The sequence below is a fragment of the Anomaloglossus baeobatrachus genome, unplaced genomic scaffold (assembly GCF_048569485.1).
Source record: "Anomaloglossus baeobatrachus isolate aAnoBae1 unplaced genomic scaffold, aAnoBae1.hap1 Scaffold_3294, whole genome shotgun sequence".
Classification (NCBI taxonomy): domain Eukaryota; kingdom Metazoa; phylum Chordata; class Amphibia; order Anura; family Aromobatidae; genus Anomaloglossus; species Anomaloglossus baeobatrachus.
The window spans coordinates 29-72,117 of record NW_027442677.1 but is presented as its reverse complement, the minus strand read 5'-3'; the positions used below and the strand labels follow the sequence as shown (position 1 = coordinate 72,117).

At 44.6% G+C, this 72,089-nt stretch overlaps 1 protein-coding gene across 1 annotated transcript; it reads right to left on the bottom strand.

The window, feature by feature from the left end:
* Nucleotides 1-29,600: 29,600 nt before the first annotated feature.
* On the bottom strand, nt 29,601-69,913 carry LOC142270525 (target of rapamycin complex 2 subunit MAPKAP1-like; the record flags this gene model as incomplete). The annotated part of the gene is made up of 4 exons (XM_075332444.1): nt 69,792-69,913; nt 39,882-40,200; nt 31,551-31,640; nt 29,601-29,749 (listed from the first exon to the last, which is right to left on the bottom strand). Coding segments are annotated over exons 2-4 (495 nt in total), but the record flags the coding sequence as incomplete, so codon positions are not given.
* Nucleotides 69,914-72,089: the final 2,176 nt, after the last annotated feature.

Below are 72,089 nucleotides of genomic sequence, written 5' to 3'. Positions count from 1 at the left end.
CAAACTTTTTGGGCACAATACCAAACGATATGTTTGGCGTAAAAGCCCACAGCTCATCACCTTGAACACACCATCCCCACTGTCAAACATGGTGGTGGCAGTATCATGGTTTGGGCCTGCTTTTCTTCAGCAGTGACAGGGAAGATGGTTAAAATTGATGGGAAGATGGATGGAGCCAAATACAGGACCATTCTTGAAGAAAACCTGTTGGAATCTGCAAAAGACCTGAGACTGGGACGGAGATTTGTCTTCCAACAAGACAACGATCCCAAACATAAAGCAAAATCTACAATGGAATGGTTCACAAATAAACGTATCCAGGTGTTAGAATGGCCAAGTCACAGTCCAGACCTGAATCCAATCGAGAATCTGTGGAAAGAGCTGAAAACTGCTGTTCACAAATGCTCTCCATCCAACCTCACTCAGCTCCAGCTGTTTACAAAGGAAGAATGGGCGAGAATTTCAGTCTCTCGATGTGCAAAACTGATAGACACATACCCCAAGCGACTGCAGCTGTAATCACAGCAAAAGGGGGCGCTACAAAGTATTAACTTAACGGGGCCGAATAATATTGCACGCCCCAAGTTATTTAATTTATACACAGTTCATGAATATGCTGGACTACCTGCAGCACACCAAGTAGTCCTGTAATGATAAAATCACTGTTTAATCAGCAGTAGGTTATCAAAACTATACTAAGCAGCCCAGTAAGTGACACATTGCTAGAATCAGGGTCTCTGCCAATATATTATGCTGCTCTCAGATTAGGTGGAAAAAACCTGGTGACAGATTCCCTTTAAATGTAGACCCCCGCGATCCTTTAATTCTCCAAATTAAATATAATTTTGAAGACCGTGCATGATGGATCTTGGTATCTTAGATTGGTTCTCGCCCGCTCCGGGTGGCCTCACCCTAATTTTCGCTCTAGCTCAATAGTGAGATGCTAATAAGTGACAGCAGACAAGACGTGATAAAATAAACGTCATTTCTTCACTTGATTCCTCTCATTCAAGTCTCCCCCCGTAATTTAGTTGGAGTGATTTCCACATTTGCAGATTCTCTAATGACACAAATTGGCTCAGATGTCGCCGTGATGTATTGAATAAATATTCCAGCCTTGCATACGATTTTGGTAATTAACTGATGGAGTCGAGGACTTTCTCGGTGGAGATGGAATAGCCCGTGGTGTGGGGGTACAGGTGCTGCCGAAACCGGAGTCCCATTCCAGCTGTCAGACGGAACGACGAGTCTCTTCATTAAAATATTGGAACGTCGGAGCGAGATACAAAGCCTTGGCGCACATGGTGCGGGGGGGAAACAGTCGCGTAGTGTGGCACCTGGTGCCGAAAATGGTACTATTGGTGATCTTACCGACATCACATACAAAAAAAAATTTGGATTTTCTCATAATATTCATACTTTATGTGAAGAATAATTTGATTTTAGCTTACCAGGTGATCAATGCCCCCCTTAATATGTCCGTTAAACCATTAGGGTATGCTAAGGCCGAATTCACACTTCCATATTTTTTTCCATTCACACCGCAACAATTGTGTCATGCCAGGCCGGCTAATCAAAGGAAGAGCCGCGGATGCCGGTAATTAAAGGGAATCTGTCCGCAGGTTTTTGCTATATAAGCTGAAGCCAGCATGCTGCAAGGGTTAAGACAGAGAGCACAGGAATGCCTGTGTTGTCACAGTCCGATGTTCTGTTTATTTGCTATGTTTGTGACCCTTATTACGGTGGCTAGCCATGCCATATTGTCAGCCAAGCCTCTTGCTTTGATTGACACCTAAAGGCCGCTTTACACGCTGCGACATCGCTCAAGCGATCTCGTTGGGGTCACGGAATTTGTGACGCACATCCGGCAGCATTAGCGATGCCGTTGCGTGTGACACCTTTGAGCGATTTTGCATCGTTGCAAAAACGTGCAAAATCGCTCATCGGTGACATGGGGGTCCATTCTCTAATATCGTTGCTGCAGCAGTAACGAAGTTGTTCCTCGTTCCTGCGGCAGCACACATCACTCCGTGTGACACCGCAGGAACGAGGAACCTCACCTTCCCTGCGGCCGCCGGCTATGCGGAAGGAAGGAGGTGGGCGGGATGTTCGTCCCGCTCATCTCCGCCCCTCCGCTTCTATTGGGCGGCGGTTCAGGGACGCCGCTCGAACCACCCCCTTAGTAAGGAGGCGTTTCGCCGGTCACAGCGACGTCGCAGGGCAGGTAAGTAGTGTGACGGGTCTGGGCGATATTGTGCGCCACGGGCAGCGATTTGCCCATGTCGCACAATTGATGGGGGCGGGTACGCACGCTAGCGATATCGGTCACGATATCGCAGCATGTAAAGTGTCCTTTACAGTCAATGAAAGCCTGGTGTGGTCAAGACAGCTCCCTTGGCTCAGCTACATGACTAAAGCTAAAAATGCAGACTGCATCAGAACGGCTGCACCCAGTAATTTAAGTGATACATCAACGGATTCAGAATCTCCCGATCTACATCGTGCTGCTCTCAGATGAGGAAGAAAAAAAATCTGCTGACAAATTCCCTTTAAGAGGCAGTATGACTGCTCCTGTGCAGAGGCCGCAGACCATGTAGTGGCTTACAGAATGGGCTGTGCAAATTGATTCCACCTGCACCAACTCGAATGTTGATCTGATAAGCTTAGATTCCTCCTTTATTTAAATCGGATATCAATTTTGACTTTGTCTTTGAGTTTAGACTACTACAGTCCTTGAAAAAAAGAAAAAGAAAAAAAAAAAACATTCATGACACCCATCACAGTCGGAGGAGGCAAACGGCAAGTCTCCCCGAATTCTGTTCTAGAACCCAAACCTGAGCTGCAACCGTCCCAGCCAAACAAATCCTGTGTGTTTTAGGTTTTAAGGTTTTATTTTCCAGTGTTTTTATTTTCTGGCTTATGAGAAACACCTTGATTTTCATGTTATTTTTTTTTTGTATTTATTTTTTTTAACTAGGGGTTTGTGCCAAAGTTTTCTTTTGCACAAACACAAACTTTTTCTTATGCAATTTTTCCAAAGAAATCTAAAAAATATTTAAAAAAAAAAAAAAAAGAAATAAAAAATAAATAAAATAAAAAGACCATATTTGACCTCCTGACAGTGATTTAAGGTGTCTCTTTAATTTAATGGTCTCGTCTCCTCTTAGAATTGTAAAGGTATGTGCATATTCACTAGCGGGGTTTTCATAAACTCTCATCCACACACTGCAGAGGAAATCCACAGAGTGGCAATTTATGCTGTGGATTTCACCCTTCATAATGCAGCAAATTAGTGATGGGATCTCCTTAACTAAATATGCAATGGTTTTTTGTTGTTGTGGATTTCAATGCAGAAATTCCACATTGGAAATGACCTGTGTGAACAGACATTAACATCTGAAGATAAAAAGACAGAGGGTGTATTTAGAGTGCATTTTTTGTGTGGAGAGATAATAGGAGAAAGCAGCGAGGGGCGGGGAGGGAGAGGAGGCGAGGGGAGGGAGAGGAGGCGAGGGGAGGGAGACGAGACGAGGCGAGGGGAGGGAGACGAGGCGAGGGGAGGGAGACGAGGCGAGGGGAGGGAGACGAGGCGAGGGGAGGGAGACGAGGCGAGGGGAGGGAGACGAGGCGAGGGGAGGGAGACGAGGCGAGGGGAGGGAGACGAGGCGAGGCGAGGGGAGGGGAGGCGAGGCGAGGGGAGACGAGGCGAGGGGAGGGGAGACGAGGCGAGGGGAGGGGAGACGAGGCGAGGGGAGGGGAGACGAGGCGAGGGGAGGGAGACGAGGCGAGGGGAGGGAGACGAGGCGAGGGGAGGGAGACGAGGCGAGGGGAGGGAGACGAGGCGAGGGGAGGGAGACGAGGCGAGGGGAGGGAGACGAGGCGAGGGGAGGGAGACGAGGCGAGGGGAGGGAGACGAGGCGAGGGGAGGGAGACGAGGCGAGGGGAGGGAGACGAGGCGAGGGGAGGGAGACGAGGCGAGGGGAGGGAGACGAGGCGAGGGGAGGGAGACGAGGCGAGGGGAGGGAGACGAGGCGAGGGGAGGGAGACGAGGAGAGGGGAGGGAGACGAGGAGAGGGGAGGGAGACGAGGAGAGGGGAGGGAGACGAGGAGAGGGGAGGGAGACGAGGAGAGGGGAGGGAGACGAGGAGAGGGGAGGGAGACGAGGAGAGGGGAGGGAGACGAGGAGAGGGGAGGGAGACGAGGAGAGGGGAGGGAGACGAGGAGAGGGGAGGGAGACGAGGAGAGGGGAGGGAGACGAGGAGAGGGGAGGGAGACGAGGAGAGGGGAGGGAGACGAGGAGAGGGGAGGGAGACGAGGAGAGGGGAGGGAGACGAGGAGAGGGGAGGGAGACGAGGAGAGGGGAGGGAGACGAGGAGAGGGGAGGGAGACGAGGAGAGGGGAGGGGAGACGAGGAGAGGGGAGGGAGACGAGGCGAGGGGAGGGAGACGAGGCGAGGGGAGGGAGACGAGGCGAGGGGAGGGAGACGAGGCGAGGGGAGGGAGACGAGGCGAGGGGAGGGAGACGAGGCGAGGGGAGGGAGACGAGGCGAGGGGAGGGAGACGAGGCGAGGGGAGGGAGACGAGGCGAGGGGAGGGAGACGAGGCGAGGGGAGGGAGACGAGGCGAGGGGAGGGAGACGAGGCGAGGGGAGGGAGACGAGGCGAGGGGAGGGAGACGAGGCGAGGGGAGGGAGACGAGGAGAGGGGAGGGAGACGAGGAGAGGGGAGGGAGACGAGGAGAGGGGAGGGAGACGAGGAGAGGGGAGGGAGACGAGGAGAGGGGAGGGGAGACGAGGAGAGGGGAGGGAGACGAGGAGAGGGGAGGGGAGACGAGGAGAGGGGAGGGGAGACGAGGAGAGGGGAGGGGAGACGAGGAGAGGGGAGGGGAGACGAGGAGAGGGGAGGGGAGACGAGGAGAGGGGAGGGGAGACGAGGAGAGGGGAGGGGAGACGAGGAGAGGGGAGGGGAGACGAGGAGAGGGGAGGGGAGACGAGGAGAGGGGAGGGGAGACGAGGAGAGGGGAGGGGAGACGAGGAGAGGGGAGGGGAGACGAGGAGAGGGGAGGGGAGACGAGGAGAGGGGGGGGGAGACGAGGAGAGGGGAGGGGAGACGAGGAGAGGGGAGGGGAGACGAGGAGAGGGGAGGGGAGACGAGGAGAGGGGAGGGGAGACGAGGAGAGGGGAGGGGAGACGAGGAGAGGGGAGGGGAGACGAGGAGAGGGGAGGGGAGACGAGGAGAGGGGAGGGGAGACGAGGAGAGGGGAGGGGAGACGAGGAGAGGGGAGGGGAGACGAGGAGAGGGGAGGGGAGACGAGGAGAGGGGAGGGGAGACGAGGAGAGGGGAGAGGAGACGAGGAGAGGGGAGGGCAGACGAGGAGAGGGGAGGGGAGACGAGGCGAGGGGAGGGAGACGAGGCGAGGGGAGGGAGACGAGGCGAGGGGAGGGAGACGAGGCGAGGGGAGGGAGACGAGGCGAGGGGAGGGAGACGAGGCGAGGGGAGGGAGACGAGGCGAGGGGAGGGAGACGAGGCGAGGGGAGGGAGACGAGGCGAGGGGAGGGAGACGAGGCGAGGGGAGGGAGACGAGGCGAGGGGAGGGAGACGAGGCGAGGGGAGGGAGACGAGGCGAGGGGAGGGAGACGAGGCGAGGGGAGGGAGACGAGGCGAGGGGAGGGAGACGAGGCGAGGGGAGGGAGACGAGGCGAGGGGAGGGAGACGAGGCGAGGGGAGGGAGACGAGGCGAGGGAGACGAGGCGAGGGGAGGGAGACGAGGCGAGGGGAGGGAGACGAGGCGAGGGGAGGGAGACGAGGCGAGGGGAGGGAGACGAGGCGAGGGGAGGGAGACGAGGCGAGGGGAGGGAGACGAGGCGAGGGGAGGGAGACGAGGAGAGGGGATGGAGACGAGGAGAGGGGAGGGAGACGAGGAGAGGGGAGGGAGACGAGGGGAGGGAGACGAGGAGAGGGGAGGGAGACGAGGAGAGGGGAGGGAGACGAGGAGGGGGGGGAGACGAGGAGAGGGGAGGGAGACGAGGAGCGGGAAGGGAGACGAGGAGCGGGAAGGGAGACGAGGAGAGGGGAGGGAGACGAGGAGAGGGGAGGGAGACAAGGAGAGGGGAGGGAGACGAGGAGAGGGGAGGGGAGACGAGGAGAGGGGAGGGAGACGAGGAGAGGGGAGACGAGACACGAGACGAGGAGAGAGGAGATAGTAGAGAAAGGACCCTGCTGACCTTAAGAGCTTACACTCTACAGAAGAGAGATTTACCCAGTACCTCTGGAAATGGGAAATTTCTTTGCGGCACAAGCTGTGCTCTATGGGGAAGCGCTGATCTGTGCTGGTCCCGGTTCTGACCACCACTCTACAAGGTGTGATCATCTGCTAGATGGACATTATAGGGAGGCCCATGTGGCCACCACAAATGACGTTTGCCGTCTCTCAGATGCCTCTGCATTGTCGGAAATGGTGTCGGACAAGTTTTCATTTTTTCGAAATGTGAAATTGCATGGAACCGGGGATTTCAGGAACGTCAATTAGATCTCGATCCTCTGCAGATGGACCACTCATGGAAGGCCATGGTCTTCATGGAGCGGTTTGCTTCAATCTCTCCTGTAGAAGAATTGACCGCTTTTCCCCCTAACAATCCGGTGAAACATTGCGCATTAATATGCTGGGATCCGATGTGTTAATTTGATGTAACTTTTTTTTTCTTCTTGACAATGTGTCATTAATTTGTTCGTGGGCCGTGCGAGCTCCGGAGCGGTGACAGACTCAAATGTTGGGTTTCTTTCTCCTGATCGGTTTTTTTCGGCACGCCCCGGCCTGCTGCTTTCCTATGGACCGCTGTTAATTTGTAATGAACTGGCATTCAGGAGGGCGCCTTGATTTTTAATTCCGACTGTGTCAGATCCTTCAGGAAAATTACAAGTTTCTCTCGATGCAATTACTGCCAAGCTCCGCTGATGAGAGGTTTACGAAAACTGCGCCTTTGTGAAGCGGGGCTGGATGTAATCGCCTGCAACGGGGTTTATCAAGACAGAAAAACAGAATGCGGGTTTTATTTTATTTTATTTTTTTTTTCCTCCTTTATTTAAAAAGGCATCTCTTAACCCCTGGAAACTTACGACCCCCCCCCCCAAACTCCCCCCTTCGTTCCCCGTAAAAATCCCAATTTTGCTGTCAGCGTAATTAGTGAGTAGCGGAGAATAAGAGTGGTAAATAGCTTGACATTAGCATAACATGCCACAAATACTGTAATGTGGAAAATAGAAAGAACCCGCGAACAAAGGAGGTGCAGCTCAAAAGGGCTCTGAACCCGGTAGTCACAACCGCCAGACGACTCCCTCCTGCCACAATGCGCTCAATCATAAAATTATTGAGGTTCATTGATATCGAAGAAATAATTGTTAGCGCCCACGGCTCTCGAGAGGGGGAACAAAACCGCAACGGAGTAAGAGAACATGGGACGGAGAGATTGAAGTTCTATTCTCCAGTGCTGGCGGGCTAGTGGCACTAAAAGAAACCCGCTCTCTGTATACCTAACGATACATCTGAAATTTGGTAATTTGCACAATGAGTCACCAAAAGGGAATCAGTCTGCAAGTTTTTGCTAGGTAATCTGAGAGCAGTATGATGTAGAGGCTGAGCGCCCGATTCCAGTAATCACTTACTAGTCTGTGAGTTGTTGTTTTAATAAAATCAGTGTTTTATCAGCAAGACTAGGTGTTTTGTGTCTAATAGTTATCCTGCTTCTGTGTAATCCCGCCCCCACCACACAGAAAGTGGCCAATCAGTGGTGTAGGCGGGGTTATACAGAGCTCAGCATTTACATTTAGAAAACTGCCAGAGAGAACAGTGATTTTTATCAGCAATGCATCAAAGCATCCAGATAAGGGATAAGTCACTGGATTCAGGGTCTCCACCCATAACATCACGCTGTTCTCAAATGGGGTAGCAAAAACCTAGAGAAAGATTATCATTACTTAATTAAGAAAATTAGGGGATGAGCGAGCACTACCATGCTCGGGTGCTCGGTACTTGTAACTAGTGATGAGCGGGCACTACCATGCTCGGGTGCTCAGTACTCGTAAGTAGTGATGAGCGGGCACTACCATGCTCGGGTGCTCTGTACTCGTAACTAGTGATGAGCAAGCACTACCATGCTCGGGTGCTCAGTACTGGTAACTAGTGATGAGCAAGCACTACCATGCTCGGGTGCTCGGTACTTGTAACTAGTGATGAGCGGGCACTACCATGCTCGGGTACTCGGTAATCTTAACTAGTGATGAGCAAGCACTACCATGCTCGGGTGCTCAGTACTCATAACTAGTGATGAGCGGGCACTACCATGCTCGGGTGCTCAGTACTGGTAACTAGTGATGAGCGGGCACTACCATGCTCGGGTGCTCGGTACTCGTAACTAGTGATGAGCGGGCACTACCATGCTCGGGTGCTCGGTACTCGTAACTAGTGATGAGCGGGCACTACCATGCTCGGGTGCTCGGTACTCGTAACTAGTGATGAGTGGGCACTACCATGCTCGGGTGCTCAGTACTGGTAACTAGTGATGAGCAAGCACTACCATGCTCGGGTGCTCGGTACTTGTAACTAGTGATGAGCGGGCACTACCATGCTCGGTACTTGTAACTAGTGATGAGCGGACACTACCATGCTCGGGTGCTCGGTACTCGTAACTAGTGATGAGCGGGCACTACCATGCTCGGGTGCTCAGTACTGGTAACTAGTGATGAGCGGGCACTACCATGCTCAGGTGCTCAGTACTCGTAACTAGTGATGAGCGGGCACTACCATGCTCGGGTGCTCTGTACTCGTAACTAGTGATGAGCAAGCACTACCATGCTCGGGTGCTCAGTACTCGTAACTAGTGATGAGCGGGCACTACCATGCTCGGGTGCTCAGTACTCGTAACTAGTGATGAGCGGGCACTACCATGCTCGGGTGCTCAGTACTCGTAAGTAGTGATGAGCGGGCACTACCATGCTCGGGTGCTCAGTACTCGTAACTAGTGATGAGCGAGCACTACCATGCTCGGGTGCTCAGTACTGGTAACTAGTGATGAGCGAGCACTACAATGCTTGGGTGCTCAGTACTCGTAACTAGTGATGAGCGGGCACTATCATGCTCGGGTGCTCAGTACTCGTAACTAGTGATGAGCGGGCACTACCATGCTCGGGTGCTCAGTACTCGTAACTAGTGATGAGCGGGCACTATCATGCTCGGGTGCTCAGTACTCGTAACTAGTGATGAGCGGGCACTACCATGCTCGGGTGCTCAGTACTCGTAACTAGTGATGAGCGGACACTACCATGCTCGGGTGCTCGGTACTTGTAACTAGTGATGAGCGGGCACTACCATGCTCGGGTGCTCGGTACTTGTAACTAGTGATGAGCGGACACTACCATGCTCGGGTGCTCGGTACTTGTAACTAGTGATGAGCGGGCACTACCATGCTCGGGTGCTCAGTACTGGTAACTAGTGATGAGCGGGCACTACCATGCTCGGGTGCTCAGTACTCATAACTAGTGATGAGCGGGCACTACCATGCTCGGGTGCTCAGTACTCGTAACTAGTGATGAGCGGGCACTACCATGCTCGGGTGCTCTGTACTCGTAACTAGTGATGAGCGGGCACTACCATGCTCGGGTGCTCAGTACTCGTAACTAGTGATGAGCGGGCACTACCATGCTCGGGTGCTCTGTACTTGTAACTAGTGATGAGCGGGCACTGCCATGCTCGGGTGCTCTGTACTTGTAACTAGTGATGAGCGGGCACTACCATGCTCGGGTGCTCAGTACTCGTAACTAGTGATGAGCGGGCACTACCATGCTCGGGTGCTCAGTACTCGTAACTAGTGATGAGCGGGCACTACCATGCTCGGGTGCTCAGTACTCGTAATTGTCAATATGTTTCCTGACCCAAACGCAACAAAATTAAATATTATATAACATGTGAATGGAGCCTAAATGAGTAAACCGACCCTACTGCATCTATCAGGTACTTGGTGCAAATGAATTAGCAAAATAAGCCGCAGAGATCAGCCCCATTTTTTGCACTATACGGCACTAAATCTGTCAGCAAGCTTTTGCCATTTAATCTGAGGGCAGCATAATGTAGGGTCAGATAGCCCGATTCCAGCGATGTGTCACTTATGAAGCTGCGTGCTTTACTTTGAATGTAATAAATATTTTCTCAACAGGAAATTATCGGTGCCAGCCAGTCCAGCTAAAATATATAACCCCGCCCCCACCACTGATTGGCAGCTTGCTCACGTGGTGTGGGTGTGGTCAGCCTTCTGAGCTCTTCTACATCTACAGCAGTGAAAACAGGGATTTTATCAAAACTACACCAAGCAGTCCAGCAAGTTATACATCGCTAGATTCAGGATATCTGCCTCTACACCAAATTTCATAGCGAAAACCTGCTGTCAGATTCCCTTTAAGAAGATGACAAGTGTTCCTGAAATGTTCCCCTATATCTTGGTAAATGGCAGGCTCCATCTGGCAGTTTATGACAGAACAGCAGTTCATTCTTTTCTTTCTCGTAGTCATTGCCAATATTTAAGAGTGCAATAAAGGATTCATTAGCTGCACTAATGTAATATCCAGGTAACACCTTACACATATTTTATTGGTATTTTTTTTTTTTTTTTTTTTTCAGCGGTGGGGGGGAGGGTGACGGAAAATGATTCTTAATTTTCCCGTTGTCCTGCTCTATTAAAGCTCATTATAATTCCTCTTGTTATAAGAGCTTTTGAAAACCATTACCTGCGGGGAAGTTAAAGACAGAACTATTAAAAGGTTACTTTAATGTGAATAATAGCCTCCCCGATATACCGTACTCCAGTTAATTACTATTGGAAACTGGCTCTATTTTAATTTAGGGCTGAGCGTTTAATGAAGGATATGCTGGGGCTAGCAATAATGACAACACAAAAAAAAAAAAAAATTATTCATGGTCAACAGACCCATTACCGCTGTCTCGTTTAAAGAGATAATATCCTTTCCTGGTTCCGCATAACTGCGTTCCGCAATCAAAAATGACATTTTTTTTTTCTTCGCCCATTTCTCCTCGTGTCTGTCAAATTAGAAAGGAAAGAACTGATTGATATCGCGGGCCGTCGGATTGTACAAATTGATTTCCAATGGCAGGACGAAGGCTGTTCGGAAATGGGGCGAGATGCCATATGAAGCTGTGGCCGGCATGATTTAGACAGTTATTTTTTTTTTTTTTACTATGCTTTTTAGGCAGTATGCCTTTTGATGAGCTTTTTTTATTTTATAATAATAAGATATATATATACACCGAATATATATTATTATTATTTATTATTATAGCGCCATTTGTATTTTATTTTTTTTACGAGAAAAAAAAAAAAAATATATATATATAATTATTATAGCGCCATTTATTCCATGGCGCTTTACAAGTGAAAGAGGGTATACGTACAACAATTATATATTATATATATTGTACGTATACCCTCTTTCACTTGTAAAGCGCCATGGAATAACTGGCGCTTTAATAATAAATAATATTCTCGTAAAAAAATAAAATAAAAAATTAGCTGTGTCCTTTATTGAAGTTTATACCACTAAAAGTACTTTTAATGAGTTTTTATAATTTTTTGTTTATTTTTGTTATATTATTCTCATAAAAATAGCCATCTGCCCTGTATTAAAATTTATACCTTTAAAAATACTTTTAATGAGCTTTTTTCTTTTTATTCTTCTAGTAAAATTTTTTTTTATTTTTTTTAAAAACTGACATCTTTCTTTTATTAGAATTTACTTTTAAAAATACTTTGTGCTTTTTTTCATTATTTTTGTTATATTTTTTTACATTATTCTCGCCAAATATATTAGAATTTATATCTTTAAAAATACTTTTAATGAGCTTTTTTTTTATTTTTTATTTTATTCTTCTAGTATTTTTTTTTTTTTAAAAAAAAACTGCCATCTCTCTTTTATTAGCATTTATGCCTTTAAAAAAAAACTTTGTGCTTTTTTTTCATTTTTTTGTTATTTTTTTTTACATTATTCTCGCAACAAAATAGCCACCTGCCCTCTATTGGAATTTATACCTTTAAAAATACTTTTAATTAGCCTTTTTTTTATATTCTTCTAGTAAAAGAAATAAAAAAAAAATTGGCGTCTGCCTTTTATTAGAATTTAACTTTTAAAATTATTTGTGCTTTTTATTAGGTTTTATTTTATTTTTTTATATTCCTTGTAAAAACAAACAAAAACAATTGCTGTCTTATTAGAATTTAAGAATTCATACCTTTAAAAATACTTTTAATGAACTTTTTTTTAACTTATTTTATTTTTTTATATTCCTTGTAAAAAACAAAAAACTTGTCTGTCCTTTATTAGAATTTATACCTTTAAAAATACTTTGCGCTTTATTATTCTTTTGTTATTTTGTATTTTTCTTTACATTATTCAAGTAAAAAATTGCCGTCTCTCCTCTATTAAAATTTTTATTTTTAAAAACACTTAAATGAGGTTTTATTCATTTTTATATAATTCTTGCAAAATAATAAAATATATTTTTTTATATTCTCCGTAAAAAAAAAAAATCCAACTGCACCTTATTAGAATTTACACCTTTAAAAATATTTTTAAATGAGCTTGTTTTATTTTATTTGTTATATTATGCTAGTAAAAAAATTGCTGTCCTCTATTAGAATTTAAACCTTTAAAAAGACTTAATTACTTTTTTGTATTTTTTTTGTTTACTATTTTTATATCACTCTTATTAAAAACAAAATTGCCGTCTGTCCTTCATTAGAATTTATACCTTTAAAAATACTTAATGAATATATATATATATATATATATATATATATATATATATATATATATATATTTATATTTATATATTACATATACACACACACAGTACAGACCAAAGGTTTGGACACACCTTCTCATCTCTAGAACAACTGTTAAGAGGAGACTTTGTGCAGCAGCCTTCATGGTAAAATAGCTGCTAGGAAACCACTGCTAAGGACAGGCAACAAGCAGAAGAGACTTGTTTGGGCTAAAGAACACAAGGAATGGACATTAGACCAGTGGGAATCTGTGCTTTGGTCTGATGAGTCCAAATCTGAGATCTTTGGATCCAACCACCGTGTCTTTGTAGAAAAGGTGAACCGATGGACTCCACATGCCTGGTTCCCACGTGAAGCATGGAGGAGGAGGTGTGATGGTGTGGGGGGGTGCTTTGCTGGTGACACTGTTGGGGATTTATTCAAAATTGAAGGCATACAGAACCAGCATGGCTACCACAGCATCTTGCAGTGGCGTGCTATTCCATCCGGTTTGCGTTGAGTTGGACCATCATTTATTTTTCAACAGGACAAGGACCCCAAACTCACCTCCAGGCTGTATAAGGGCTATTAGACTAAGAAGGAGAGTGATGGGGTGCTACGCCAGATGACCTGGCCTCCACAGTCACCAGACCTGAACCCAATCGAGATGGTTTGGGGTGAGCTGGACCGCATTGTGAAGGCAAAAGGGCCAACAAGTGCTAAGCATCTCTGGGAACTACTTCAAGACTGTTGGAAAACCATTTCTGGTGACTACCTCTTGAAGCTCATCAAGAGAATGCCAAGAGTGTGCAAAGCAGTGATCAAAGCAAAAGGTGGCTACTTTGAAGAACCTAGAATATAAGACATTTTCAGTTGTTTCACACTTTGTTAAGTATTTCATTCCACATGTTTTAATTCATAGTTTTGATGCCTTCAATGTGAGTCTACAATTTTTAGAGTCCTGAAAATAAAAAAATAATAATTTATATAACGTACAGAGGATAATTTTTTTTTTCCAAGAAAAATAAAAATATTATATTTATTTTATATATATATATATATATATATATATATATATATATATATATATATATATATATATATATATATATATATATATATATATATATATATATATATATATATATATATATACACACACATTATATATATATATATATATATATATATATATATATATATATATATATATATATATATATATATATATATATATATATATATATATATACACATAAGAAAGCCGCGGAGACACCATCACGTGTTTCTCAACGCTGGCAGGAAACTAGCCAGGTCTTTCACCGGGAAGGAACAACCACGGGAAGGGCAGTCTCCAGTCAAGGAGACCACCTATACCAAACATGGTATCCATCCACAGACAGCCGTTTCGGGGTATTTGCCCCTCATCAGTGTGGAGTAGGAATCTGGCTAGTGGGGGCAATGCCTAGTAAAAGACTACTTAAGCAAGCATTGTTGACCTTAGGGAGATCAACATATCCACTGCGGAGACACCATCACGTGTTTCTCAACGCAGTGATTCTAGAGCATTGCCCCCTGGGAAGTATGCAAATAAGAAAGCCGCGGAGACACCATCACGTGTTTCTCAACGCTGGCAGGAAACTAGCCAGGTCTTTCACCGGGAAGGAACAACCACGGGAAGGGCAGTCTCCAGTCAAGGAGACCACCTATACCAAACATGGTATCCATCCTACTCCACACTGATGAGGGGCAAATACCCCGAAACGGCTAGTAGAATACATAATAATGAAGATTAGGAGCATTTGGGTCAGAAATGGCAGCTTCTCCGCAGTTTTTTTTACGGCTCGAATCAATCTGCATTTTTCACCTTTCTCCTCGCGCCGCGCTATGCTACATCGCTTTGAATTTTGTGTTTTATGGTTTTTGGAAAGCGCTACAGGAAAAAATGACCAATTAAAGTTGAATACTGCAGCTCATAAATAAAGCGGCTTGGCATTTTTATCCGGGATGGATAGGTAAGAAAAGAAAAAAAAAAAAAAGATGGATGCAGCCTGCCCTTATCGGAATGTGATACGTTCCCAGTAGTGAAGGTGAGTACGGTAAGTACGACTGGGTGATCATCCGGATCAAATATTGCTTTTTGATAAGGGTCTTCGTGTCTTTGGGAAATGTATACAAAAGCCAATAAAGGGTTTCCCAGTTTTGAACAATCTGTTACCATTTTAAACAAAATGTGCTTACCTCACCCTCCCCAGGTCCAGTGCTGAATCTCCGCCTCTGCTCCCTCTCTCTGCAGCGCTGACGTCGCGTCAACAGGTCAGCCAATCAGTGACTTCAGTGGATCAAATTGAGCTTCTGAGCTCGCTAATGGGCTGCAGTGCTTACAAGGCAAGAATAGGAAACGGGAGCAGTGGTGGAGACTAAGAATTGGACCTGGGGAGGGTAGGCAAAGGACAGTTTTTTGTTTGTTTTTTTTTAAACAAACTTTAACCAAGGGATAGGTGTTTTTTCAAAACCAGATGTCTATTTGAGATTGTTAAGACATATGGCTCCGATTTTACTGGTTGTGTAAAGCACTGGTGACACATATGTATACTACCAGCACTGACTGAAAGGACAAAGATGAGGGCTAGGAAGCAAAGCTAGAGTGCGAATTGTAAGGTAAGTAGATTTGAATCGCCGAAAGGCCCCCATACACAGTAGATGGTAGGTTGAACCACCCACTTTGACTCTTCGGTTATACAGTCGGGAGAAATGGGGGATGTGGGACCACTACACCAGAAACCAGTGCAGAGTCTCAGTGATCAGTAATTTACCACCTACGTTGTTAATAGGTGATAGATGTCTATTGTGTGTGGGGGGGGGAGGAACGGAGGAAAAAATTAGGTCAAGGGAGGGAGTAGCATGACTCCTACTTTAAGCGCCAACTCCATCTGTTTAGGAACGGCTCCAAAATGCCAAGAAACTAGCAAAAACTCTGCACCTTGTGATACAATTCTGTGAAAACGGTCAGCAAATAGGCTCAGGCTTAAAAGGGAATCTGTCAGGACGATCAACTCCCCCCAAAAAAGAATATATGGACAAACAGGTCTTTGAAATATAAATCCATCTACACCTTTATATCTTCTATCTGTTGCTGCTTTTCTCACCGATTTTCAGATTCATTTATAAGCAAAGTGGTCTGGGCGTGACTGTGCACTTAAGGAGCCCCCAACATCCAAGGTTGTTCCTTCCGACCACTGTGTGTGAGGTCAGGCAATAAAATCAGAAAGAGAGGCATCAATCATACTATAGAGGCTGGTGCTGGGCGGGGTAACAACCTTGGGGCTCCCCAAGTACTATGTGACCCCCCCAGAGCAATTAAGGTGTCATTTACATGTGAATGAACACTGTAATCACTCAAAAATGCAGCAACAGATAGAAGATGTAAAGGTGTCCATATTGTTGAGCGAGAAGTTGACTATTCATACTTGCTATGCTGTTAGTGAGTCCTGTCGTATTCGTTATGAGTAGTGGGTGCAATGTAAGTCAATGGGAAATACTCACTAAGTAGCGAGTAACCCGAAAGCCATACTTTTCGTGTGAGTAGTGAATAGTACGGCTTTCCGGTTACTCGCTACTTGGTGAGTATTTCCCAATGACTTACACTGAACCCGCTACTCGTAACGAATATGCAAGTAGCGGACAGTACTCGCTAACAGCATAGCAAGTACAAATAGTCAACTACTCCCTCAACACTACTTAAGGCCTCATTTGCATATGAATGAAAACACTAATCTCTCAAGAATGCATCAACAGGTAGAAGATATAACGATGTCTATGAATTACGAGCTCATTTACATGTGAATGAAACTGATAATCACTCAAGAATGCAGCAACATATAGATGTAAAGGTCCAGTCACACTAAGCAACTTACCAGCGATCCCAACAACGATAGGGATCGCTGGTAAGTTGCTAGGAGGTTGCTGGTGAGATGTCACACTGCGACGCTCCAGCGATCCCACCAGCAACCTGACCTGGCAGGGATCGCTGGAGCGTCGCTACACAAGTTGCTGGTGAGCTCACCAGCAACCAGTGACCAGCCCCCAGCGCCGCGTGGAAGATGCTGCGCTTGGTAACTAAGGTAAATATCGGGTAACCAACCCGATATTTACCTTGGTTACTACCGCACGGAGCTACACGTGCAGAGAGCAGGGAGCAGCGCACACTGAGCGCTGGCTCCCTGCTCTCCTAGTTACAGCACACATCGGGTTAATTACCCGATGTGTCCTGCAGCTACATGTGCACAGAGCAGGGAGCAGCGCACACTGAGCGCTGGCTCCTTGCTCTCCTAGTTACAGCACACATGGGGTTAATTACCCGATGTGTGCTGCAGCTAAATGTGCACAGAGCAGGGAGCAGCGCACACTGAGCGCTGGCTCCTTGCTCTCCTAGTTACAGCACACATCGGGTTAATTAACCCGATGTGTGCTGCAGCTACATGTGCACAGAGCAGGAGCCGGCACTGACTGAGAGCGGCGGAGGCTGGTAACAAAGGTAAATATCGGGTAACCAGGGACAGGGCTTCTTGGTTACCCGATGTTTACATTGGTTACCAGCCTCCGCAGAAGCCGGCTCCTGCTGCCTGCACATTTAGTTGTTGCTGTCTCGCTGTCACACACAGCGATCTGTGCTTCACAGCGGGACAGCAACAACTAAAAAATGGCCCAGGACATTCAGCAACAACCAACGACCTCACAGCAGGGGCCAGGTTGTTGCTGGATGTCACACACAGCAACATCGCTAGCAACGTCACAAAAGTTGTTCGTTAGCAGCGATGTTGCTTAGTGTGACGGGGCCTTAAAGGTGTCTATGACTTAGGGTACCTTCACACTTAGCGATGCAGCAGCGATCCGACCAGCGATCTGACCTGGTCAGGATCGCTGCTGCATCGCTACATGGTCGCTGGTGAGCTGTCAAACAGGCAGATCTCACCAGCGACCAGTGACCAGCCCCCAGCCAGCAGCGACGTGCAAGCGACGTTGCGCTTGCACGGAGCCGCCGTCTGGAAGCTGCAGAGACTGGTAACTAAGGTAAACATCGGGTATGGTTACCCGATGTTTACATTAGTTACCAGTGTGAGCAGGGAGCAGGGAGCCGCGCACACTGAGCGCTGGCTCCTTGCTCTCCTAGCTGCTGTACACATCGGGTTAATTAACCCGATGTGTACAGCAGCTACATGTGCAGAGAGCCGGAGCCGGCAGCACAGGCAGCGTGAGAGCTGCTGGTAACTAAGGTAAATATCGGGTAACCACCTTGGTTACCCGATGTTTATCTTGGATACAGCTTACCTCAGCTGTCAGACGCCGGCTCCTGCTCCCTGCTCGCTTCATTTGTCGCTCTCTTGCTGTCACACACAGCGATCTGTGTGTCACAGCAGGAGAGCGGCTTTGAAGAAAACGAACCAGGGCTGTGTGTAACGAGCAGCGATCTCGCAGCAGGGGCCAGATCGCTGCTCAGTGTCACACACAGCGAGATCGCTAATGAGGTCACTGCTGCGTCACAAAAAGCGTGACTCAGCAGCGATCTCGGCAGCGAGCTCGCTGTGTGTGAAGCACCCCTTAAGGCTAGTGTTGAGCAAATAGTTGACTCTACAGCATAGTGAGTACAGAATAGTCAACTACTCCTTCAACACTACTTAAGGCCTCATTTACATGTGAATGAAAACACTAATCACTCAAGAATGCAGCAACAGATAGAAGATATCAAGGTGTCCATAACTTAAGGCCTCATTTACATGTGAATGAAAATACTAATCACTCAAGAATGCAGCAACAGATAGAAGATATAAAGGTGTCGATAGATTCTTCAAAGACCTGTGTGTGTTTTAAGGATTAACAATTGATTTTACTGACAGATTCCAATGCCAGGGTCATATCTATTTATTAATCTATAAAAGATGAATCCTGATAGACCACAACTAGTGCAGCATTCTTAGAAAACAATGGGGTTAAAAGATCATTAAAGTCTGGTAAGGATACAATTGTGTAATAAATTAAATACAGGAACATCAATGGGAAAGAGTTAGTAAATCTGCACTGCTCTGACAGCTAAGAAACTGCTGATCTGTGGAGTTAGAGAAGCGCTGCTGCTGCAGAATGTGTTCGGGTTGTCAATCACTTCTCAGCGCCACTCATATGGAGAGGAGACAGTGAAGGAAGAGGCAGACAATGCAATCTGTTTTATCCGGCCTTGCACAGAGACCATAAACCTAAAGAGGCTAAAGATCTGGAGAAAAATGAAGTTCTTCTTAAAGGGTCATTCTAGGGAGGAAAGTAAAGTCCATAGTCAGCCAATTCCAGAATTTTTACCGTTCTTTGAGTAGCAGCTGTGCATTACATTGAAGTGAATGGGACTGAGCTGCAATACCAAGCGCTGCCACTATTGGATGTATGGCGCTGTGCAAAATCCTTTACTCAACTGATCCGTGATGCAAAGACTTAGATCTCTATCGATCTAATACGCTTGGCCTACAGAGTAGGGATGAGCGACCCGAGCTGCAAAGTTCAGGGTCCGCTGCTAGAACTTGAACGCGGACGTCTCTTGGAAGTCCGATGTCGAGTTTGCAGTTTGGATGCGGTTTGTTTGTTTAATAAAGTTTGTTGAAAGGCTGCAGCGCAGAGAACAAAGCTCATAGATCACTTCCGATCAGCGGCATGTACAAGGGTGAGAAATCCCAGGCTGTCACTGACCTCGAGTGACCTCAGAACGAAGCTCCATAGGTCACTTCTGATCAGTGGCAGGTACAAGGGTGAGAAATCCCAGGCTGTCACTGACCTCGAGTGACCTCAGAACGAAGCTCCATAGGTTACTTCCGATCAGCGGCATGTACAAGGTTGAGAAATCCCAGGCTGTCACCGACCTCGAGTGACCTCAGAACGAAGCTCCATAGGTTACTTCCGATCAGCGGCATGTACAAGGTTGAGAAATCCCAGGCTGTCACTGACCTCGAGTGACCTCAGAACGAAGCTCCATAGGTTACTTCCGATCAGCGGCATGTACAAGGGTGAGACATTCCGGGCTGTCACTGACCTCGAGTGACCTCAGAACGAAGCTCCATAGGTTACTTCCGATCAGCGGCATGTACAAGGGTGAGAAATCCCAGGCTGTCACTGACCTCGAGTGACCTCAGAACGAAGCTCCATAGGTTACTTCCGATCAGCGGCATGTACAAGGGTGAGACATTCCGGGCTGTCACTGACCTCGAGTGACCTCAGAACGAAGCTCCATAGGTTACTTCCGATCAGCGGCATGTACAAGGGTGAGAAATCCCAGGCTGTCACTGACCTCGAGTGACCTCAGAATGAAGCTCCATAGGTTACTTCTGATCAGTGGCAGGTACGAGGGTGAGAAATCCCAGGCTGTCACTGACCTCGAGTGACCTCAGAACGAAGCTCCATAGGTTACTTCCGATCAGCGGCATGTACAAGGGTGAGACATTCCGGGCTGCTGTTGACCTCGACTGACCTCATAACAAGGTTCCATAGGTCACTGCCAATCAGCGGCAGGTACGAGGGTGAGAAATTCCGGGCTGCCGCTGACTGAGAGTGACCCATGGAGCCTCGTTCTCAGAACAAGGCTCCATAACATTTGATGGACGTCGTGGGACATTACACCAATGTATGTTTAATCAATAGATTGGTGAATGAGGGAGTGTGTATACTGGTGGGGGAGAAGTATTTCCTAAAATAAACTATTTTTTTCATGTGCATTTTTTTTTTTACTCTTCACTTACTGGGTTAGCAATGGGAGTGTCCAATACACACCTATCCATTACTAACCCCTGGGTTTCATGCCAGCTGACAAGTCACAGCTGACATCAAGCCCAAAAGCATTACCCTGATTACCACCACACCAGGGCACTCAAGAAGAGGCACGCAAAGCGCTAGAATTGGTGCATCTAATGGATGCACCACTTTTGGGGTGGCTACGGGCTGTTATTTTTAGGCTGTAAGTGCCCAATAATCATGGACCTTCCCAGCCTGATAATACCAGCCCCCAGCTGTCTGCTTTAACTTGGCTAGTTATCAAACATAAAGGGGACTCCACTCCGTTTTTTTAAATTATTTATCCCTTATTCACATTTATTTGCAGGGCAATTGTCTTGCTCTTAACTCAATTTTGCAGCCCAATAGCCCTTACTATGACCATTTTAAAGTCCAAAAGTTTTGGCCCCCATTTGACTTCTATGAGGCTTGGGGTCAGGTTTGGGTACCGAACCTAACTTTCAATTGAAGTTCAGCAGAACCTGGCAAAGCTGAACATCCACAAGTCCACTCATCCCCAGTAAAGAGTAAACCATCATTTTCAACAAACCCCTTTGAAAGTCAATGAGTTAAAAAAAAATAAAATAAAAAAAAAATAGTCAAAACAATATGACCCCGGGAAAATGTGGTAAAATTTAAGAATTATTCCCATGTTGACAAGGTATCATCCCACAGGCAGAATAGGTAATACGTTGCTAATTGTTGGGGGTCTGACAACTGGCACATACACCAGTTTAGACATTTGGGCCCTAAAGTGCAACGTTGTAATACGGGGACGGATGCGCATGTGCAACATTGCTCAATTCACTGCCTGTAGGAGTGGCGTAGATAGCAGGGTCCTATAAGACAAAAAATGAAGCAGCGTCACTCATGCGCATTGCCTATAGGAGCGGCAGAGATAGCAGAGTCCTATAAGACAAAGAATGAAGCAGTGTCACACATGCGCATTGCCTACAGGAGTGGCATAGATAGCAGGGTCATATAAAACAAAAAATGAAGCAGCGTCACACATGCGCATTGCCTATAGGAGTGGCATAGATAGCAGGGTCATATAAAACAAAAAATGAAGCAGCGTCACACATGCGCATTGCCTACAGGAGTGGCAGAGATAGCAGGGTCCTATAAGACAAAGAATGAAGCAGCGTCACTTATGCGCATTGCCTACAGGAGTGGCAAAGATAGCAGGGTCCTATAAGACAAAGAATGAAGCAGCGTCACTTATGCGCATTGCCTACAGGAGTGGCAAAGATAGCAGGGTCCTATAAGACAAAGAATGAAGCAGCGTCACTTATGCGCATTGCCTACAGGAGTGGCAAAGATAGCAGGGTCCTATAAGACAAAGAATGAAGCAGCGTCACTTATGCGCATTGCCTACAGGAGTGGCAAAGATAGCAGGGTCCTATAAGAGAAAGAATGAAGCAGTGTCACTCATGCGCATTGCCTATAGGAGCGGCAGAGATAGCAGAGTCCTATAAGAGAAAGAATGAAGCAGTGTCACTCATGCGCATTGCCTATAGGAGTGGCAAAGATAGCAGGATCCTATAAGACAAAGAATGAAGCAGCGTCACTTATGCGCATTGCCTACAGGAGTGGCAAAGATAGCAGGGTCCTATAAGACAAAGAATGAAGCAGCGTCACTTATGCGCATTGCCTACAGGAGTGGCAAAGATAGCAGGGTCCTATAAGAGAAAGAATGAAGCAGTGTCACTCATGCGCATTGCCTATAGGAGCGGCAGAGATAGCAGAGTCCTATAAGAGAAAGAATGAAGCAGTGTCACTCATGCGCATTGCCTATAGGAGTGGCAAAGATAGCAGGATCCTATAAGACAAAGAATGAAGCAGTGTCACTCATGCGCATTGCCTATAGGAGTGGCAAAGATAGAGTCCTATAAGACAAAGAATGAAGCAGTGTCACTCATGCGCATTGCCTATAGGAGTGGCATAAATAGTAGGGTCCTATAAGACAAAGAATGAAGCAGTGTCACTCATGCGCATTGCCTATAGGAGTGGCATAAATAGCAGGATCATATAAAACAAAGAATGAAGCAGTGTCACTCATGCGCATTGCCTGTAGGAGCGGCAGAGATAGCAGGATCCTATAAGACAAAGAATGAAGAAGTGTCACTTATGCGCATTGCCTATAGGAGCGGCAGAGATAGCAGAGTCCTATAAGACAAAGAATGAAGCAGCGTCACTCATGCGCATTGCCTATAGGAGTGGCATAAATAGTAGGGTCCTATAAGACAAAGAATGAAGCAGTGTCACTCATGTGCATTGCCTACAGGAGTGGCATAGATAGCAGGATCCTATAAGACAAAGAATGAAGCAGTGTCACTCATGCGCATTGCCTATAGGAGCGGCAGAGATAGCAGAGTCCTATAAGACAAAGAATGAAGAAGTGTCACTTATGCGCATTGCCTATAGGAGCGGCAGAGATAGCAGAGTCCTATAAGACAAAGAATGAAGCAGCGTCACTCATGCGCATTGCCTATAGGAGTGGCATAAATAGTAGGGTCCTATAAGACAAAGAATGAAGCAGTGTCACTCATGTGCATTGCCTACAGGAGTGGCATAGATAGCAGGATCCTATAAGACAAAGAATGAAGCAGTGTCACTCATGCGCATTGCCTATAGGAGTGGCAAAGATAGAGTCCTATAAGACAAAGAATGAAGCAGTGTCACTCATGCGCATTGCCTATAGGAGCGGCAGAGATAGCAGAGTCCTATAAGACAAAGAATGAAGCAGTGTCACTCATGCGCATTGCCTATAGGAGCGGCATAAATAGTAGGGTCCTATAAGACAAAGAATGAAGCAGTGTCACTCATGCGCATTGCCTACAGGAGTGGCATAGATAGCAGGATCATATAAAACAAAGAATGAAGCAGTGTCACTCATGCGCATTGCCTGTAGGAGCGGCAGAGATAGCAGGATCCTATAAGACAAAGAATGAAGAAGTGTCACTTATGCGCATTGCCTATAGGAGCGGCAGAGATAGCAGGATCATATAAAACAAAGAATGAAGCAGTGTCACTCATGCGCATTGCCTATAGGAGCGGCAGAGATAGCAGGATCCTATAAGACAAAGAATGAAGCAGTGTCATTCATGCGCATTGCCTATAGGAGCAGCAGAGATAGCAGGATCCTATAAGACAAAGAATGAAGAAGTGTCACTCATGCACGGTGCCTATAGGAGCGGCAGAGATAGCAGAGTCCTATAAGACAAAGAATGAAGCAGTGTCACTCATGCGCATTGCCTATAGGAGCGGCAGAGATAGCAGAGTCCTATAAGACAAAGAATGAAGCAGTGTCACTTATGCGCATTGCCTACAGGAGTGGCGTAGATAGCAGAGTCCTATAAGACAAAGAATGAAGAAGTGTCACTCATGCACATTGCCTACAGGAGTGGCATAGATAGCAGGGTCATATAAGACAAAGAATGAAGCAGTGTCACTCATGCACGGTGCCTATAGGAGTGGCGTAGATAGCAGAGTCCTATAAGACAAAGAATGAAGCAGTGTCACTCATGCGCATTGCCTATAGGAGCGGCAGAGATAGCAGGATCCTATAAGACAAAGAATGAAGCAGTGTCACTCATGCGCATTGCCTATAGGAGCGGCAGAGATAGCAGGATCCTATAAGACAAAGAATGAAGAAGTGTCACTCATGCACGGTGCCTATAGGAGCAGCGGAGAGAGTCCTATAAGTCAAACAATTAAGCAGCATCACTCATGCGCATTGCCTATAGGAGCGGCAGGGATATCAGGGTCCTATAAGACATTTTTTTTCTCTTGCAAAAACCCCCCTTTAAATCTTCTAATCCATAATTAAAATTGTAGGTCCTATAAAGATCATAAAATTCCATAATAGCCGTGATTAGGCTATACCCCTAGGGACACTTAGGCCTTCTTACCACCTATCTAAACAGTTAACATGCAATACCACTACTCCCCTGAAGTGGCCGCTGCTGCGGGAGTTTATAGCCAGCTGCAGATGACCGGTGCCGCACAATCATCCGTCTTCATCTTGAAGAGTCTGTAGGGTCCTGTGTGAAGGTCTCACGGCTGCCAAAAAGTAGACAGTGGACATGGACAACGAATAGGTTTGACTATATGATATTTATTTATTAAACTGAAGACCCCCTCGAAGGAGATAAAACCTACCCCTATTTTCGGAAGGGCCTGTCACTCATTATAAATGGAGAATTCTGGATGGGGGCACAAAGAGCGGCAGAGACTGAGCCGTTAATAGCCATGTCTCATTCAAGTCTTTTAAATGGCTCTGCCGCGTATCCCTAATTATCCGAATGGTGCTCGATGTAAGAGCAGGAGGCAAAAAAAATGGTATTTAAGGACTGCACATCCCAAAATGCTGCTAAAAGCCATTAACCAGCGAGTGTTAATTGGAGCCATATTCATATTCATTTGCACTCCGGGCCCTGATAAAATATTTCCCAAGGTACGCTTTAAAAGGAGTCTTAATTTAAGGAACTGCTACAATCAACACTTATGAAAATTAACAGCTGAGTAATTAGCGCTCATGAATTATGCCACAGACCGGGCTCGCAAGAGAGGGGATATCCGAGCTGATGAACCGGCTGGGCCTTCCGGGGGGTCCCCTGAAACCTGGGACGAGATTAACCCCTTGGATCCAAAAGTTACATATAGGAAAACAAGGTTTTATGTAAGTCCCCTCGCAGGGTAACATCAGATGGGTCACTAGTTGCGGAAGATGGAAGTCGGCGTCATAAAATAGGATGTATTTAATTGGCTCATTTAGCACGGAAAATGTCATCCGCTGTATGTTCTGCGGGGTTATTTCTGATCCTCCCTAAACCTAAGGGCAGAGTAACTAGTGACATCCCAGCACCGGGCTTCTCTCCCCATCGGATAAGTGGAAACCCCATACAGATTAGACCTCTGCCGATAAATAATAAACTGTGTAATATATCTTATCACAGAAATCGGCTTCTTTCTTCTCCGGAACTGATCTTTTACTTTGTAAACTGTATTCAGTCCTAGAAGACAGATTTTCCCATTATTTACAGGGGAGGTGACAGTCGGTGCTCATAAGATTCTATGGAGAGAGGCGGAGTCAGACATTCTGCTGCAAGTTCTCCTGAAATGATTATTTAAACTTAGGATTTAGGAAATAAAAACTAAATTGACGTTTACACTTTAAGAATAATATAAAGGAGAGTAGAAAGAGGTGAAAATCGACATTCTGCTGCAAGTTCCCCTGAAATGACTGTATAATTTTTTTTTTTGTAAAAGGGGTATTCCCATTTCCAAGATTTGATCCCACTATGTAGTAGGTGCAATAATAATAATAGTAGTTATAATAATAATAATAATAATAATAATAATAATAATAATAATAATAAAAAAATAATAGCAAATACCTCTAAATAGAAATGTAGTATAGTTCTCCTGATTAGTTATGTCTCTTACCTCATGTGCAGGGCATTGCAGCTTAGGTATCCATACTTACGACCACGCATATAGTCACATTCAGTTGCTAGTGGTTATAACCATGGATATCTAAGGTCCTGCGATGCCCTGCACATGAGGAAAGAGACACTGCTATGAAATGACTGTATAAACTTTTTTTTTTTTGTAAAAGGGGTATTCCCATTTCCAAGATCTGATCCCACTATGTAGTAGGTGTAATAATAATAATAATAATAATAAAAAAAATAATAAATATTAGCAAATACCTCCAATTAGAAATGTAGTATAGTTCTCCTGATTAGTTATGTCTCTTACCTCATGCGTAGGGCATGGCAGGACCTTAGATATCCATAGTTATGAGTACACATATAGTCACAGTTAGTTAGTGGCGGTAACTATAAATATCTAAGGTCCTGCGATGCCCTGCACATGAGGAAAGAGACACTGCTATGAAATGACTTTATAAACTTTTTTTTTTGTAAAAGGGGTATTCCCATTTCCAAGATCTGATCCCACTATGTAGTAGGAATAATAATAATAATAATAATAATAATAATCATAAAAAAAATAATAAAAATAATAAAAATAATAATAGCAAATACCTCAAGTTAGAAATGTAGTATAGTTCTCCTGATTAGTTAGGTCTCTTACCTCATGTGTAGGGCATTGCAGGACCTTAGATATCCATAGTTACAAGTACGCATATAGTCACAGTTAGTTGTTAGTTAGTGGTTGTAACTATGAATATCTAAGGTCCTGTAATGCCCGGCACATGAGGAAAGAGACACTGCTATGAAATGACTGTATAAACTTTTTTTGTAAAAGGGGTATTCCCATTTCCAAGATCTGATCCCACTATGTAGTAGGTGCAATAATAATAATAGCAAATACCTCCAGTTAGAAATGTAGTATAGTTCTCCTGATTAGTTATGTCTCTTACCTCATGTGTAGGGCATTGCAGGACCTTAGATATCCATAGTTACGAGTACGCATATAGTCACAGTTAGTTAGTTAGATGTTAGTGCTTGTAATTGAATATTCAAGGTTCTGCAATGCCCTGCACATGAGGAAGAGACATAGCTAAGCAGGAGAACTATACTACATTTCCAGTTGGAAGTATTAGTTAATATTATTTTTACACCTACTACATATTTGGAGATGGGAATACCCCCTTTAAGAAGAAACTGGGAAAATGTGTTTTCACTGAAGTCCTATATTACCACAGTCCAGAAGGCAAAAGAAGCAGATTTCTCTGATTAGATATATTACACAGTTTATTTTCTTGTGTACTATTGATTTAGGAAATAAAAGTTAAAATGACGGTTACACCAAGGATAATATAGAGGGGGAAAAGATTGACATTGTGCTGCAAGTTCCCCTGAAATAACAGTTTAAACTTTTTTTTAAAAAAAAAGGGGTATTCCCATCTCCAAGATCCTATCCCAATATGTAACAATATTAGCAAATACCTCCAATTAGAAATGTAGTATAGTCCTCCTGATTAGCTATGCCTCTTCCCTTATGTGAAGGTTATTGCAGCTTAGGTATCCATGTGTCACGGATGTGTCTGGACCTTCAGGTGCTGCTGCTGGAAGCAGGTGCAGAAGAGCCCAGAGATCGTCCAGACGTTAATAGACGCTGTCCCTTTAAGGGCTTGATTTAGGGTTTTTTCTGTTTCCCTGCCAGGTGGGAGGAGCCTTTCCTCTAGCTGGTAATAAAGGGCCTTTATAACGTGTGGCCTCTCACTCCTCCAGGGTGAGTTATACTCTTCACTTGGAGAAGTTGCTTGCTAAGGAGTGCATGTGGCTACTGTTGCTGTATATTCTGAAGATTCCCTCTCAAGATAAGAAGTTGTTTTTCCTTTTTCCCCTTTTGCTGTTTAATTTTGTTTGCCCCCCCCCCCGACCCCCCTCACCCCCCCGTGGATCGGTGGGTGGTGGGATTTAGTCCTAGGGTCTGGACTAAATCCGTTGGCGGGCCACACCTCCTAACCCTTATAGGTACCTGTGGTTTGAGGGCAAGTGCAGGGCCCCCAAGTGTCAGGGTCAGCGCAGGAGCCCCTGGTCACCCCCCCTCTTTGGGTTTCAGCCTCCCTTATTCCCAGGAGTCCACTTGCTGGGTGTCTCTCCCCACACCCAGCGGGACACCATGGTTACGTCAACACATATAGTGAGTTAGTCGTGATCGTAACCATAAATTCTTAAGCTATTCTTAAGCTAATGCCCTGCACATGAGGTAAGAGGCATAGCTAATCAGGAGAACTATACTACATTTCTAATTGGAGGTATTTGCTATTATTACTACATATTGGGATAGGATCTTGGAGAAGGGAATAACCCTTTAAGGCCCCATAAACATTAGATCAATTCTCATAGCCTAATGTGTCTTGGAGCCTCCTATACGTCCCGACTGATGATGTTGGGAGAGAGAATTGTTCAACGAGTCGGGGTTCCGATGGCCGATCCTTTTGTTCTCCGGAAGACAAGATGCCACGGGAAGAAAAGATTGGTTGCGGCTCTCTTGTAAAAGACAAAGGAGGCCCCCGGAGAGCGAATGTCCCTGTGTACGGAGGAGTCGGGCTATAGAGGCGGCCACTCACAGCACTTTATTCTATGGGACTGCATTGGAGCAATTAAGAGCACCGTTCTCAGGATCGATGGGACCCCCACCAATCTCCAAATTATCAGCAGCTTCCCTAAGGCAGAACCAAGAGACCGACAACACATTAGCCTGTTGGCCAAAACTGGACAGCCATCTAATAACTATGGGCACTTTACTGGAACGACCATACCTGCCCTCCTCCCCTGGTGGGGACGTCAATTCTCTCACCCTGTCCCCAGTGCATGATGCAGTCTCACAGAGCCTGTGTACAGCTCACAGGCATCTTGGTTCTGCCTGAAGGGTGCGCGAGCAGCCAAACCCTTTTCTTAAAGGGCCAGCGTACTCTGACCCGGAAGTGCCTCTCAGGTCAGCTGAGAAGTTATAGGTGTTTAAGGCACCTTCCCCTTAAGGGAGGTGCCTGGGCAATTAGTTAGTTGTATAACTAGTTTGCAGGTCCTCAGTGCTGCTGACTTTTTTACATTTCAGTGCTGTGCCTGTTTGCTGATCTGCTGCCGCTACCATCCACGCCGGCCGACTATCACGATTCCCACCACAGCAAGTATCGATGCTGTATCTACCCATCTATCCTGGATGGATATACTACTCTGCCTGCTGCCGCTTCTACCTAAGACTGTCCTGTGTCCAAGGGACCAGCTGCCAAGGTAGCGCAGATCCCCTGGGGCTGCCCTCTGCCAACTGTTTACCAGCATGTGTACCTGCTGCCACTTTTTTTGGCAGTAGTGAAGACTCGGCGGCCGATCCAGATCGCTCTCCAGGGCAAGTGAGCAGTACTTTCAAGAGCGCAACCAGGACCAAGCCGGTCCACTGATGAGGACCATGCGAGCAGCACCGGCTGCACAACAACTGATGACACTGGGGCACGACTTTTACAGCAAGTAAGTGCCTAGAGGACGGCTCCGTACCTTGCCATCAAATTTGGAGTATTCATTGAAGGGGTTGTTCAGCTGCAGCGGACACTGCTCCAGCCGCACAGACAGGATGGACGGCTTCACGCTGCGCTGGATTTTCTCTAGGATTTCTTTCTTTTCAAACAATGAACTCAATTCTTCAGCTGCAAAAAAAAAAATATATATATATATATATATTTTGTACCTTTTAAATTGTACAAATTACAGTATTAGTAAGTAAATAATGATGTTTTAAACGCATTCAAAATATTATATTTCAAGCGAACAATCCTTTCAAAAATTGTTAACTTCACCTATTGTGACTGGTGAACCCTGTGCTATTTACTGTACACAGAGGTGTTATCAGTCATTGTACAGTAGGAGGAGGTGAGCTGTGACATCAACTTTGGTGGATCCTGGGTATAAAGGTGTTATCAGTCATTGTAAAGGAGGCGGAGGAGGTTAGCTGAGATATCACCTATTGTGAATGGTGGATCCTGTGACATCTACTGTATATAGAGGTTTCATCAGTCGTACAGGAGGAGGAGGAGGTGAGCTGTGACATCCCCTATTGTGAATGGTGGATTCCAGGTTATCTACTGTATATAGAGGTGTTATCAGTCATTGTAGAGGAGGAGTTGAGCTGTGACATCTACCAGTCATTGCACAGGAGAGGGAGGCGGTGAGCTGCGACATCACCTATGGTGGAACCTGGTGGATCCTCTTCCCTCTGTACTAGTCTGTATACTGTAAGTTGTATATGTATTCTGTATGTAACCCCTTCTCATGTACAGCACCATGGAATTAATGGTGCGCAATAAATAATAATAAAAAAAAATAATAATCCTGTGTTATCTATTGCATATCTAGGTATTATCAGTCATTGTAACAAGAGAAGGAGGAGGTGAGCTGTGATATCACCTATTGTGAATGGTGGATCCTGTGTTATCACATGTATATAGAGGTGTTATCAGTCATTGTACAAGAGAAGGTGAGCTGTGACATCACCTATGATGGATCCTGTGTCATCTACTGTACAGCATATAGTGGTGTTATCAGTCATTGTAAAGAAGGGAGTAGGTGAGCTGTGACACCACCTATTGTGAATGGTGGATCCTGTGTTATTATTATTATTTATTATTATAGCGCCATTTATTCCATGGCGCTTTACAAGTGAAAGAGGGTATATGTACAACAATCATTAACAGTACAAAACAGACTGGTACAGGAGGAGAGAGGTCCCTGCCCGCGAGGGCTCACAGTCTACAGTGTTATCTACTGTATATAGAGGTGTGATCAGTCATTGTATAGAATGAGGTGAGCTGTGACATCACCTATGGTGAATGGTGGGATTCTGTATTATCTACTGTATATAGAGCTGTTATCAATCATTGTAAAGGAGGAGGAGGAGGTGAGCTGTGACATTACCTATGGTGAATAGTGGGATCCTGTGTTATCTACTGTATATAGAGCTGTTATCAATCATTGTAAAGGAGGAGGAGGAGGTGAGCTGTGACATTACCTATGGTGAATAGTGGGATCCTGTGTTATCTACTGTATATAGAGCTGTTATCAATTATAGTAAAAGAAGAGGAGGTAAGGAGGAGGAGGTGAGCTGTGACATTACCTATGGTGAACAGTGGGATCCTGTGTTATATACGGTATATAGAGTTGTTAATTGTTGTAAAGGAGGAGGAGGTGAGCTGTGACATAACCTATGGTATACAGTGGGATCCTGTGTCATCTACTGTATATAGAGCTGTTATCAATTAGAGTAAAGGAGGAGGAGGTAAGGAGGAGGAGGTGAGCTGTGACATCTATTGTGAATGATGGATGCTGTTATTTACTGCACGTATATAGGAGTCATAGATTCGGTCACATGCATTTTGGGTGTTTTCCGTGTGCTGTACGAGCCACATCCCCATGTTCCTAGCCGTGTCTCCCCGTGGATCAGACCTCCATTACCTGAATGGCTTGTGTTCCGATCCTTCCACTGTACGTTCTTGCATTTGATCTGGTTCTGCCTCTCTTTCCGCAGACGTTCTAATTTCTGAGCTAAAAAATAAAAACAAAGAAATAAACAAACAAAACAAAAAAGACAAAAAATAAATAAAATAATCACTTTGTCAATGAAACTTTCCCGGGAGATCACAATTAATTCCAATATCATGAATATTTCATAACGCATGTATAGAAGGATGGTGGAGCGGGGGCGTGGGGGGTGGATTTCGGAGAGACGGAGGAAGGAGGCATAAAAAGATTTTTTTTTTTTAAAAGCTGACACAAAGTTCAGAAAATACCAACAAAAACAGGAAAATGTTCTTGATTTATAATTGAAATTAGGGGACATAAAACATTAATACAGACCATAAAGATAGTATTAACATAGAGGCGAATCGTAAAACGTGAAAACTTGGGTGATTAATAGGACGCTTCGTTATATAAATCATTAATAACGGTCTTAAAGGAATTTTAATGCACAAATGAAGTCCCCGCGAAGGCTCCGGCGTGTGCATAAAATTACACATTATGAATTACGGGCCCCCGCTTCAAAAAAAATTAAAAAGATAAATGAACTCGGGGGCTCCAACTATTAAAGTTTTAAAATGTAAAATCCTTTATCTGGAAAATCAGGAAAAATTATAAAATGTCAGGGCCTTATAAATTAGCGGCGTTTTCCTATGGTAGGACGGAACGGTTTATAGGTAATAAAGGGGGTGATTTGTATCCGCAGAAGCATTCGTCAAATTTGTAGGGGAAGCGAGACGCAGAGGAACAGAGTTTTATTTTGTTATTTTTTTCCTTTTGCCTTAAAGACGCATTGCTTACAATTTCGAGGGATCTTCCTAAAATAAAGTTTTACTCCTATTTGCCGCTTTACATGGAGAAAAAGGGTTAAATAGATCATCAGACAATACATATTGTGAATTATAGGCTAAAAAAAAGCATAAAAAATGGTCATAAATCTAAAATTATATACTAAAGTAGAAGACTAATCCCGCTATTGAGGACCAGTCTTCTATCCCGGCAGGTAAATACTTCGAAAAACTCCATAGAATAACATCTTTTTCTTAAAACCATGCATTTTGATGTCCCTCTTGTAACTCAATCCATTGCCAGGAGGAACAACGGAGCAACAGCAGAATATGAAGTCGGAATACAAGATTAGCTATTGAGGACCAGTCTTCTATCCCGGTAGGCAAATACTTGGAAAACCCCATAAAATAACATTTTTCTTACAACCATGGATTTTTTTGTTCCTCTTGTAACTCAATCCATTGCCAGGTGGAACAACAGAGGAACATTACAATATAAATTTAGAATATAAGACTAGCTATTGAGGACCAGTCTTCTGTCCCGGTAGGTAAATACTTCCAAAACCCCATAGAATAACATCTTTATCTTAAAACCATGCATTCTGTCTGCTTGTAACTCAATCCATTGCTAGGAGGAACAACAGAGCAACAGCTGAATACGAAGTCGGAATATAAGATTAGCTATTGAGGACCAGTCTTCTATCCCGGTAGGTAAATATTTCGAAAACCCCACAAAACGACATATTTTTCTTGATTTCTGAATTTGCTTATTCCTCTGTAACTCCTCTTGGAAAAAAAAAATCAATTAGTGGATCAAACTATGTTTTGCTCTCATCCCTGATGGTCACAGTAAGGAAATACACCTAACGGGACAAGAGGAACAGTGGTGTCTGGATGTCAATTCATTACCAGGAGGAACAACAGAGGAACAGCACAATATGAAGTCGGAATATAAGACTAGCTATTGGGGACCAGTCTGCTATCCCGGCAGGTAAATACTTCGAAAGCTCCATAGAATAATATCTTTTTCTTAAAACCATGCATTTTGATGTCCCTCTTGTAACGCAATTCATTGCCAGTAGGAACAACAGAGCAACAGCAGAATATGAAGTCGGAATAGAGGATTAGCTATTGAGGACCAGTCTTCTATCCTGGTAGGTAAATACTTCGAAAACCCCATATAAACATATTTTTCTTAAAACCATGCATTTTGTTCTCTCTCTTGTAACTCAATCCATTGCCTGGAGGAACAACAGAGCAACAGCTGAATACGAAGTCGGAATATAAGATTAGCTATTGAGGACCAGTCTTCTATCCCGGTAGGTTAATATTTCGAAAACCCCACAAAACGACATTTTTCTTGAATTTGAATTTGCTTATTCCTCCGTAACTCCTCTTGGAAAAATAAAATCAATTAGTGGATCAAACTATGTTTTGCTCTCATCCCTGATGGTCACAGTAAGGAAATACACCTAACGGGACAAGAGGAACAGTGGTGTCCGGTTGTCAATTCATTACCAGGAGGAACAACAGAGGAACAGCACAATATGAAGTCGGAATATAAGACTAGCTATTGGGGACCAGTCTTCTATCCTGGTAGGTAAATACTTCGAAAGCTCCATAGAATAACATATTTTTCTTAAAACCATGCATTTTGATGTCCCTCTTGTAACTCAATTCATTGCCAGGAGGAACAACAGTGCAACAGCAGAATATGAAGTCGGAATAGAGGATTAGCTATTGAGGACCAGTCTTCCATCCCGGTAGGTAAATACTTCGAAAACCCCATATAACATATTTTTCTTAAAACCATGCATTTTGTCCTCTTGTAACTCAATCCATTGCCAGGAGGAACAACAGAGCAAAAGCTGAATATGAAGTCGGAATAGAGGATTAGCTATTGGGGGACCAGTCTTCTATCCCGGCAGATAAATACTTCGAAAACTCCATAGAATAACATCTTTTTCTTAAAAACATGCATTTTGATGTCCCTCTTGTAACTCAATTCATTGCCAGTAGGAACAACAGAATATGAAGTCGGAATAGAGGATTAGCTATTGAGGACCAGTCTTCTATCCCGGTAGGTAAATAATTAAAAAAAAAAAACCCCACAAAACAACATTTTTCTTAAAACCATGCATTTTAATGTCCCTCTTGTATAACTCAATTCATTGCCAGGAGGAACAACAGAGAAACAGCAGAATATGAAGTCAGAATATAACATTAGCTATTGAGGATCAGTCTTCTATCCCTGTAGGTAAATACTTCGAAAACTCCATAGAATAACATCTTTTTCTTAAAACCATGCATTTTGTTGTCCCTCTTGTAACTCAATTCATTGCCAGGAAGAACAACAGAGGAACATCACAATATGAAGTTCGAATATAAGATTAGCTATTGCGGACCAGTCTTCTATCCCGGTAGGTCAATATTTCGAAAACCCCATAAACGACATTTTTCTTGATTTTTGCATTTGCTTATTCCTCTGTAACTCCTCTTGGAAAAATAAAATCAATTAGTGGATCAAACTATGCTTTGCTCTCATCCCTGATGGTCACAGAGTAAGGAAATACTTTGAAAACCCGAAAGAATAACATTTTTTCTCTTAAAACTGTGCATTTTGTTGTTCCTCTTATAACTCAATTCATTGCCAGGAGGAACAACAGAGAAACAGCAGAATATGAAGTCGGAATATAAGATTAGCTATTGAGGACCAGTCTTCTATCCCGGTAGGTAAATACTTTGAAAACCCCATAAAATAACATTTTTTTTCTTAAAACCATGCATTTTGTTGTTCCTCTGCAACCCCTCTTAGAAAAAAATTCAATTAGTGGCTCAAACTATTTTTTGTCCTCAACACTGATAGCCAGAGTGTAAAACAAACACACCCAATGGGACAAGAGGGACAGTATGTTCAGTTATCAATTCACTGCCAGGAGGGACAACAGAGGAACAGCACAATATGAAGACGGAATATAAGATTAGCTATTGAGGACCAATCTTCTATCCAAGTAGGTAAATACTTGAAAACCTCATAGAATAGCATTTTTTCTTAAAACCATGCATTTTGTTGTCCCTCTTGCAACTCAATCCATTGCCAGGAGGAACAGTCTTCTGTCTTGGTAGGTATATACTTAGGAAACCTCATAAAATGAAATTTTTCTTAAAACTGTGTATTTTACTGTTCCTCTACAACTCCTCATGGAAAACAAAAATCAATTAGTGGCTCAAACTACCTTTTGTTCTCATCACTGACGGTCAGGGAGTAAGGAAATATACCTAACGGGACAAGAGCAACAGTGGTGTCCGGTTGTCAATTCATTTCCAAGAGGAACAACAGAGGAACAGCACAGGAACAGCACAATATGAAGTCGGAATATAAGACTAGCTATTGAGGACCAATCTTCTATCCAAGTAGGTAGATACTTGAAAACCTCATAGAATAGCATTTTTTCTTAAAACCATGCATTTTGTTGTCCCTCTTGCAACTCAATCCATTGCCAGGAGGAACAGTACAATATGAAGTCGGAATATAAGACTAGCTATTGAGGACCAGTCTTCTATCCCGGTAGGTAAATACTTCGAAAACCCCATAAAACAACATTTTTCTTACAACTGTGCATTTTGGTGTTCCTGTACAACTCCTCTTGGAAAAAAAAAATCAATTAGTGGGTCAAACTATCTTTTGTACTTATCACTGATGGTTAGTGTAAAAAAATCCACCCAACGGGACAAGAAGAACAGTAGTATGCAGTTGTCAATTCATTTTCAGGAGGGACAACAGAGGAACATCACAATATAAAGTCAGAATATAAGATTAGCTATTGAGGACCAGTCTTCTGTCCTGGTGAATATATACTGCGAAACCCCATGAAATAACATATATTATTCATTTTGTTGTTCCTCTGTAAATCCTCTTGGGAAAAAAATGAATTGGTGGAACAAACTATGTTTTGTTCTCAAAAGTGTGTGTCTTCAATGATAGGACTTGGTCAGAGAGTGAAGAAATACGCCCAACGGATAAGAGGAACAGTAGTGTCCAGTTGTCAATTCATTGCCAGGAGGAAAAACAGAGGAACAGCACAAAATGAAGATTAGCTTGAGGCCCAGTCTTCTGCCAAGTGAGTAAATACTTAGAAAACTCCATAAAATAACATTTTTCTTAAAACTATGCATTTTGGGGTTGCTCTGTAACTCCTCTTGGACAAAATAAAATGAATTGGTGGCTAAAACAATTTTTTGTTCTCAAAAGTGTGTTCCTACGTTTTCATCACTGATTGTCAGAGTGTAAAGAAATACACCCAACGAGACAAGAGGAACAGTAGTGTCTGGTTGTCAAGTCATTTCCAGGAGGATCAACAAAGGAACAACACAATATGAAGATTAGTTATTGAGGACCAGTGTTCTGTCCCGGTAGGTAAATACTTTGAAAACACCATAAAATAACATTTTTCTTAAAACTATGCATTTTGTTGTTCCTCTGTAACTCCTCTTGGAAAAAAAACGAATTGGTGGATAATAATAATTTTATTCATTTATATAGCGCTATTAATTCCACAGCACTTTACATACATTGGCAACACTGTCCCCATTGGGGCTCACAATCTAGAGTCCCTATCTGTATGGATTTGGAGTGTGGGAGGAAACCCACGCAAACACGGGGAGAACATACAAACTCCTTGCAGATGGTGTCCTTGGTGGGATTTGAACCCAGGGCCCCAGCGCTGCAAGACTGCAGTGGTAACCACTGAGCCACCGTGCCGCCCGGATCAAACTATCTTTTGTTCTCAAAAGTGTGTTTTCCTACGTTGTCATCACTGATGGTCAGAGTGTAAAGAAATACACCCAACGGGACAAGAGGAACAGTTGTCCTGTGAATTCTTTGCCAGGAGGAACAACAGAGGGACAGCACAATGTGAAATTGGAATATAAGATTAGCCAGCATTTCTATTTTGTAGAGAAAGCAACTATATATTGTGTCAGGAGTGGAGATGTGTCTTTTGTAACAAATAGGACAAAATTAAATTAATATTTAAGACAATAATGCAGTAAATAAAATAAAGGGGGGGGGGGCATGGACAAATAAATTAAGTAAATTTTGGATAATGGCCACTTAAATTATGACTGTTTCTTTTTCAGCTTTTGAATTTTTTTTCATGGTAAAATTTCCACCAGGTGGCGTGGTTGCAGCATACCCAAATACAAGAGAAACATATCTGTACTGTTGGCTGGGGACTATGCGGACTAGTCCAGGAGGAGGGCCCTGGTGGAGTCTCCCCGCTACTGACAGGTCTACACACACACACACACACACACACACACACACACACACAGAGAGACACACACACACACACACAGAGAGACACACACACACACACACACACACAGAGAGACACACACACACACACACAGAGAGACACACACACACACACACACACACACAGAGAGACACACACACACACAGAGAGACACACACACACACACAGAGAGACACACACACACACACACAGAGACACACATACACAGAAAGAGACACAGAAAGAGACACACATACACAGAAAGAGACACACATACACAGAAAGAGACACAGACACACACACACAGAGACACACACACAGACAGAGACACACACACACAGACACACACACAGACAGAGACACACACACAGAGAGACACACACACAGACAGAGACACACACACACAGACAGAGACACACACACACAGACAGAGACACACACACAGACAGAGACACACACACAGACAGAGACACACACACAGACAGAGACACACACACACACAGGTCAGTCTACAAGAGCACTACAAGTATCAGCAAATAATATGCATGAGCCCCCCCCCCAATTATCAACTCTATTAATACTATTTGTTATCTGTATTGATCATGAATCAAGCTTAGACGATCAGAGTAACGGCTCCTGCCATCAGACGAGCTCACTGACAGATTCGCTGTGAACTCATTCTGAAACCTTTGTACTCTGATATATAGAGGCTGGAGAAGCCAAAAATTCTTAAAAAGTGAAAAACCTACAGAAGACACATTTTTTCATCTTAACGGTAAGGTAATAGGACCCCAACATTTACAGCAAGATGACAGGTGTATTGTTAAGCTTAAAAAAAAATAAATAAAATAAATCAAAAACCTCCCAAAGGTGTACATAGTCCTACAAGGAAAAATCCTAGAAACAATAAATGGCCATGGTAGGTAAGAAATGATGCACAACTGCGGCAGATACAAAAGAGATTTACAAATGATACACAACCTTGTAGTTAAGATCAAGACGTCTCGCCTGAGTACTTATGAATTTTTCAGCCATGTAAATCCTTCTCATCGGCTTTCATGGCATTAAAGGGCTTTTATAATATGTGTTAATTTCTAAGATATCAGATTAAATTATTTTTTAGGCTGAAGATGCTTGACGACCTATCCTCAGCAGCACACCCGAGATGGGCGGCGGGGCCCCCGAGATGGGCGGCGGACCTCCCGAGATGGCCGGCGGACCTCCCGAGATGGCCGGCGGACCTCCCGAGATGGCCGGCGATCCTCCCGAGATGGCCGGCGGACCTCCCGAGATGGCCGGCGGACCTCCCGAGATGGCCGGCGGACCTCCCGAGATGGCCGGCGGACCTCCCGAGATGGCCGGCGGACCTCCCGAGATGGCCGGCGGACCTCCCGAGATGGCCGGCGGACCTCCCGTGATGGCCGGCGGACCTCCCGTGATGGCCGGCGGACCTCCCGTAATGGCCGGCGGACCTCCCGTAATGGCCGGCGGACCTCCCGTAATGGCCGGCGGACCTCCCGTAATGGCCCGCGGCTCTCCAATTATGGCCAACAGAATATCATGCCCATAAACTATTGATGAAATATTGCCAGGATATGCCACCGGTGTCTTAGATGTCTCTTCTATTAACAACGCATGGAACAGAGAATTCTTGAAAATCTACCGCCTGAAATGCCCAATCACCGGTAGAAAGTTAAAGAGCACATGCAAAGTACAAAAAGGAAAAGGTTTTCCACATAATGTTAAAAGGGAATCAGGTCAGCAGGTTTTTGTTATGTAATCCGAGAGCAGCATGATGTAGGGGCTGAGAACCTGATTCCAGCGATGTGTCACTTACTGGGCTGCATGTTTTCTCTGCTGCAGAGCTCACTGTATAACCCCGCCCATATCACTGATTGGCAGCTTTGTGTACACTGTGCATAGGAAAAAAGCTGCCAATCAGTGGTGTGGGTGGGTTTACACAGAGAAGCAGGACTAGACATCATGAGCCTCCCAGTCCTGTAGTGATAATCTCCTGCTGATAAAACCCGATTTTATTGAATCAACAGCACACAGCCTAATAAGTGACACATTACTGGAATCAGGGTCAAACCCCTATATTCTGCTGTTCTAAGATCACATAGCAAAAACCTGATGACAGAGTCCCTTTTACTGTGCGTTTTCATAGATTTGCAGGTTTTTACCTGTGTTTGATCTCCTTCTTATACCGAAGTCCCAGCTCGATGTAATATCCACTGATTGGGAGTATATGTAGCCCTGAGTTTCTCCATTCCCTTGAGGCTGTGATGTGTTCTCTCCAGACACCGAGGATGGGTAAAGCTTCTCCAAGTCTACATCATGGTCTATGAGAACCATCTCACACATGCCCGTGTCATCACTAGTGACGTGTGACTGGCGGATGTGGGCCAAGATAATCAAGGGGTTGTCCAGAAAAGCCATGGTCTCCTCCCGTGCTGCACGGGGCTCTCACCAACGTATCCAGTAATCCATAACCGCTGATTTCTAGAAAACAGAGGAAAAAGGAGGTTCAGATATAATTCAACCTTGTCTGAGGTCATAAATAAGCTGAGCAGAGGTCAGCAAAAGCAAAGACCGTCATTTTGAGCTCACTGATGGACCCTCAGTTAACTCCTTTTGGAGCCAGTAATACACAGTACAACACAGAGGCTATAGAAACAGTGCAAGATTTGTAACGAAATCCAATTGTAAAAATAATTGTTTTTTTATACAAAAAAAAATAAATTATTTAAATACAAAAAAAAATTATATCTAAAATAGACAACCCCTTTAAAGGCAAAAAAAATCTGAGGGTCGTCCTGGTGTGAACATATCCACATATCCACAAGAGAGGGGGAGAGAGAGAAAGAGAGGGGGAGAGAGAGAAAGAGAGGGGGAGAGAGAGAAAGAGAGGGGGAGAGAGAGAGAAAGAGGGGGAGAGAGAGAAAGAGGGGGAGAGAGAGAGAAAGAGAGGGGGAGAGAGAGAAAGAGAGGGGGAGAGAGAGAGAGAAAGAGAGGGGGAGAGAGAGAGAGAAAGAGAGGGGGAGAGAGAGAGAGAAAGAGAGGGGGAGAGATAGAGAGAAAGAGGGGGAGAGAGAGAGAGAAAGAGAGGGGGAGAGAGAGAGAAAGAGGGGGAGAGAGAGAGAGAAAGAGAGGGGGAGAGAGAGAGAAAGAGGGGGAGAGAGAGAGAAAGAGGGGGAGAGAGAGAGAAAGAGGGGGAGAGAGAGAGAAAGAGGGGGAGAGAGAGAGAAAGAGGGGAGAGAGAGAGAAAGAGAGGGGGAGAGAGAGAGAAAGAGAGGGGGAGAGAGAGAGAAAGAGAGGGGGGGAGAGAGAGAAAGAGAGGGGGGGAGAGAGAAAGAGAGGGGGAGAGAGAGAGAGAAAGAGAGGGGGAGAGAGAGAGAAAGAGAGGGGGAGAGAGAGAGAGAAAGAGGGGGGGAGAGAGAGAGAGAGGGGGAGAGAGAGAAAGAGAGGGGGAGAGAGAGAGAGAAAGAGAGGGGGGGGAGAGAGAAAGAGAGGGGGGGGAGAGAGAAAGAGAGGGGGGGAGAGAGAAAGAGAGGGGGGGAGAGAGAGAAAGAGAGGGGGAGAGAGAGAAAGAGAGGGGGAGAGAGAGAAAGAGAGGGGGAGAGAGAGAAAGAGAGGGGGAGAGAGAGAAAGAGAGGGGGAGCGAGAGAAAGAGAGGGGGAGGGAGAGAAAGAGAGGGGGAGAGAGAGAAAGAGGGGGAGTGAGAGAAAGAGAGGGGGAGAGAGAGAAAGAGAGGGGGAGAGAGAGAAAGAGAGGGGGAGAGAGAGAAAGAGAGGGGGAGAGAGAGAAAGAGGGGGAGAGAGAGAAAGAGAGGGGGAGAGAGAGAAAGAGAGGGGGAGAGAGAGAAAGAGAGGGGGAGAGAGAGAAAGAGAGGGGGAGAGAGAGAAAGAGAGGGGGAGAGAGAGAAAGAGAGGGGGAGAGAGAGAGGGGGAGAGAGAGAAAGAGAGGGGGAGAGAGAGAAAGAGAGGGGGAGAGAGAGAAAGAGGAGGAGAGAGAGAAAGAGAGGGGGAGAGAGAGAGAAAGAGAGGGGGAGAGAGAGAGAAAGAGAGAGAGAAAGAGAGAGAGAAAGAGGGGGAGAGAGAGAAAGAGAGGGGGAGAGAGAGAAAGAGAGGGGGAGAGAGAGAAAGAGAGGGGGAGAGAGAGAAAGAGAGGGGGAGAGAGAGAGAAAGAGAGGGGGAGAGAGAGAGAAAGAGAGAGAGAAAGAGGAGGAGAGAGAGAAAGAGAGGGGGAGAGAGAGAAAGAGAGAGAGAAAGAGGGGGAGAGAGAGAAAGAGAGGGGGAGGGAGAGGAAGGGAGGGGGAGGGGGGAGAGAGAGAGAGAGAGAGAGAGAGAGAGAGAGAGAGAGAGAGAGAGAGAGAAGAGATGGAGAGGGCGTAAGGGAGATTCCGTCATTTGCCGGATTATGATGGATCCTGCGCCCACAGGCTTTCATTTCACCAAATGAAGAGATAAACTGTGGAAAAAGAAGCGCAATAGGGTCTTACCCCGGTTGACAAGGGGAAATTACTCACCTATAGGGGTTGTGAAAGTCACAACTCCTATAACAGCATGTACGTTACTCCGAGCCACGGCAACGGTCCCCAAAAATGGCAGATAACAGAGAGTAGTAGAATAGGGTGTGCACCCTATTCTATTCCACCAAATGACGGATGGCAATGGATCTGTCTGTCCATTTTTTCAACGTACACAAAAAAACGTTACTGTGGACGTCGTCCGAAGGACACAAATTTTTCGACAGATCTGTCGAACGATGGATGAAAAGTGAGGCCATCCGTCGCTAATACATGTCAATGAGAAAAAAATGGATCCAGAGCTGGATCCGTTTTTTTCAAAATTTGGACGGATTGTGACTGATGGCAAAAAATGGATGTTTGAAAGGGACCTAACACATGGTGGAGGTGGTGGGTTCCAATGGTATTGGGTCACTAATGTTTAATCATGATGTGACTGAAGACAGAAGCAGCCGGATGAATCCTGAAGTGTACAGTGCAAAACTTTCTGCTCAGATTCAACCAAACGCAGCAAGGTTGATTGGATGGCGCTTCACAAAATAGGTGGACGATGACCAAAAAAAATCATCCTGCGAAAGCAAAGAAATGGAATATTCTGCACTGGCCGAGTCATCCCCAGATCTCAGCCCCATCGAGCTGCATTTCTCATGCTTAAAACAAAACGTAAGAAGAAAGACCCACAAACAAGAAACAACAGAAGTCATCTGCAGCAAATGCCCCGCAAAGCATCACAAAGGAGGAAACCAGCGTTTGGTGACGTCCCTGGCTTCCAGATTACAGGCAGTCGTTGCCTGCAAAGGATTCTCTACAAACGATGGTAAAGTTACTTTGCCCAATTACTTTTGAGCCCCTGAAAGGAGGAGGCTTTGTAGAAATACGGTTTGCAACTCCTAAACGTTTCGTAGGATATTTTCAACTTCAATTGCATCCAATCCAAAATCGTGGCCTGCAGAGCTGAAATCATGAAGATTCAGTCACTGTCCAAATATTTTTGGACCTAAATGCGTTCGGTAACCTGTGACACATGGACGTGTAATTAAGAAATCTTCGGTCCCAGTTCCCTTATTCTGTAAATCAGTGATGGAGTAGATACAGTTGTGCTAAAAAGTTTACACACCCTGGCAGATTTTTTGCTTTCTTGGCCTTTTTTTTTTTTTTTTTCAGAGAATATGAATAACACACAATCGTGTTTTTCCCACTCATGGTTAGGGGTCGGGTGAAGCCATTTATTGTCAAACTCCTGTGTTTTCTCTTTTTAAATCATAATGAAAACCAAAAACATCCAAATGACCCTGTGCAAAAGTTCACATACCCTGGTGATTTGGGCCTGATAACATGCAGAGAAGTTGATACAAATGGGTTTGAATGGCTAATAAAGGTAACATGCTCACTAGTGACCTGTTTGCTTGTAATCAGTGTGTGTGCATACAAGAAGAATGGGCAGCTTTACCATCTGACCAAAAAGAATGGGCAGCTTTATCATCTGACCAAGAAGAATGGGCAGCTTTATCATCTGACCAAAAAGAATGGGCAGCTTTATCATCTGACCAAGAAGAATGGGCAGCTTTATCATCTGACCAAGAAGAATGGGCAGCTTTATCATCTGACCAAGAAGAATGGGCAGCTTTATCATCTGACCAAGAAGAATGGGCAGCTTTATCATCTGACCAACAAGAATGGGCAGCTTTATCATCTGACCAACAAGAATGGGCAGCTTTATCATCTGACCAAGAAGAATGGGCAGCTTTATCATCTGACCAAGAAGAATGGGCAGCTTTATCATCTGACCAACAAGAATGGGCAGCTTTATCATCTGACCAACAAGAATGGGCAGCTTTATCATCTGACCAAGAAGAATGGGCAGCTTTATCATCTGACCAAGACGAATGGGCAGCTTTACCATCTGACCAAGAAGAATGGGCAGCTGTACCATCTGAGAAAATAAAGAGCCTCATCCACAACTACAACAAGAGACTTTAAGCTGTCATTGATGTTAGAGGGGGCAATAGGCGGTATTATGAACTGGGGTGTGTGAACTTTTGATCAGGGTCATTTGGATGTTTTTGGTTGTCATTATGATTTAAAAAGTGAAAACACAGTAGATTGAATAAATATTGTCTCACCCAACCACTAACCATGAGGGGAGAAAAAGAAAAAAAAAAGGTTGTGTTCTTATTCATATTCTCTGAAAAAAAGGCCAAAAAAGTAAAAAATCTGCCGGGGTGTGTAAACTTTTGAGAAAAATTGTATTTCACCAATGTCATCTCACTTTTTAGCCATGTCAGGATCATTTTGACAGGTGACCGATATATAAAAGGCTGGTATGAATCCTAATAAATTTCGTTTATCGCCGACATTCAATCAGATTGAAAAGAAAAAGTTCCGTGGTCCTCCTTTATACACGCGCCGTCTCATTCACTCACGATCCACTCCACCTTGTATCTTCTTTCCCATGGCTCAAGTTAGTGCGAACGTATGATAGACACACAAATCCTAAATTAAAGTAGACAAACGCGCCCAGCTTGCATGCCGCCTTCTATCAATACGGCAAAATGCTAATTTCCTAATTAACAACCTAATTAGGTAATTATGGCGTTGCAGAAGGATGCCGCAATGAAATATGACAACATGGTCACCTCTTTATATGGCACCTGTGGGGCCTTTTCAGCTGTTACCCGCAAAGCCTGCAGTATCAATCCGAGAGCAGATGTCAAAAAGACCTTGGCATTTCTCAGCCTGGTGGATGACTGAGTGCTTGAGACAGGAATGGATTAACTCTTTCGGAACAAGAGAAAAGGTAAAAGACGAAATGTGAATGCCTAAGCAGAACAGATGTGTGATGGAGGAGATCTAGCCGCCTCCATCCGTATCTTTATACATATCATGCTCTTTGAAAAAAAATTTCTCCAAAATTTAAAATTTAAAAAAAAAAAAAATTAAATTTAAAAAAATTAATTTAAATTTAATTTTATTTTTGCAAAAACTATTTTTTTTTACTTAAAATAATTAAAAAAAAAAAAAATAAAAAACATTTTAGGAAAAGGTTTGTGTCCACGTAGAAAAGTGAGACTAAAGACCACAAAATTTTCAATATGTATATCACCCTATTTACTTCTCAAATAGACCCAAGGATTGAGCTACAGGTCACAAAACTTCAGAGTCCGCTAAACTGGGACCCGGATAGAGCCCAAGAGTGATGGGCTATCCCAAAAGGAAGAGTGTAACGCTCGTGGCTGGTATAGGGGCAGCGAGCGGCGTCAGTGGACCCACTGAACCACAGGGGGGACCTGGGTTTACCCTTTAGACAGAGAGGCTTAACTAAGCACCTACCGCAAAGCGGACACCAGGTGTCACTTCCAGGGCAGTGACTGGGACTGTGGCAGCCAACCTACAGGGCAGGTGACAGACTCAGGTATGGGCAGGTATAGGTGATGAACACAGGGATGATGGGACAGAAGCATGGAAACCTGACAACTAGCTAGGAGACTGAATAACTAAAGTCGTTGTGCAGGCACCTTCCCTAATGGGAGGGTGCCTTAAATACATAGTGTATCTCTTCAAGGCTAAGGCTTGTTTTACACATCAGTGATTCTGGAACGTATGAGCTAGTTTTTTCACATACCAGAATCATTGACAGACGCAGACCCATTACAATCAATGGGTCTGCGCACACATCAGTGATTTTTCACTGACCGTGTCTCTGTGCAGCGTACACGCGTGTCCGTGATTGCCGCATGGAGACATGTCCAATTTCACTGATGTCCCATGGACCACACTATGGTGTGATCCGTGAAACACGTACCAGAAAAAAAACTTACATATAAAATAAAAAACAAACATTTTCAACTCACCTTTCCAGTGACGCTGTGTGCAGCCTGTGCTCTCTGCAGCTTCCTGCCCGACTAATGCATATTCATGAATGCAGACAGAGCCGACCCGGAAGTAGCTGCAGAGAGTTGTGGGCGGATGCTGCAGAGCCGAGGAGTTCAGCACCATGGAGAGCAGGAACAGTGACAGGTGAGTAATGTCCATGTGCAATCACGGAGTACGGATCACGTATCACGGATTTCACATGGACAACCACCGTGTGCCGTGAATCATTTTTTTACACGTCAGTAAAGAACGTCTGTGTTCTTTACTGACGTGTGAAACAGGCCTAAGAGGCATTTCCTGGAAATAGCGCTGGCCTTTTAAGAGGAGGGCTGATGCACACACATACTAGACACATTCCCGGGGAGCCTGCGCTTCGTGCACAGCACACAGGGGGAGAGGGAGTCAGAAGAGCAAATGGGCAGCCGCAGAAATATGGGGGAGGACGCTGGCGCTACAGAGAAAGCTTGGTTAGAAGTGGTCAGTTCTTGGTATTATTTTATTCCCATTATTCCCCTGAGTAATCTGGTTTTTATTTATTTTCTTTAAATCCGCCATATGGTTCCAGAGATACAGGCTTTTTTTAATGTAGCGCTAATTTTTGGGCGCATCTGCATAAATTACTCTGAGACACACCCAATTGTAAAGACTATAAAAAGGAGTCTGAAATAATAAAGATCGATATTTCTGGAACCGTTTGGCAAATTTAAATAAAAAAAAAAACAAAAACAAGAATACACAGGTGAGCGGCAGGAGCAACAATCAGTCACTTATGACTGAGTGTCAGAACCATTTTAATATTACTGACCTTTATTTAGGCTAGGTCATCAATATCAGATCGGTGGGGGTCCAACTCATGGCACTGCCACAAATCAGCTGATTAAAGGGGCCACAAAGCAGCAGAAGTGCTTTGTGCTGGGGCACAGGTTCTTGTACAGACTAGGGGTCCCAGCTGTGCAGTCCCTAAAGATTCCTGCGCAGACTGAAAGAACCCTAACCGGATAACTCAGATGACCACTCAGACTTTAGCACCATAAGTGGCCTTCGAGGGCTCCACGTACCCCCTTAACGAACCAGGAGAAGGTGAAGAGAGAAATTAGATAAACCAAAAATAAGTAAACCACGAGAAACACAAAACCAACAGGTTGTTGGAAGCCTGGCGAGGCTGTAAATATTCACACCCACCGGGTGATAGGGCAGACCATATTACAGAATAGGAAACACTTGTTGGCAGAAAGAATACAAAACGTGTAAAAAACAGACAAATAATTCAGGACCCGGACAGCAACCGAACCCAACTGTGGTCCAGTGGAGAGGGGAAACGGACCACAAAAACAAGAAGCGGTCGGATCAAATTCGAGGCATGACAGCTTGTCAATGGCAATTTTTTTCCAAACTTCCACCATACACATATACAGTACAGTTATGGCCAAACGTATTGGCTTCCTTTAAATTGTTCCAGAAAATGAAGTATTGCTCCCAGAAAATGATTGCAATTTTGTTATACACATTTATTTCCTTTGTGTGCATTGAAACAACACAAAAAACACTCGGGTGGGGGGGTGGGGGAAGGCTAAATTGGACATAACTTCACCCAAAACTAAAAAATTGGGCCAAACAAAATTGTGGGTAAACAACTTTGTGTGATGCTCGTTCAAAATCCCCTGTGACAAAGTAACAGGTGTGGGCAATATGGAAATCACACCTGAAATCAGATAAAAAGGGGAGAAGTTGGCTCAATCTTTGCATTGTGTGTGTGCGTGCCACGCTAAACATGGAGAAAAGAAGAGGGCTGCCCGAGGACTTGAGAACCAAAATTGTTGAAAAATATCAACAATCTCAAGGATACAATTCTGTTACCAGAGATTGTGATGTTTCTGTGTCCACAGTGCGCAACATAAATCACAAAGTTTACAACCAATGGCATTGTAGCTAATCACCCTGGATGTGGAAGGCATAAAAAAATTGATGAAAGGTTGCAATGCTGGATAGTCCAAATGGTGGAAAGGCAGCCATAATCAAGTTTCAAAGATGTACAAGTTGTCCTGCAGGCTGAGGGTGCATTAGTGTCAGTGCAAACTATCTGTCCACATTTGAATGCAATGAAACACCATGGAGGAGACCTAGGAGGACCCCACTGCTGACACACATACATTAAAAAAAAAAAACTAGACTTCAGTTTACCAAAATGTACTTGAGTAAGCCGAAATCCTTCTGGGAAAGAGTTTTATAGACAGATGAGACCATATTTGAATGAAAAGAAACCCTGAACAGGAGACTCAGGAGGACCCCACTGCTGACACAAACATAAAAAGCTAGACTGCAGTTTCCCAAAATGTACATGAGTAACCAAAATCTGGGAAAATGTTTTGTAGACAGATGAGAACAAGATGGAGCTTTTTTGGTAAAACACGTCATTCTACTATTTACTGAAAACAGATGAGGCCTACAAAAAAAAAAAAAAAAAAAAAAAAAGAAAACAGTACCTACAGTCAAATATGGTGGAGGCTCAAAGATGTTTTGGGGTTGCTTTGCTGCCCCTGGCACTGGGTGCTTTGACGGTCTGCAAGACATCATAGAGTCTGAAGATTAGCAGAGGATTTTGGGTGGCAATGTAGTACCCAGTGTCAGAAAAATGGGTTTACGTCCTAGGTTTTCCAGCAGGACAATGACCCCAAACATACTTCAAAAAGCCCCCAGAAATGGATGGAAACAAAGTCCTGGAGAGATCTGAAGTGTCAGCAATGAGTCCGGATCTAAATCCCATTGAAGACTTGTGGAGAGATCTTAAAATTGCTGTTGGAAGAAGAGAAGACGCCTTCAAATATGAGAGACCTGGAGCAGTTTATAAAGAAGAGTCCAAAATTTTAGGTGAGAGGAGTAAGAAGCTTGTTGCTGGTTATAGGAAGCGATTGATTGCAGTTATTTATTCCAAAGGGCGTGCAACCAAATGTTAACTTGAGGGTGTCAAATTTTGTCTGGCCTAATTTGGGGGTTTTGTGTGAAATTATGTCCAATTTGCCTTTTTCGGGGAGGGGGGGGGTTGTGTTGTTTCAAAACACACAAAAGGTAATAAACATGCGTATAACAAAACGTGATTATTTGCAATAATTTTCTGGGGGAAATACTGCACTTTATGGAATAAATTTAAGAGTGCCAACACTTTTGACCATGACTAGTTGGCTTGTTTAACCCCTTAAGGACGAAGCCAGTTTTGTACTTAATGACCAGGCCATTTTTTGCAATTCTGACCAGTGTCACTTTATGAGGTCATAACTCTGGAACGCTTCAACGGATCCCGGTGATTCTGACATTGTTTTTTCGTGACATATTGTACTTCATGATAGTTATAAATTTAGAACGATATTTTTTGCTTTTATTTGTGAAAAAATCGGAAATTTGATGAAAATTTTGAAAATTTTGCAATTTTCAAACTTTTAATTTTTATGCCCTTAACCCAGAGAGTTATGTCACACAAAACAGTTAATAAATAACATTTCCCACATGTCTACTTTACATTAGCGCAATTTCTGAAACAAAATGTTTTGGGGTTAGGAAGTTAGAAGGGGTCAAAGTTCATCAGCAATTTCCCATTTTTTCAACAAAATTCACAAAACCATTTTTTTAGGGACCACATCACATTTGAAGTGACTTTGAGAGGCCTAAGTGACAGAAAATACCTAAAAGTGACACCATTCTCAAAACAGCACGCCTCAAAGTACTCAAAACCACATCCAAGAAGTTTATTAACCCTTCAGGTGCTTCACAGGAACTAAAGCAAAGTGGAATGAAAAAAAGCAAAAAATAAAATTTTACCTAAAATGTTGCTCTACCCCAAATTTATTCACTTTTAGAAGAAATAACACAACAAAATGAACCCCAAAACTTGTTACCCACTTTCTTATGAACGCGCCAATACCCCACATGTGGTCAGAAACCTTTGTTTGGACAAATGGGAGGGCTCGGAACAGAAGGAGCAATATTTGAATTTTGGAAAGCAAATTTGGCTGAAATAGATTGCGGGCACCATGTTGCATTTACATGTCCGCCAAGGTACCTAAACAGCAGAAACCCCTCACAAGTGACACCATTTTGGAAACTAGACCCCTTAAGGCTTCTATCTAGGGGTATAGTGAGCATTTTGGATACACAGGTACTTCACAGATTTTGATAACGTTACGTTGTCACATTGAAAATTTTCATTTTTTTCTCAAAAATGTTGCTTTAGCATCAATTTTTTCACTTTTTCAAGAGGTAATTCCAAAAATGTGACCCCAATGTTTGTTACCCACTTTTTTATGAGCGCGGTGATACCTCACTTGTGGTCTGAAACCTTTGTTTGGAGAAATGGGAGGGCTTGGAACGGAAGGAGCAATATTTGAATTTTGGAAAGGAAATTTGGCTGAAAAAGATTGCGGGCACCATGTCGCATTTGGAGGACCCCTAAGGTACGTAAACAGCAAAAAAACACCACAAGTGACCCCATATTGGAAACTAGGCCCCTCAAGGAATTTATCTTGATGTTTGGTGAGTACCCTGAACCCCCAGGTGCTTTACAGAAGTTTATAACGTTGAGCCATGAAAATAAAAAAATAACATTTTACCACAAAATTGTTACTTCAACCAGGTAGCTTTTTTTTTCACAAGGGTAACAGGAAAAAAATCACCATGAAATTTATTGCGCAATTTCTCCTGAGTTTGTTGATATCTTGTATGTGGTGGAAATCAACTGTTTGGGCACACTACAGGGCTCAGAAGAGAAGGAGTGCAATTTGACTGCAAAATTGGCTGGAATCAATAGCGGACGCCATGTTGCATTAGGAGAACCCCTGAGGTGCCTAAGCAGTGGAGGTCCCCCACAAGTGACCCCATTCTGGAAATAAGACCCCTCAAGGCTTTAATCTAGGTGTATATTGAGCATTTTGAATACACGAATACTTCACAGAATTTGATAAGCTTAGGTTGCCATATTGAAATTTTCATTTTTTTCACAAAAATGTTGATTTAGCGACACATTTTTCACTTTTTCAAGAGGCAACAACAAAACGTGTACCCCACAGGTTGTTATCTAATTTCTTGTGAGCGCAGGGATACCACACATGTGGCCAAAAACCTTTGTTTGGATAAATGGGAGGGCTTGGAATGGAAGGAGCACCATTTGAATTTTGGAAAAGTTGAAGTAAATTGCGCGCACCATGTCACATTAGCAGGGCCCCTTGGGCACCTATACATCAGAAACCCCCCACAAGTGACCTCATTTTGGAAACTGGACCCCTCAAGGATTTTATTCAGGAGTATAGTAAACATTTTGAATCCACAGGTACTTCACAAAACTGTTGCTGTAGCAAAAAATTTCTCACTGTTAAGGGGGCTTTACACGCTGAGACATCGCTAATGCGGAGTCGTTAGGGTCACGGAATTGGTGACGCACATCCGGCCGCATTAGCGATGTTGCTGCGTGTGACACCGATGAGCGATTTTGCATCGTTGCAAAAACGTGCGAAATCGCTCATCGGTGACATGGGGGTCCATTCTCGATTATCGTTACTGCAGCAGTAACGATGTAGTTCGTCGCTCCTGCGGCAGCACACATCGCTATGTGTGACGCCGCAGGAACGAGGAAGCTCCCCTTACCTGCCTCCCGGCCGCTATGAGGAAGGAAGGAGGTGGGCGGGATGTTCCGGCCACTCATCTCCGCCCCTCCGCTTCTATTGGGCGGCCGCTCAGTGACGTCACTGTGACGCCACACGGACCGCCCCCTTAGAAAGGAGGCGGTTTGCCGGTCACAGCGACGTCGCCGGGCAGGTAAGTATGTGTGACGCATGTGCGCGATGTTGTGCGGCATGGGCAGCGATTGCCCGTGTCGCAGAACAGATGGGGGCGGGTACCCACGCTAGCGATATCGGGACCGATATCGCAGCGTGTAAAGTAGCCTTTAGGCTATGTGGCCATGATCCAGCGACACGGCGTCTAGTACCCAGTGTCAGCCTCCTGCAGAAATGTGAGTGTTGTCCACGGGAGAACGCAGCTGCCCATGCCCACGATTTGGGTTCAGGCTGCTGTGGACTTTAGTTCTATTCTACCTGCAAAGAACACTCATCTCCGCAGCATAAATTGACATCCTGAGGCTCGGGAAGCTGCGCCACAGGTCGATTTATGCTGCGGAGAAAAGAAACACAGTGGGCACGGGATTTCTAAAAATCCTGCCACTGTGCTTCTACTGCACAACGCAGCGTTATGGACGCAGGGAAAACACTCTGCGCCCAAAATGTTGCAAACCCTGATTGTGGGCACACAGCGTAAAATGCTACAATGGATGAATGGATAGATGTCAAACATATATAACGTCCCACCCCCCTGCATATTCTAAGCTGGCGCCCTTTAGTGCCTTTCATGTGACACTAAAGGATGCCTAGCCTTGTATTTAGCCCAAAAAAAAAAAAAAGAATTAAAATAAATGACGTGGGGTCCCCCCTATTTTTGATAGCCAGCTAGGGTAAAGCAGACAGCTGTAGCCTGCAAACCACAGCTGACAGCTTCATCTTGTCTGGTGATCAATTTGGAGGGCTCCCCAAGCTGTTTTTTTTTTTTAATTATTTATAAATAAATAATTAAAAAAAAAAAACAAACGTGGGGTCCCCCCAAATTAGATCACCAGCCAAGGTGAAGCTGACAGCTGGGGTCTGGTATTCTCAGGATGGGAAGAGCCACGGTTATTGGACTCTTCCCAGCCTAAAAATAGCAGGCCGCAGCCGCCCCAGAAGTGGCGCATCCATTAGATGCGCCAATTCTGGCGCTTCGCCCCAGCTCATCCCGCGCCCTGGTGCGTTGGCTAACGGGGTAATGAATGGGGTTGATACCAGGTGTGTAATGTCACCTGGCATCAAGCCCAGCAATTAGTTATGTCACGGCGTCTATCAGATACCCGACATAACTAATTGACAGTAATAAAAAAAAAATTGACAACAAAAAAAAATTTATTTGAAAAAACACTCCCCAAAACATTCCCTGATTGACCAATTTATTGAAAAGAAAAAAAAAAAATCCACAATAATCCATTTGGATGTCCCACGTCGCCTCTGGACCTTCTAGAATATGGGGGACACGTTCAGGGAACGTATCCCCCATTTTCTAGGAGGGCAGACCCTCCATTTGAGGAGAGTGGGTGCAAAGAATCTGCACCCACTCTCCCCGGGTCACAGCTGCAGACTCTGTGCAGCAGCAGCAGCCAGCGTCCTGAACACAGGAAGCTGTCATCTGCTCGGCACATGTGACCGGAGTCTGCAGAGAAGGAGCCGGAGGAGGGGGCCGCGGGGGATCAGCACTCCGGTATGTATGACACCGGGGGACACCAGGGGGAGGGTAGGGGGGGACCCGGCAGGGCCTAGGGAGCAGGTTTCTGTCGTATGTGTTATGGCACATACGACAGAAACCATAGGAACAGTGGAAATGCGGCCGGCGCGCTGCTGTGATCGCCGGTGCGCGTGGCCATCTTGGATTTTCGGGAGGGGGTTGGGGGTCGGGGGGGGCACTTTGGGGACACCGGGGGACCGGAGGGAACCGGGAAAAAGATTTATCTCCCATCTGGCATGTTTGAACATGCCAGATGGGAGATAAATCATTTTTTACCGGCGCGGTCATTTACTATAACTTGATGATCGGTATACGGTGTATACCGGTCATCACGTGACTGGGGACCGGAAAAACCGGCCCGAATCATGATCTCCAGGGTCTCAGCTACCCCCGGCAGCTGAGACCCCGGAAATTTTCTGACTCTGGGGGGCGCTAGACCCTTTTTTCCGACCGCCGTTAAAAAGCGGCGGATCGGAAAAAGTACCCTTATTTACCGCCGTTAAAAGGCGTATCGGCGGTCGTAAAGGGGTTAAACTGGCATGTGATCCCTATGTGGACACCTCTGGTACAGGCCTATGTTCCATGAGAACAAAAGGACCGGACATGCTGAATTTTCAACATGCCCAATCAATTTATCTCTCAGCATCTGCCCTTGAGGGAACATCTCTTATATACAGTGGGTACGGAAAGTATTCAGACCCTTCTAAATTTTTCACTCTTTGTTTCATTGCAGCCATTTGGTAAATTCAAAAAAAGTTCATTTTTTTCCCATTAATGTACACTCTGCTCCCCATCCCCCATCTTAGCAGAAATGTAGAAATTTTTGCAAATTTATTAAACAAGAAAAACTGAAATATCACATGGTCATAAGTATTCAGACCCTTTGCTCAGACATTCATATTTAGTCCCATGCTGTCCATTTCCTTGTGATCCTCCTTGAGATGGTTCTACTCCTTCATTGGAGTCCAGCTGTGTTTAATTAAACTGATAGGACTTGATTTGGAAAGGCACACACCTGTCTATATAAGACCTCACAGCTCACAGTGCATGTCACACCAAATGAGAATCATGAGGTCAAAGGAACTGCCCAAAGAGCTCAGAGACAGAAAGGTGGCAATGCACAGATCTGGCCAAGGTTACTAAAGAATTTCTGCAGTACTCAAGGTTCCTAAGAGCACAGCGTCCTCCATAATCTTTAAATGGAAGAAGTTTGGGACCACCAGAATCTTCCTAGACCTGGCCATCCAGCCAAACTGAGGAATCGTGGGAGAAAAGCCTTGGTGAGAGGTAAAGAAGAACCCCAAGATCACTGTGGCTGAGCTCCGTAGATGCAGTAGAGAGATGGGAGAAGGTTCCACGAAGTCAACTATCACTGCAGCCTCCACCAAATGGCCTTTATGGCAAAGTGGCCTGATGGAAGCCTCTCCTCAGTGCAAGACATATGAAAGCCGCATAGAGTTTGCAAAAAAACACATGAAGGACTCCCAGACTATGAGAAATAAGATTCTCTGGTCTGATGAGCCGAAGATAGAACTTTTTGGTGATAATTCTAAGCGGTATGTGTGGAGAAAAACAGGCACAGCTCATCACGTGCCCAATACAATCCCAACAGTGAAACATGGTGGTGGCAGCATCATGCTATGGGGGTGTTTTTCAGCTGCAGGGACAGGGCGACTGGTTGCAATTAAAGGAAAGATGAATGCGGCCAAGTACAGTGATACAACCCCTGGCAAAAATTCTGGACTCCCCTGGCTCTGAGGATGTTCATTCAGTGGTTTACTTTTGTTTAAAAAAAGCAGATCACAGACGGCACAACACTAAAGTTATTTCAAATGGCAATTTTCTGGCTTTAAGAAACACTAAAAAAATAAAATAAAAAAATCATTAAAACAATGTGCTGCCAGTAACGGTTACTTTTAAACACCAAACAGGGGAAAAAATTATGGAATCACTCAATTATGAGGAAAAAAGTATGAAATCATGAAAAAACAAACAACAGAACCCTCCAATACATCACTAGTATTTTGTTGCACCACCTCTGGCTTTTATAACAGCTTGCAGTCTCTGAGGCATGGACTTAATGAGTGACAAACAGTCTCTTCATCAATCTGGCTCCAACTTTCTCTGATTGCTGTTGCCAGATCAGCTTTGCAGGTTGGAGCCTTGTCATGGATCATTTTCTTTAACTTCCACCAAAGATTTTCACTTGGATTGAGATCTGAACTATTTGCAGGCCATGACATTGACCTTATGTGTCTTCTTTCAAGGAATGTTTTCACAGTTTTTGCTGTATGGCAGGATGCATTATCACCTTCATAAATGATTTCATCATCCCCAAATATCCTATCAATTGATGAGATAAGAAGAGTGTCCAAAATTTTAATGTAAACTTGGGCATTTATTGAAGATGCAATGACAGCCATCTCCCCAGTGCCTTTACCTGACATGCAGCCCCATATCATCAATGACTGTGGAAATTTACATGTTCTCTTCAAGCAGTCATCTTTTTATTGTTTAGCTTTTCTGTATGTAAATCCCATTTCCTTTAGGCGGTTTCTTACAGTTCAGTCACAAACATTGACTCCAGTTTCCTCCCATTTGTTCCTCATTGGTTTTGTTGTGCATTTTCTGTTTTGGAGACATATTGCTTTAAGTTTCCTGTCTTGACGCTTTGAGGTCTTCCTTGGTCTACCAGTATGTTTACCTTTAACGACCTTCCCATGTTGTTTGTATTTGGTCCAGATTTTAGACAGCTGACTGTGAACAACCAACATCTTTTGCAACATTGCGTGATGATTTGCCCTCTTTTAAGAGTTTGATAATCCTCTCCTTTGTTTCAATTGACATCTCTCGTGTTGGAGCCATGATTCATGTCAGTCCACTTGGTGCAACAGCTCTCCAAGGTGTGATCACTCCTTTTTAGATGCAGATTAACGAGCAGATCTTATTTCATGCAGGTGTTAGTTTTGGAAATGAAAATTTACAGGGTGATTCCATAATTTTTTTTTCATAATTTAGTGATTCCATAATTTTTACCTTTGTTTGGTTTAGAAAAGAAACAGTTACTGGCTGCACATTATGTTTTCATGATTTTTTTTAGTGTTTCTTAAAGCCAGAAAGTTGCCATTTGAAATTACTTTAGTTTTGTGCCATGTCTTTGATCTGCTTTTTTTTTTTTTTTTTAAACAAAAGTAAACAACTTCATGAACATCCTCAGAGCCAGGCGAGTCCAGAATTTTTGCCAGGGGTTGTATCCTGGAAGAAAACCTCTTCCAAAATTCTCTGGACTTCAGACTTGGCCGAAGGTTCACCTTCCAACAAAACAATGACCCTAAGCACACAGCTAAAATAACAAAGGAGTGGCTTCAGAACAACTCTGTGACCATTCTTGACCGGTACAGCCGGAGCCCTGACCTAAACCCAATTGAGCATCTCTGGAGAGACCTGAAAATGGCTGTCCATCAACGGTCAGCATCCAACCTGACGGAACTGCAGAGGATCCCCAAATCCAGGTGTGAAGAACTTGTTCCAGCATTCCCAGGAAGACTCATGACTGTACTAGCTCAAAAGGTGCTTCAGAACATTCTTGACCGGCCCAGCCAGAGCCCTGACCTAAACCCAATTGAGCATCTCTAGAGAAACCTGAAAAAAGCTGTCCACCAACATTCACCATCCAACCTGACGGAACTGGAGAGGATCTGCAAAGAAGAATGGCAGAGGATCCCCAAATCCAGGTGTTAAAAACATGTTGCATCATTCCCAAGAAGACTCATGGCTCTACTAGCTCAAAAGGTGCTTCAACTCAATACTGAGCAAAGGGTTTGAATACTTATGATCATGTGATATTTCAGGTTTTCTTGTTTAATAAATTTGCAAACATTTTTACATTTCTGCCAAGATGGGGGATGGGGTGCAGAGTGTACATTAATGAGAAAAAAAATGAACTTTTTTGAATTTACCAAATGGCTGCAATGAAACAAAGAGTGAAAAAATTAAAGGGGTCTGAAAACTTTCCGTACCCACTGTACATACGAGATGTTCCCTCAATGGCAGATGCTGAGAGATAAATTGATGGGGCATGTTGAAATTCAGCATGCCCGGTCCTTTTGCTCTCATGGAAGATAGGCCTGTACCAGGAGGTGTCCACATTACATGGATGGTGACTACCTCTAAACTTTATCTAAACCTTTAGCTTGAGTTCCAGCAATATGCCGATACCAGCTCTTTTTTTTGGATATTTTAAAGGATCAAAAAACGAGTCACAAACCCACATCTGAATGGGGCAGAGGTCGAGCATGAGCAGCCCCGCTCCATTACTTCTAATGGGACTGCTAGAGAGGGCTAAGCACTGAACTCACCTATATGATACAGAAGGAATGGGGCAGAAGGGTACGTGCTCGACCCCCGCTCTATCCAGACCCCCAGCAATCAACAACTTATCCCCTATTTTATTAAACTGGGACAACCCTGTCTATTTTGATTGATTATTTTCAGTTTTGGGGTGTGTCAGAGTTCCTGAATTTTACTCTGTCGACAATTCCCACATTGTGCTCTGCCGCTGTTCACCATCACTGTGCATGGGAATCAGAAGACCGGGACAAAACAAATCACCGGATCTGGACACTTCCACAGGAGTCAATTATTAACTTGATCAATAGTGGATTGTGAAGTGCTTTGTGCAAAAAACAAACCCTGCTCGCACCCCCCGCCGTCAGGTCCCGGTGCTCGTCATACACACAAAGGCACATTATTTAGGTCTATAGTTTTAAAAAAGAAAAATAGAAAACCGGCAGACCTATTAAGCAAGTCTCTTGAAGTGAAAAATGTAGGCACAGATAGTACTGTGTCCTGTCTCTTACATAGAATGACGTAGGTACAGATAGTACTGTCTCCTGTCTCTTACATAGAATGACATAGGAGGCAGTACTATCTGTGCCTATGTCATTCTATGTAAGAGACAGGAGGCAGTACTATCTGTACCTACGTCATTCTATGTAAGAGACAGGAGGCAGTACTATCTGTGCCTGTCTCTTACATAGAATGACGTAGGTACAGATAGTACTGCCTCCTGTCTCTTACATAGAATGACGTAGGCACAGATAGTACTGCCTCCTGTCTCTTACATAGAATGACGTAGGCACAGATAGTACTGCCTCCTGTCTCTTAGGGTACCTTCACACTTTAGCGATGCAGCAGCGATCCGACCAGCGATCTGACCTGGTCAGGATCGCTGCTGCATCGCTACATGGTCGCTGGTGAGCTGTCAAACAGGCAGATCTCACCAGCGACCAGTGACCAGCCCCCAGCCAGCAGCGACGTGCAAGCGACGCTGCGCTTGCACGGAGCCGGCGCCTGGAAGCTGCGGACACTGGTAACTAAGGTAAACATCGGGTATGGTTACCCGATGTTTACATTAGTTACCAGCGCACACCGCTTAGCGTGTGCAGGGAGCAGGAGCCGGCAGCACAGGCAGTGTGAGAACTGCGGAGGCTGGTAACTAAGGTAAATATCGGGTAACCACCTTGGTTACCCGATGTTTACCTTAGTTACCAGCCTCCGCAGCTCTCACGCTGCCTGTGCTGCCGGCTCCTGCTTGCTTCATTTGTCGCTCTCTCGCTGTCACACACAGCGATCTGTGTGTCACAGTGGGAGAGCGCCTTTGAAGAAAACGAACCAGGGCTGTGTGTAACGAGCAGCGATCTCGCAGCAGGGGCCAGATCACTGTTCAGTGTCACACACAGCGAGATCGCTAATGAGGTCACAAAAAACGTGACTCAGCAGCGATCTCAGTAGCGATCTCGCTGTGTGTGAAGCACCCCATACATAGAATGACGTAGGCACAGATAGTACTGCCTCCTGTCTTTTACATAGAATGACGTAGGCACAGATAGTACTGTCTCCTGTCTTTTGCATAGAATGACGTAGGCACAGATAGTACTGCCTCTTGTCTCTTACATAGAATGACGTAGGCACAGATAGTACTGCCTCTTGTCTCTTACATAGAATGACGTAGGCACAGAAAGTACTGCCTCCTGTCTCTTACATAGAATGACGTAGCCACAGATAGTACTGTCTCATGTCTCTTACATAGAATGACGTAGGCACAAATAGTACTGTCTCATGTCTCTTAGGCTAGTTTCACACTTGCGTTGAGCGGTATCCGTTGCATTGCGTTGTGTGACGAATGCAACGGATGTGTTGCATAAAGTGGCACAACGGATGCAACGGATGCTGCAAAACAACGGAATCCGTTTTGATTTTTTATTTTATTTTTTTTTACAGTTTTACCAGCGGCAGACTATTGTGAACGATCAGCTGATCGCTCCCTGCAGCCGGCCGCCGGGTGATCAGCTGAGTGCTGTCTCTTGCCGGCGCCCGGGCATGCCGGCGGGCGGGCACTCAGCTGAGTGCTGTGACTTGCCGGCGGCCGGTCGCTCAGCTGAGCGCTGTCGCTTGCCGACGGCCGGGCGCTCAGCTGAACGTTCGGCCACCGCGAGCTAAAATAAAGTTTGTGATTTAAAAAAAAAAAAAAAAGCATGCGCAGTGAAATCCAGAGGATTCCGCTGCTCAAAACAACGTTACATGCTGCGTTCCTCCCGCTGGGCGGAAGCAACGGAGCGTCTCCCAGCGGAAGCAACGCAGGTCCTTTTGGTACAATCCGTCACCCATACAAGTCTATGGGACACAGCGGAATCCGTTAACGGATTCCGCTGTTTTCCAAAAGGGCGGATTGTAACGGAAGGAAAACAACGCAAGTGTGAAAATACATAGAATGACGTAGGAACAGATAGTACTGTCTCCTGTCTCTTATATAGAAAGATGTAGGCACAGATAGTATTGCTTCTTGTCATGAAGTGAATGATATAAGCACAGATAGTACTGCCTCCTGTCTTTTGAAGTGTCTGATAAACACAGATAGTAGTGGCTCCTCTCTAACAGAGAATGGTAAAGGCACAGATAGTACTGTCTCTTGTTTCTTGGAGTGAATAATATAGGCACAGATAGTACTACCTCCTGTCTCTTGGAGTGAATGTTATAGGCACACATAGGACTGCCACCGGTCTCTTGAAGTGAATAACATACGCACAGATTGAGAGACAGGCGGTAGTACTATCTGTGTCTTCATCATTATCTGTTAGACAGGAGTCAGAGCTAATTGTGCATATACTATTCACTTCAAGGGACAGGAGACAGTACTATCTGTGACTAAATCATTTCATATGAAAGACAAAGGGTAATACAATCTGTGCCTTCATCAATCACTGTGAGAGACAGGTGGCAGTATGCAGATGTTGTGTGCACATACAATAAAACTATGTTCAGACGTTGCTTTTTGCTGCTTTTTTTCTGCACCAAAACTGCTCTCTTGGCAGTAAAAAGCTGCTTCTAAAAATCAAGTTTTGCTGAATTTTTTATGCTTTTTTTATGCATTTTTTATCTGCGTTTTTGATGTGTCATTTGTCTTCAGTATATGTTTAAGGAGAATCTTAATCAGGTTTTTGCTGCCTCATCTGAGAGCAGCATGATATAGGCAAAGAGACCCTGAATCTAATGATGTACAGTCATATGAAAAAGTTTGGGCACCCCTATTAATGTTAACCTTTTTTCTTTATAACAATTTGGGGTTTTTGCAACAGCTATTTCAGTTTCATATATCTAATAACTGATGGACTGAGTAATATTTCTGGATTGAAATGAGGTTTATTGTACTAACAGAAAATGTGCAATCCGCATTTAAACAAAATTTGACCGGTGTAAAAGTATGGGCACCCTTATCAATCTCTTGATTTGAACACTCCTAACTACTTTTTACTGACTTACTAAACCACTAAATTGGTTTTGTAACCTCATTGAGCTTTGAACTTCATAGGCAGGTGTATCCAATCATGAGAAAAGGTGTTTAAGGTGGCCACTTGCAAGTTGTTCTCCTATTTGAATCTCCTATGAAGAGTGGCATCATGGGCTCCTCAGAACAACTCTCAAATGATCTGAAAACAAAGATTATTCCACATAGTTGTTCAGGGGAAGGTACAAAAAGTTGTCTCAGAGATTTAAACTGTCAGTTTCCACTGCGAGGAACATAGTAAGGAAATGGAAGAACACAGCTACAGTTCTTGTTAAGCCCAGAAGTGGCAGGCCAAGAAAAATATCAGAAAGGCAGAGAAGAAGAATGGTGAGAACAGTCAAGGACAATCCACAGACCACCTCCAAAGACCTGCAGCATCATCTTGCTGCAGATGGTGTCAATGTGCATCGGTCAACAATACAGCGCACGTTGCACAAGGAGAAGCTGTATGGGAGAGTGATGCGAAAGAAGCAGTTTCTGCAAGCACGCCACAAACAGAGTCGCCTGAGGTATGCAAAAGCACATTTGGACAAGCCAGTTACATTTTGGAAGAAAGTCCTGTGGACTGATAAAACAAAGATTGAGTTGTTTGGTCATACAAAAAGGCGTTATGCATGGAGGCAAAAAAAACGCGGCATTCCAAGAAAATCACTTGCTACCCACAGTAAAATTTGGTGGAGGTTCCATCATGCTTTGGGGCTGTGTGGCCAATGTCGGCACCAGGAATCTTGTTAAGGTTGAGGGTCGCATGGATTCAACTCAGTATCAGCAGATTCTTGACAATAATGTGCAAGAATCAGTGACGAAGTTGAAGTTAAGCAGGGGATGGATATTTCAGCAAGACAATGATCCAAAACACCGCTCCAAATCTACTCAGGCATTCATGCAGAGGAACAATTACAATGTTCTGGAATGGCCATCCCAGTCCCCAGACCTGAAAAGCATTGAACATCTGTGGGATGATTTGAAGCGGCTGTCCATGCTCGGCGACCATCAAACTTAACTGAACTGGAATTGTTTTGTAAACAGGAATGGTGAAATATACCTTCATCCAGGATCCAGGAACTCATTAAAAGCTACAGGAAGCGACTAGAGGCTGTTATTTTTGCAAAAGGAGGATCTACAAAAAATTAATGTCACTTTTATGTTGAGGTGCCCATACTTATGCACCTGTCAAAGTTTGTTTAAATGCGGATTGCACATTTTCTGTTAGTACAATAAACCTCATTTCAATCCAGAAATATTACTCAGTCCATCAGTTATTAGATATATGAAACTGAAATAGCTGCTGCAAAAACCCAAATTGTTATAAAGAAAAAAGGTTAACATTAATAGGGGTGCACAAACTTTTTCATATGACTATCACTTACATTACTGCCTGCAGCCATTCAGACACAATCAGAATATTTAGATTTAGCAACACAGCAGAGCTGAGAGAGCTGTCCCGCCCACAGAGATGGTACATTGACAATGAGGTGTCAGTCAGAGGAGGGAGCGTGCTGGACTGCCATGAGCGCGACATTGTAGTCCTGCAATGATAAGGGTCATGCTGCTTAAACAAATATAGTAAATAACAGATCAGTCTTTGACAAGACAGGTCTCCCTGAGTTCTCGGTTTTAACCAGGGCTGTGGAGTTGGTAGGCCAAACCTCCGACTCCTCAATTTCCTCGATTACGGCGATGACTCCACAACTCCAACCTCCCTCATACATGACTCAGGTTTGTGGTTGATCCTTGTGTGCAATTATGAGATACCAGAAGGTGCCTCATTCATCAGTACAAACAAGATGGGAATGTCCAACTATCATACTGCTCAGGAAGGAAACGGGTTCTGCGTACCAGAGATGAACATGCTTTTGTCACACATGTGCATATCAACCCAAGAATACAGGCAAAAGACCTTGTGAAGATGCCGGTGGAAGCTGGTAAGATTGTGTCATTAGCCACAGCGAAACAAGTACTGTATCAACATGGACTGAAAGGCCACTTTGCCAGGAAGAAGCATAAAAAAGCCAGATTAATGTATGCAAATGCACACAGGCACAAAGACCTTAATTTTTAGAGATGTCCTGTGGTCTGACAAAACTAAAACTGAACTGTTTGTCCATACTGACCATTGCTACATTTGGAGAATAAAAGGAGACGTTTTGAAGCCGAAGAATACCATCCCAACTGTGAAACACGGGGGTGGCATATTGTGAGGTTGTTTTGCTCGGGAGGGACTGGTGCACTTCACAAAATAGATGTGGCATCAAGAGGAAAGAAGATTATGTGGAATACTGAAGTGGAGTGGCCATCACAAAGCCCTGATCTCAGTCCTATTGAAAATTTATGGGTAAAGCTGAAAAGGCCGGTGTGAGCGGTGACCTACAAACATGGCTCAGTTACACCAGTTCTGTCAGGAGGAATGGGCCCAAATTCCACCAACTATTGTGAGAAGCTTCTAGAGGGAGATCCAAAATGCTTGACCCAAGTCACACAGTGTAAGGGCAATGGCACCAAATACTAATGACATGGAGGAAACGTCACTGTGCAGAAAGTAAGAAAAATTACTTAAAACATATTCTCTCTCATTATTCTGGCATTTGGCAAATATACCGTATATAATTTTGGTTCCTAATTGACCTAAAACGGGAAAGGTTTATTCTGATTTCATGTCAGATAGAAAAACCTGCAGATGTGTCTTTATAGAGAGCGGAGGGAAAAACCTGCAGATGTGTCTTTATAGAGAGCGGAGGGAAAAACCTGCAGATGTGTCTTTACAGAGAGCGGAGGGAAAAACCTACAGATGTGTCTTTATAGAGAGAGGAGGGAAAAACATGCAGATGTGTCTTTACAGAGAGAGGAGGGAAAAACATGCAGATGCGTCTTTACAGAGAGAGGAGGGAAAAACATGCAGATGCGTCTTTACAGAGAGCGGAGGGAAAAACCTACAGATGTGTCTTTACAGAGAGCGGAGGGAAAAACCTACATATGTGTCTTTATAGAGAGAGGAGGGAAAAACATGCAGATGTGTCTTTACAGAGAGAGGAGGGAAAAACATGCAGATGCGTCTTTACAGAGAGCGGAGGGAAAAACCTACAGATGTGTCTTTACAGAGAGCGGAGGGAAAAACCTACATATGTGTCTTTATAGAGAGAGGAGGGAAAAACATGCAGATGTGTCTTTACAGAGAGAGGAGGGAAAAACATGCAGATGCGTCTTTACAGAGAGAGGAGGGAAAAACATGCAGATGTGTCTTTACAGAGAGAGGAGGGAAAAACATGCAGATGTGTCTTTACAGAGAGAGGAGGGAAAAACATGCAGATGCGTCTTTACAGAGAGCGGAGGGAAAAACCTACAGATGTGTCTTTACAGAGAACGGAGGGAAAAACCTACATATGTGTCTTTATAGAGAGAGGAGGGAAAAACATGCAGATGCGTCTTTACAGAGAGAGGAGGGAAAAACATGCAGATGCGTCTTTACAGAGAGAGGAGGGAAAACCTGCAGATGCATCTTTACAGAGTGAGGAGGGAAAAACATGCAGATGTGTATTTATAGAGAGCGGAGGGAAAAACCTGCAGATGTGTCTTTACAGAGAGCGGAGGGGAAAACCTGCAGATGTGTCTTTATAGCGAGTGGAGGGAAACTTCTGGTTTCAACTGTATTTTAGGAGTCAGAGAATTTTATAACAACCCTGAATCTGACTCCACTAACAGGGACACCAACTCCACAGCCCTGGTTTTAAACCTTGCAACATGCTGGTCTCAGATTCCATAGCAAAAACCTGCTGACAGATCCCCTTTAAATAAAGTTCGTTTCATTCACCACAAAAGCATCAAAAAACGCAGCTGCGTTTTTGCACCCTCTCATTGCTTTCAATGGTGAAAAACATGGCAAAAAAGTTGAAAATAAATTGACATGCTGCTTTTTTTTTAAAAAAAAAAAAAGCTGTTTTATATGTCAGTCAGGAAAAATAACACTTGCATGCATGAGATTTCTGGAATCTCATGGCTTTTGCTGATACTGTAAAAAGCAGCTTGTAAGTTTCATTAAACTCATGAAAAAAAACATGCACAGAGTGAACATAGCCCAAAATGCCACTGTTCAGGTTCCTAGTAGGACTAATTAAAAATTAATAATAAAAAAAATAATAATAAAAAATCATTTTCACCCCCATTGACCATTGTTAAAATATTGTGAACACCGAAGCAGGATAAAAATTAAAATAGAAAAACAAAGAAAAAATGATGTTTAATAATCTAATATTTAAAGCTGTGTGTGTGTGTGTGTGTGTGTGTGTGTGTGTGTGTGTGTGTGTGTGTGTGTGTCCGGGATTAGCATCCGCACCGTCACAGCTACAGCCACAAAATTTTGCACACTTCTGGACCCCGAGACCGTCATAGGCTATGTTTTGAGGGGAAATTTTAACCCCGCTCTTTACAGTTATTCGCCAAAAAACCTGCCTCCATTAAAGCGAATGGAGCTCGGAGCCACAGTGCAGCCAGAACTTAAGAATGCGCAGCCACGCCCTTATATGGAATGTTGGCGTGTCACAATGCAGCCTGCGAAAGAGACAGACAGCCTGCGAAAGAGACAGACAGCCTGCGAAAGAGACAGACAGCCTGCGAAAGAGACAGACAGCCTGCGAAAGAGACAGACAGCCTGCGAAAGAGACAGACAGCCTGCGAAAGAGACAGACAGCCTGCGAAAGAGACAGACAGCCTGCGAAAGAGACAGACAGCCTGGGAAAGAGACAGACAGCCTGGGAAAGTGACAGACAGCCTGGGAAAGTGACAGACAGCCTGGGAAAGTGACAGACAGCCTGGGAAAGTGACAGACAGCCTGGGAAAGTGACAGACAGCCTGGGAAAGTGACAGACAGCCTGGGAAAGTGACAGACAGCCTGGGAAAGTGACAGACAGCCTGGGAAAGTCACAGACAGCCTGGGAAAGTGACAGACAGCCTGGGAAAGTGACAGACAGCCTGGGAAAGAGACAGACAGCCTGGGAAAGAGACAGACACAGGGAAAGAGACAGACACAGGGAAAGAGACAGACACAGGGAAAGAGACAGACACAGGGAAAGAGACAGACACAGGGAAAGAGACAGACACAGGGAAAGAGACAGACACAGGGAAAGAGACAGACACAGGGAAAGAGACAGACACAGGGAAAGAGACAGACACAGGGAAAGAGACAGACACAGGGAAAGAGACAGACAGGGAAAGAGACAGACACAGGGAAAGAGACAGACACAGGGAAAGAGACAGACACAGGGAAAGAGACAGACACAGGGAAAGAGACAGACACAGGGAAAGAGACAGACACAGGGAAAGAGACAGACACAGGGAAAGAGACAGACACAGGGAAAGAGACAGACACAGGGAAAGAGAAAGGTTAAGAGACAGACTGACAGGGAAAGAGAGACAGGGAAAGAGAGGGAAAGAGAGACAGGTTAAGAGACAGACACAGACAAAGAGACAGACTGATAGGGAAAGAGACAGACAGGGAAAGAGAGGGAAAGAGACAGACAGGGAAAGAGACAGAGACAGTCAGAGACAGACAGACAAAGAGATAGAAAGAGAGACAGAGAGATATATGCAGAGGGGGAGACAGACAGAGAATGGGAGAGAAACAGAGAGACAGTTACTATGCCAGGCAGCGCCGGGTGCTATGTTGTGAGGCGAAATTTTAACCCCGCGCGTTCCAATTTACCAATCAATTTTGCCCCTATCTACATAATGGGGAAAAAGTGAAACGAAAAGTGTTGGGGGCAAATTGACAGCTGCCAGATGTGAACAAGGGGCACTTAAAGAATGAGAGTGATGGCGCCAGAGTATATACCGTACAGTTGCTAAGGTGGGGCCCGACATGGGATACTCACCACACTCGGGGATATGAACACACACACAAAATGCGCCACACACTACCACGTGCTTGAACACATATACCACCCTCATCACACATCTCACCACACATACACCAACCTCACCACATAATCGCCCTAAACACACACAAGTCTGGTATTATCCTTCAAAAATAAAAATCTGATTAATAAGCACCAAACTACAAGAACAACAAATGTACCACATAGGAAATACGGCAGCTGTCAGTCACATGACCTGTCTATATGTGTATGTGTGAGCTAATATATACTGTCAGGGGGAGGGCTTTATGTTGCCTGGAGATTTATCAGGCTGCCAATAGCAACCAATCACAGCTTAGCTTCTATTTTGCTACAGTTAATTAATCTGAGCTCTGATTGGTTAATATAGGCAACAATTTAATAATTACATTTCTATCTATTTGTTTTGCGTTTTTTGTGTGCAGAATACATTTTTGTTAATACATTCTCTTTTGTTAACAGCAGTTATTAACCCGGGAGAAGCCGGGTAGTACAGCTAGTAGATCAATAAATATGAGAGTACTTCCCACTGAACACCAGTAGTTTCCAAATATACCAAATTCTACATATCAATACCAAAAACATGTACAAACACAAAAGCAAGGTTTGCTGTCCCTAATCAGCCTTATTCTTGCTCCTACCTTGCCGCAGAGGTTGGCACCCTAATGCTGCGCTGATGGCGACCGCGCTCACCATCGACTGTCCCTACAAGACCTAACAAGATGCGATCCTCACAAGATCTCCTTCTCTGCTCCTCTCTCATCTCCTCTTCCCACAATCGTGTACAAGATTTCTCCCGTGCATCCCCCATACTCTGGAACGCTCTACCTCAGCACATCAGACTCTCCCCTACCGTGGAAAGCTTCAAGAGGAACCTCAAGACCCACCTCTTCCAACAAGCCTACAACCTACAATAACCCTCAGTCCAGTAGACCACTGCGCAACCAGCTCTGTCCTCACCTATTGTACCATCACCCATTCCCTGTAGACTGAGCCCTCGCGGGCAGGGCCCTCTCTCCTCCTATACCAGTCTGTTTTGTACTGTTAATGATTGTTGTACGTATACCCTCTTTCACTTGAAAAGCGCCATGGAATAAATGGCGCTATAATAATAAATAATAATAATAATAATAATAATAATATGGGACAGTAGACCAAACCAATAAAAAGGTAACACAAATGCAGTCGATTATCACTGGGGTAGTACCAGTATAGATAGGGCTGCATGGTAGCTCAGTGGTTAGCACTGCAGTCTTGCAGCGCTGGGGTCCTGGGTTCGAATCCCACCAAGCACAACATCTGCAAGGAGTTTGTATGTTCTCCCCGTGTTTGCGTGGGTTTCCTCCGGGTACTCCGGTTTCCTCCCACACTCCAAAGACATACTGATAGGGAACTTAGATTGTGAGCCCCAATGGGGACAGTGTTCCTGATGTATGTAAAGCGCTGCGAAATATGTTAGCACTATATAAAAATAAAGATTTTTTTTTATTTTAGTACCAAAAAGATACAAAATAAATTTAACCAGGACTGAGAATAGAAGGGCAAAGGCTCAAATGTACCACTCTTTGTGAGTGTGGTCAAAGACCACCCGATGTGTTTCCCCTTATAATAAGAGGTTCCTCAGGAGTGGAATAGAGAAACAAATACCAATATCTTTTTATTGGTTTGGTAGATTTGGAAATATCGGTGTTCAGTGGGAAGTAGTCTCATATTTATTGATGTATTATTAAACAGAATTTTAGGAGTTTTTCTTTGTTTTTGCATTTTGTACTTCTACTTTCATCAGCTTTAGTTTTTCCATAAAAATAAATTTCTTTGTGGGGGAGGGGGGTCACTTTGCTTTCCAAACAAAATGGATTAAAGAGGTCACACTGACCCAGAAATAGCGATAAAGACTACGGATAAATAAACATGCCGACGTCCAAAAGTGAACAAGGACCAATGAGACTCACCTAACGGCTCCTATATCCCTGAGTCCAAAAATAATCACCTATATCCAGGAATGTGGAGCCAGCAGGCCACTGACCAAAAAGAAAAGAGGTTCTGCAGCAGCTGATACAAGCTACGGATCAATAAAATAAACATCCTGATGTCCAAAAAATACAATAGGTATAACTCAAAAATGAACAAGGACCAATGAGAGGACCACCTATCGGCCCGTAAGACCCTGGGTCCAAAAATTATAATCTGTACCCAGGAGTGTGAAGCAGCACGCCTTTTCAGAAAAGAAAAGAGGTTCTGCAGCAGCTGAGTATGTGACCACTGTTACAGTAGGAGGCCTGTGCTTGATGACGCCGGGTAAGTACAGCAAGGAGGACAGTGTGTAATAGATCAGTAAATCTCAGGCAGATTGTGCGGTTTCCGCCATGCTTGCTTGCTGCCAGTGACTTATAAAGAGAAAACCTCTCACTTCTAGGTATGTGCAGCACTGGGGAGGGAAGGAGGACAGCTGTCTGCCTGCTGAGTACTCCCAGTGATAGGAGTACCCTGCCCTCACATTATAACCACGGGTATAACAATATCGCACACACGGCTGTCACGTTGCCGTAATACCGGGCTGTCACCGGCTCTCCAGCCTATAGAGGTGTAATAATGGCGCCGTCGTCCTCACCTGACTCAGCGCCGGCAGTTCCGGTGTGATAAAAAAAAAAAAATGTCACCGGCTCCAGGGTCTGTTGTTGTTATTACCTAAACATCAGCGGAGGAAGTATTTGATGACGTCAGGATGAGCGGGTCATGTGACCGCGCACAGAGATGACGTTCTGCGCCACGTGACGGAGCGGCGCTTCTGACTGTGGGAGGATGAGGGGGAAGCAGAGGGTGAGGCGGATGCTTGTGTTGTCAAGAAGGTGGCTAATTAGTGACCTAAAAAGGGGTTTTTATAATCATAAAGTGGAGAAAAAAAAGCAACTTTGTATTTCACCTTAGAATGCAGGGCTTTGTGCGTTTTAAGTATTAGTTTACTGCTTGTTGCCTTGGTTACCAGCCACCTTTGCAGTTTTTCAGTGGTAGCTGGTTTCCTAGGCAACTAGTTCAGCGCTGACAAGCTTTTCAGGGTCTCCACCATAGAGAGCTCGCAGTTCAGATGGTGTAACCTGCTTCAGGCTCAACCCTCCATCATTTAGTAAGGAGGAGCAGCAAGAAGAAAATCCCTCTACAAGGGGCCTGTCAGCGTGTATCAAGCCACTAAATGGCTAACGCCAGGCTTAAAGACAAGTTTAACCACTTGCCGTAGTTCACAGTATATTAAAGCACTTGTGTGGTATGGATAAAGTGTAATGGTGCAGGCTCAAAAAGTGCCATCCGCAACAGCCAGGATCAGAGCTTTCTCCAATCCTCACCATCCGCAACAGCCAGGATCAGAGCTTTCTCCAATCCTCCCCATCCGCAATAGCCAGGATCAAAGCTTTCTCCAATCCTCCCCATCCGCAATAGCCTGGATCAGAGCTTTCTCCAATCCTCACCATCCACAACAGCCAGGATCAGAGCTTTCTCCAATCCTCACCATCCGCAACAGCCAGGATCAGAGCTTTCTCCAATCCTCACCATCCGCAACAGCCAGGATCAGAGCTTTCTCCAATCCTCCCCATCCGCAATAGCCAGGATCAAAGCTTTATCCAATCCTCACCATCCGCAACAGCCAGGATCAGAGCTTTCTCCAATCCTCACCATCCGCAACAGCCAGGATCAGAGCTTTCTCCAGTCCCTGCCATCAGCAACAAGAATAATCAGAGTTTTCTCCAATCTCCACTCTGAGCAATAGACAGGATCAGAGCTTTCTCCAATCCCCAGGAGCAATATCCAGGATCAGAGCTTTCTCCAATCCGCATCAGCAACGGCAAGGATCAGAGCTTTTTCCAATCCACATCAGCAACGGCCAGGATCAGAGCTTTCTCCAATCCCCTTCAGCAACTGCCAGGATCAGAGCTTTCTCCAATCCTCACCATCCGCAACAGCCAGAATCAGAGCTTTCTCCAATCCTCACCATCAGCAACAGCCAGGATCAGAGCTTTCTCCAATCCTCACCATCCGCAACAGCCAGAATCAGAGCTTTCTCCAATCCACCCCATCCGCAATAGCCAGGATCAGAGCTTTCTCCAATCCTCACCATCCGCAATAGCCAGGATCAGAGCTTTCTCCAATCCTCACCATCCGCAACAGCCAGAATCAGAGCTTTCTCCAATCCTCCCCATCCGCAATAGCCAGGATCAGAGCTTTCTCCAATCCTCACCATTCGCAACAGCCAGAATCAGAGCTTTCTCCAATCCTCACCATCCGCAACAGCCAGAATCAGAGCTTTCTCCAATCCTCACCATCAGCAACAGCCAGGATCAGAGCTTTCTCCAATCCTCACCATCCGCAACAGCCAGAATCAGAGCTTTCTCCAATCCACCCCATCCGCAATAGCCAGGATCAGAGCTTTCTCCAATCCTCACCATCTGCAATAGCCAGGATCAGAGCTTTCTCCAATCCTCACCATCCGCAATAGCCAGGATCAGAGCTTTCTCCAATCCTCACCATCCGCAACAGCCAGGATCAGAGCTTTCTCCAATCCTCACCATCCGCAACAGCCAGAATCAGAGCTTTCTCCAGTCCCTGCCATCAGCAACAAGAATAATCAGAGTTTTCTCCAATCTCCACTCTGAGCAATAGACAGGATCAGAGCTTTCTCCAATCCCCAGCAGCAATATCCAGGATCAGAGCTTTCTCCAATCCGCATCAGCAATATCCAGGATCAGAGCTCTCTCCAATCCCCAGCAGCAATATCCAGGATTAGAGCTCTCTCCAATCCCCAGCAGCAATATCCAGGATTAGAGCTCTCTCCAATCCCCAGCAGCAATATCCAGGATCAGAGCTTTCTCCAATCCGCATCAGCAACGGCAAGGATCAGAGCTTTTTCCAATCCCCA